We start from the raw sequence: 72,089 nt of genomic DNA, 5'->3' as shown, positions 1-72,089 counted from the left end.
AGCGAAATTTTTCATAACTCATGGCACTTTGGCCACAAGAAAGTTGCACTATACAACAGTGTAGCCCTACTGATGCTCTGTGGCAATGAGTGGTGGCCAATTTAGTTTTTTAGCTGACAATACATACCATATACTAGATAGTTTGTACAAGGCTGAAGCATTTCTGTTCTTATGATTTTAGCAAGATTCATAAAAATTCTGTGCCTGTGAGAACATGCAAATATCTGAAAAGCATAAACATTTCCTACCTGATGGTTGTGGCCGAGGTAGAAGTGGTACAGTGCTGCTGTGGGACCTATGGTTTGTACTAGCTGAAGGCTGGTTCGGGACTGAAAGTTAAAGAAATACAGTGAATTGTTTAATTTCTAACAGATATCTCTGACACTTTCGAAATTTTGCCACACTCTACAATAATGTTTATGCAACTCAAGTGGGGAGTAAGTAAAAAATTCCCCTCATCTTAAGTTTTTTTATTTCTGAAGACCACTGGTACTATTTTACCCTCCACCTCTGTAAGAGGACACTTCAGAGACACTGACAAATGAGTTTTAAAGGACACTGAAAAGTCAGGTTACACTAGCATGGCCCTAAAGCCACTACACTAGTCTTAGTGGTTATTCATTTACTTTCATTTACAGTTTAGATTACATACCACCCTGGTTAGCATGCAGTTGGTTCATGCATTTGAATCCTTAGATTTACAGCAGGAAGGTACTTTACAAACGTTATGCCTATTTGCGAAGAACATGAGAATATCGGTAAAAGCAAAAACTCTCACCTGGTGGCTAAGTATGACCAGTGCAGTGCAGCTGGGGGAACTATGGCGTGTATCAGCTAAGGCTGGCTTGGGACTGAAAGTTAAAGGAGCACATAAGATGGTTTCATTTTGTCACAAACCCCCGCCTTTACGGTCAAAAGAGGTGCGGGATCCCCTTTACGATTACTCGTCGTTCCTCTATGAGGGTTGTGAACACATTTAAAAGTTAGGCCGGTCCACCCGTGAAGCACGTCTGTCGGTGTGTGATTGAGGAATAAGTACAAATAGGTCACTTTCTTTTACAAACAATTGAAGGTTTATAAATAGCAGACCAAAATTACACTGATAATAATAGAGTACAATGAAAGAGAATACAACGCCACGACAAGATATTGATAAAGACGAAGAAATAAATGATAAGAGAAAAAAAAATTAACCCGACAATGAACAAAACACTGTGATAAAAATATGAAGACTATAAAGATAATAAAGCAGGTATTTCAGATATTATAAGTATGAGCAAAAGTTACATAAGAACACACCGTAAAATACTACTAAGTCAGGTCAAAAGTTAACAAAGCGAAAATAATGTTCGATTGAACAACAGTCCGTGGTGAATGAAATTCTCACGTCTTCTTGTTTGCTGAGGCGTCGAAGGCTGTGTTGCTCGGTAGCGGCGGCCGTACAGGTGCAGAAGACGATGCGTCGATCGCGGGCCCGAAGAAAACACAATACGCTTTCGGAGCACCGCGGAGTGGCCGGAAGTTTGAATCTTCCCAAACGCACTGGTGAGGGCGTGCTGCTGTCGGTTATTTTATACCCTCGGCCGACTATGCAGCAGCCGCGTCAAGGACAGGCGGTCGCTGCCCCATCGGCTTGTCGAATCTTGTCCAGAGGAGCGACGGAGTCCCGTGAATTTCGCTCTATATTCCAGCCATAAGCTCCCGCATCTTCCGCTGTATAATAGGTGAGGCAGCTTGTGACACTGCCCCCCACTGAAGAATATTGCCTCTGTATATTCTAGAACTCCACAAGCGCCGAGAACGCTGTTATTACGCCCCTATAGAGGGGTGCAGTAGATTGGGTCCGTTCAGTGCACTGAAGATCGTTCGTCACTCACTACCGTTCATGACGCGCACCATATACGCACTGATCTGAACCCGCACACACCACAACACTGTAGTTCTTCAGTCATGTCTTGCGCACATGTCACAAGTCACGGATCACTGATAACAATCAAGTGCACATATATACAGGCACATCGTGTACGATTTTCATTAAACAATCAACACAATGCAGCTATGCAGTAGTGCAAGCTTAACAACTATTCCAGCCGGCTCATGTAATCTGCTCCCACGTTCTCGCTGCCTTTAATATACTCGACACGGAAGTTGTATTCCTGAAGCTTAATACTCCAGCGAAGAACGCGGCTGTTTGCAGATTTTGTTTCTTTCATGAACTTCAAAGGCTGGTGATCCGTCTGAACGAGAAACCTTCTCCCGTAGAGGAAGACTTGAAATTTCTCGATTCCCCAAACGAGCGCTAAAGCCTCTTTCTCAGTGGTTGAATAGGCTACCTCTCGAGGGAGCAACTTGCGGCTCGCATAGGCAACTGGGTGCAGGATTCCGTCATGCGATTGAAGCAGAACGGCTCCAACACCTCTATCAGAAGCATCTGTTCGCAGGACGAATTCCCGGTCAAAGTCTGGCAATTTCAGAATTGGTGCCTCAGCCAGTTTTTCCCGCAAGTTCTTGAAAGCCCGTTCTTGCTCGGGGCCCCAGCTCACGACTGAAGGTTGACCTTTCCGTGTTAGATCTGACAGAGGACAGGTTAGGTCAGCATAGTTCGGGATGAAATCACGGTAGTAACCCGTGAGTCCTAAGAAGGATCGGACCTGCTTCTTTGTTGTCGGCCGTGAAGCTTCTTGTATCTTCTGTAGGGTCTTGGTGAGGGGTGACAATGCTCCGGACGCAATTTGGTGGCCCAGGAATGCGACGGTTTCCATTCCTATCTCGCATTTCAGCGGTTTGATGGTGAGACCAGCCGCTTCAATTCAAGCAAAGACCTCGTACAATGTTTGGAGATGCTGTTCCCATGTCGCACTGGCAATGAGAACATCGTCGAAGTAGTACGCCACGTCGGGAATATCGGCCAAGATGTTCCGCATCAGCTTCGTAAAAATGGCTGGCGCCGTCTTAATACCGAAGGGCATATATCGGAATTGAAAGCGCCCCGTGCCAGCCGTGAAAGCAGTCATCGCCTTTGAATCGGGTGACAACGGTACTTGCCAATATCCCTTGGATAAGTCCAGCTTGGAAAAGAATTTCTTGCGGCCTACCGAGGCGATAAGGTCGTCCGTACGTGGTAAGGGCTCGGCGTCGTCTGCGATGACTTCGTTTAACTTCCGAAAGTCAATGCATAGCCGATGCGTCCCGTCGGGCTTGCGTACGGCGATCACAGGGGAATTGTAGGGCGACTCCGATGGCTCAATGATGTCTAATCGGAGCAAGTCGTCCACTTCTGATGCAATTGCCTGTCTCAAAGCGTACGGTAGCGGATATTGTTTTACATTTATCGGCCGGTCGCTCTTTAACTCCAGTTGGCACTCGATTAGCGTGGTCTTTCCCGGAAGGTCCGAAAATATACCTTCGTACTGTTGCAGAAATTTCTTGGCTTCATTCTGCTGTACGTGGCTCAATCTCTCGGAAATGTGTACATCCCCGATAGACTGTGTCTGGGAGGGCTTAGGAAGCTCAATCTCTCCAGCGTCTGTGTCTTCTTCTGCCGATATTACTGCACCGACAGCTGCAACAATGGTGTCGTCTTTCCTTTGCTGGTATCTCTTCAGCATATTGATGTGGAATATTTTTGTGGCATAGCCCAAATCCACTTCATAGTCGACATCGCCCCTGCGGCTGACGACCGAAAAGGGACCCTTCCATTGCATGAGCAGCTTATTGTGCTCTGTGGGAAGAAGAATAAGAACCTTCTCTCCCGGTTTGAGTGAGCGTTTGCGGCTCTTGATGTTGTAGTAGCGGCTGTAAAGATCTCCTGCGCGCTCTAGCTCTTCGTGGGCAAGTTTACAGGTATTTTCCAGTCTGTCCCGTAGAGCAAGCACATACTCGTACGTCGTTCGCAACTCGTTAGGGATGGTTGCATTCGTCCAAAGCTCTCTAAGTACAGCCAGGGGTCCACGCACATTTCGCCCATATAACAGTTCGAATGGGGAAAAGCCGAGGCTTTCTTGGGGCACTTCCCTGTATGCAAACAAAAGTGGAGCCAGGTAGCGATCCCAATCGGTTGGTCTCTCTTGACACATGCGCTTGAGCATTTGTTTAAGCGTGCCGTTAAACCGTTCGACTAGGCCGTTCGCTATTGGGTGGTAGGGAGAGGTATGCAGCTGTTTTACTGACAACAGACGGCTAACCTCCTTCATTACTTCGGACGTAAAATTCGTGCCCCTGTCACTGAGGACCTCTCTGGGCACTCCTACACGGGAAAACATTTCGACAAGTGCTTCGGCTACCCTTTCGGTCTCGACGCTAGGAAGTGCGACTGCATCAGGGTACCGAGTGGCATAGTCCACCATGGTCAGGATGTACCGATTGCCTTGAGCGGACTTCGGGTTGAGTGGACCAACGATGTCGATCGCCACCCTCTGAAACGGTGTCTCAATGACGGGCACTCGAACCAAAGGTGCTCGTGTGGTGTGACCCTTCGGAGTTGTGCGTTGGCACAGATCGCAAGAGGCAACGAACCGCTTAGCGTCAGCCTGCATTGCTGGCCAGAAGAATTCTGTCTGAAGCTTCAGTAGGGTTTTCTTCGCGCCTTGGTGGCCTCCCATCAACCCATCATGTGCCAGCTTGAGAATAGCTGATCTGTACTTTTGGGGCACAACAACTTGAGTGTACTCCCCGCCCGACTCGGCGACGTATTTCCTTTGAAGGACGCCGTTAGCAATGAAAAACTGGTGGCTACCCTTTCCTTTCTTCGCTTGCGGCGGGCCTACGCGATCGAAACACGAGCGTAGGGTCGCGTCATTCTCTTGCTCTTGAACCAACTCTTCGCGGCATACACTAGGGAGGCCTTACAGGACTTTAAGCTTTTTCAGCGTTTAATCCTTGCACGCCTGCGCTCTAGTCACTACCGGACAAGCTTCAGCGGCATCCGAAATGGGTGCGGGGCTCTCGGTGTCAGGCGCTAGCTCTTCAACCTTTACTGCAGTGGACTTCGTAGTCTCGCTTTCTGTTGTCATGTGCCAGTTCGGATCGGGGTCGTCTGCTGGCCTAGCACCTTCCACATTTCCCAGCACCAAATCGTACAAGGGATTCTCCATACACTTAGCGAGAAGTCGTCCCTGAAAGTACGGGGTGTCGACATCGACCCAAGCTTCTGGGAGCATTAGGACTGAGCGGTCAAGTAGGTAAACTGGAGACTTCGTATCGGTGATATCTTCTTTCCGTACTAAGTCCTTTCTTACCACCACCGTGTTGCAGCCTGTGTCTCTCAGGACTCGGACTGTCTGGCCTCCGATCATGCCGGCTACGACAGGTAAGCATTCCCTGACGGCGCATTCTTTACTGGTGAACCCAGCGTTGATGACGGGGATCTTCCCTCCATCCTTAAGTTCGAGGTATCCGTTCTCAACACATACTGCAGCGGACTCCCGATTTTCTTCTCTCTGTTTCGGGGCCCCATTTGCCCAGCATCTCCAGCTTGGATGACCTGGTTTTCCGCATTTGTGGCATTTCTTGGGCGGTCCCGATCCGTCGGATGGGGCGGCCCGGCAATTTTCGGGGCGGTGTCCCGTGCGTGAACAAATAAAACATTTCTTTTCATCGCTGCTCTTCGCATCCGATGATTGAAGCAAAGTTTCCCTTCTCTCGGTCGTCTTGGAGACGGCGTTTTCTGCCTTATTCTTCGGGGTGCTTCGCTTTCCGAAGTTTGACCAGCCATGGGCCTCCACATACTTTTCTGCCCTTGCTACTGTTTCAGAGAAGGATGTGTCCTTTTATTTCAAAAACATTTGTAGCGGAGTGGCGCAGTTAGAAAGGAACTGTTCCTTTAGAATCAGGTCAAAGAGATGTGCGTACTCTTTCTTGGTGTCCGGCAGCTCTATCCATCTGTCTAGGAAGTTCTGAAGACGCGTCACGAACTGTGAACACGTTTCCTCGTTCCGGGGACTAGCAGACGTGAATTTTTCTCTGAACCCTTCCTCTGTCATACGGAAGCGAATCATGAGTGCCTGCCGGAGCTTGTTGTAGTCCAAGCACTCGGACGCAGACATGCGACTAAAAACGCTGAGCGCTTCGCCGCTTAAACATAGACTAAGGGCTGTAGCCCACTGGTCGCGAGGCCAATTCTGACTCTCAGCGACGCGCTCGAAACGCATGAGGTAAGCGTCAAGGTCGTCCCTGCCCTCATTAAAAAACCGGCATCAGCTTGTGCGGGCTTATGCGCTCGGGCCGAGCAGCTTGACTCTCCCCCGTTTCTGACCTTGTCTCTCCGGTGCTGTTAGCATCAGTTGCCGGATTATTAGGTAGGTCTCGTCGGAGCATCAGTAACTCCTTTTCTTTTTCCATCTCCGCTATCCGGAGTTGGGCTTTCTGCGACTCTATTTCCTTTTCTTTCTCCATCTTCGCCATCCGTAGTTTAGATTCTAGTTCTGCCTCCTCTTTCCGCCGCGTACGTTCCTCATTGCGTTCTTCTCTGCGACGAGCTCGCTCCTGATCTACCCATTTGAGCTGCTCTTGACCCTCAAAGCCAAAAGTTCGGCCATACTCAACAAGCCGTTCTAACTCTGCATCAGCCATGCTAGGTGGAAAGCGTTATGCAGTGCTAGGATACAACACTAAAAAAATTGCACCTACTCCTCTCTCCCTCACCGACACTTGGTTGACCAGTCCTGTCGCGGACGCCAATTATGTCACAAACCCCCGCCTTTACGATTACTCGTCGTTCCTCTATGAGGGTTGTGAACACATTTAAAAGTTAGGCCGGTCGACCCGTGAAGCACGTGTGTCGGTGTGTGATTGAGGAATAAGTACAAATAGGTCACTTTCTTTTACAAACAATTGAAGGTGTATAAATAGCAGACTAAAATTACACTGATAATAATAGAGTACAATGAAAGAGAATACAACGCCACGACAAGATATTGATAAAGACGAAGAAATAAATGATAAGAGAAAAAAAAATTAACCCGACAATGAACAAAACACTGTGATAAAAATATGAAGACTATAAAGATAATAAAGCAGGTATTTCAGATATTGTAAGTATGAGCAAAAGTTACATAAGAACACAGCGTAAAATACTACTAAGTCAGGTCAAAAGTTAACAAAGCGAAAATAATGTTCGATTGAACAACAGTCCGTGGCGAATGAAATTCTCACGTCTTCTTGTTTGCTGAGGCGTCGAAGGCTGTGTTGCTCGGTAGCGGCGGCCGTACAGGTGCAGAGGACGATGCGTCGATCGCGGGCCCGAAGAAAACACAATACGCTTTCGGAGCACCGCGGAGTGGCCGGAAGTTTGAATCTTCCCAAACGCACTGGTGAGGGCGTGCTGCTGTCGGTTATTTTATACCCTCGGCCGACTATGCAGCAGCCGCGTCAAGGACAGGCGGTCGCTGCCCCATCGGCTTGTCGAATCTTGTCCAGAGGAGCGACGGAGTCCCGTGAATTTCGCTCTATATTCCAGCCATAAGCTCCCGCATCTTCCGCTGTATAATAGGTGAGGCAGCTTGTGACACATTTCCAGCAACTACCTCTGAAACAGCATTCTAAATTATTCACACTTTTTCAACTTAGGTGTATGCTATTTGGCTTCTTACATTGGTTTTTAATTCCCATGGCTTGAGTACTTGCAATTTTCGAAAACCACTGGGACAATTTTACACTCCTCCAAAGTAAGCGGGCACCATAGAGGGACTGAAAACTAAATTGAAAAGGGCACTGAAAGGAAATGGTGAGTCAGGTTGCCCTGATTGCCCTACATCAGATGACAGCAAATATGCTCTGTACCAAATATTTGCTTTTATAACCAAGATATTTGTATTAAGGCAAAAACCTGCAGCCCCATTAGAGGCACATTTCTCAAAGCGGTCATGAATGACATAAATATGACAGCTCGCAAGGAACAACTTTAAGCTTGTCAGTGGGAAACAGCTATTGCAATATGAGGGCAGTAGAGTGGCAATTCAAGAAAAGAATTCAGTTTGCACCTCTGCACCTTGTTAAAGCAAGTAAACCAGTGGCACTTCTCTGCTGCTTAGCAGTTACACAAGAGCTTAGTTTCTGCAGATTAGTTACCCTAACAATCGTATGAAAGCATTGTTGTCAGGCAAAAGGCCAGTCAATTGCTAAAACAAATATTGAAAGCATCGTTGCAAGGCAAAAGGCCAGTCAATTGCTAAAAAAAAAATTCACATGAAAGCATCATTGTCAGGCAAAAGGCTAGTCAGTTGCTAAAAAAGAATAATGAAAGAATTGTGTTTTGAAAAGAATTGTCAGGCGAAAAACCAGTCAATTGATAAAAAAAAAATTAATGAAAGAATCGTTTCGCGTCGGCGCTGGTATGCGTGCCGCTACAGGGATTCTACTACCTCCAAAACCTCGCCGCACGCTCGTCGGACCACCAAGACGATTTGCACTGCAGCCCCGTGAGACAGCAGCCAGAGCTCGTGCTTCTATATGGCGCAGGGGCGATCTTTCCTCTCTCTTTCGTGCACTCCCTGCTTCAGCACTCCACTTGTGGTTCTTTGACTTTGTGAAACCAAAACTAGGCTATGAAACTCGCTGCAAAACCCAGTAGAACTGCTTCTAGCTGAACCACAGCTATCGCGCAACCCTTCTTTGTGTGTAAGCGGGGGGGGGGGGGGGGTCGTGGACTCAGCAAATAGCTTGGTGTTGCGCACTTTGTCTCATGATTTGTTTTTCACAAAAGGGGGGGAGGAGGGGGTTGTTTATATTGAGCACAATTTGTCCCGTAGGTGCCCATGATTTTTTTTTTCAGAGGTATCGCGCGAACGGGCCCCACAAATCTCTAGATGGACCCTTGGGGTCCGCAGTGTTTATATTGCACACTTTGTGCCGTAGTTACGCATGATTTTTTTTTACAGCTATCGCGCGAACGAACCCCGCAAATCTCTTGATGGACCCTTAGGGTCCGCAGTGTTTATATTGAACCCTTTGTGCCGTAGTTACGCATGATTTTTTTTACAGCTATCGCGCGAACGAACCCCGCAAATCTCTAGATAGACCATTGGGGTCCGCAGTGTCTATATTGCACACTTTGTGCCGTAGTTACGCATGATTTTTTTTTTACAGCTATCGTGCGAACGAACCCCGCAAAAATCTCTTGATGGACCCTTGGGGTCCGCAGTGTTTATATTGCACACTTTGTGCCGTAGTTACGCATGATTTGTTTTAGAGCTATCGCGGGAACGAACCCCGCAAACCTCTCGATGGACCCTTGGGGTCCGCAGTGTTTATATTGCACACTTTGTGCCGCAGTTACGCATGATTTTTTTTACAGCTATCGCGCGAACGAACCCCGCAAATCTCTTGATGGACCCTTGGGGTCTGCAGTGTTTATATTGCACACTTTGTGCCGTAGTTACGCATGATTTCTTTTTGCAGCTATCGCGCGAACGAACCCCGCAAATCTCTAGATGGACCCTTGGGGTCCACAGTGTTTATATTGCACACTTTGTCCTGTAAGTTAGTCATGATTTTTTTTATCCGCGCAAGTCGTGGAATATGTGTCTGCATATTTACTTGCACTGATTTTCAAACCTCAAATATAAATAACTGAATTCACAATGGTGACATGTCCTAATAAGAGCCGCTTGAATACATAAAGAAGTGGAGAAAGGCTTACCTGTCGATGTACTCACCCCTGCCTCCGACCCCATACCGAGACGACACAGAAACACTCGAGACGACGACGGATCCACCGCTGTTAGTTAACGACGCTCGCTGGGACTAGGAAAGAAGCTGATGCCGACTTGACACGCAGGTAGAAGTAAAATGCGGCAGAGAACACAAAACGCGACCTAGCTCACCGAGAATCAACCAAGCAAACGGCCATTTGCAAACAGCTGCGTAGTACGGTAACTGTGGAGCAGTGACTCGTGAGAAGGCGCAGACGATATATATAAATACAAGCGCGCCAATAATTATTTGAGGCTATTTTAATATTAAAGCAAAAATTAAACCGGTTTTTGAGAGGTTTTTGATAGCCAAAATAACGCTTTAGTTTTCTTTAACTTTTAACCAATGGTAAGCATTGGCAGCCCTTCCGCGGGAAGTTTGAAATTGTGGATTGTTGCAGTATGCGTGCTTTTGTCCGCATAAATTAGCACAATGGTATCCTGACGAGTACTGCCCATCATGTTCCCTTTGAGGAGATCAGAGGGCAGACCTATAGTACATTTTGTTTAAATGTGAAACCATGAAACCCCCAGAGGGCCTGTAGATTACCGATTCGGAACAGTGAGAGACTGCATTGCTTAAGCTCTGATCCAGGCCGGCAACACGCCATCACGGCCTGGGCCATAGAAGTCGCTGAGAGCCATCGAACGCCGACCACCCCCTAGGCGGCTTGAGGGGAAGCGTCCTCTAACGAAGAAAAAACACACCAAATTCTCCTCAATAAAGTTTTCTCCACCGAGTTGGGGAACGGCGGTAAATGTAATGGTTATGTTATCCTGGGTACACTGCGGTAAATTAGTTTTGAATCTATAATGACCGTCTCAGTCTGACAGCGCCTGTTTGGAGACACTCAGTTAAATGTTTTTGTGAAACAAGACTCTTGCGTGGCACATATTATCAGCGAAAAAAATGCGTCCCGTGACACACATCTCTCGAAAGAAATGCGGCGCGCGATACACATTCCGCGACAGAAATTAGTCATGCGACACATCCCACGCAGACATCTGTCGCAAGACAAAACCCGCGACAGATATTTCTTCCGTGCGACACAACCCGCGACAGGCCGCTTTGTCGCACGACAAAGGACAAGAACAATGTTTGTCGCATGACACAACCCACTACAGACACCTTTGTCGCAAGACAAAAGGACAAGAGAGAAGCCTTTTTTGCGACAGAACCCACTACAGGCAATTTTGTCGTCGCGACATAAACCGCGACACAAGTCTCTGTCGCACGACAAAAGCACGATTGAGACGCTTGTCGCACGACATATTCACGACACAAAATTCTGTCGCGCATTTTGATCGCTCGGGCAGCTTCAAATGGTTAGGGTGTTTAGTGTTTCATGAAGCATTATTTTCATTTAATCCACGAGACTACAGCAACAAAGTAAAATGTAAGACGTGTGCATTTCTCTCAATTAACCAAACTTGCTTGTGCTGCACCGTTACAACTACTACACTACAGCTGCAACCAAAAATAGCCGCCACCGGGAGGACTCGTTCATCCAAACTTTCGGTTAACAGCCGAATACGCTAGCCGATTGCGCCACGGAGGCCGGGTCGGCGTTATGCCAAGAAGAATGCTTCTCTAGCTACACGCTAGGGCAGCTTCAAATGGCTAGGGTGTTTAGTGTTTCATGAAGCATTTTTTTTTTCATTTAATCCACGAGACTACAGCAACAAAGTGAAATGTCAGATGTGTGCATTTCTCTCAATTAACCAAACTTGCTTGTGCTGCACCGTTACAAACACGACACTACGGCTACAACCAAAAAATGCCACAACTGGGAGGAGTCGGACCTCCAACCTTTCGGTTAACAGCCGAACGTGCTAGCCGATCGCGCCACGGAGGCCGGGTCGGGGGGTATGCCAAGAAGAATGCTTCTGTAGCTAACAACACTCTCGGGCGGCTTCAAATGGCTAGGGTGTGTAGTGTTTCATGAAGCATTTTTTTCTCTTAATCCACGAGACTACAGCAAGTGAAATGTCAGATGTGTGCATTTCTCTCAATTAACCAAACTTGCTTGTGCTGCACCGTTACAACCACGAAACTACGGCTACAACCAAAAAATGCCACGTCCAGGAGGAGTCGGACCTCCAACCTTTCGTTTAACAGCCGAACGTGCTAGCCGATTGCGCCACGGAGGCCGGGTCGGGGGACATGCCAAGAAGAATGCTTCTCTAACAACACGCTCGGGCGGCTTCAAATGGCTAGGGTGTTTAGTGTTTCATGAAGCATTTTGTTCATATAATCCAGGACACTAAAGCGACAAAGTAAAATGTCAGATGTGTGCGTTCCTCTCAACTAACCAAACTTGCTTGTGCTGCACCGTGACAACTACTACTCTACAACTGCAACAAAAAATGCAGTCACCGAGAGGAGTCGGACCTCCAACCTTTCGGTTAACAGCCGAACGTGCTAGCCGATTGCGCCACGGAGGCCGGATCGAGGGCTATGCCAAGAAGAGTGCTGATCTAGCTAACAACACTCTCGGGCAGCTTCAAATGGCTAGGGTGTTTCGTGTTTCATGAAGCATTTTTTTTTTCATTTAATCCACGACACTACAGCGACCAAGTAAAATGTCAGATGTGTGCATTTCTCTCAACTAACCAAACTTGCTTGTGCTGCACCGTGACAACTACTACACTACAGCTACAACCAAAAAAATGCCACCACCGGGAGGGGTCGGACCTCCAACCTTTCGGTTAACAGCCGAACGTGCTAGCCGATTGCGCCATGGAGGCCGGGTCGGGGGGTATGCCAAGAAGAATGCTGATCTAGCTAACAACACTCTCGGGGAGCTTCAAACGGCTAGGGTGTTTAATGTTTCATGAGGCATTTTTTTCATTAAATCCACGAGACTACAGCAACAAAGTAAAGTGTCAGATGTGTGCATTTCTCTCAACTAACCAAACTTGCTTGTGCTGCACCGTGACAAATACTACACTACGGCTACAATAAAAAAAATGCCACCACCGGGAGTTGTCGGACCTGCAACCTTTCGGGCAACAGCCCAACGTGCTAGCCGATTGCTCCACGGAAGCCGGGTAGGGTTGTATGCCAAGAAGAATGCTTCTCTAGCTAACAACACGCTCGGGCAGCTTCAAATGGCTAGAGCGTTTAGTGTTTCATGAAGCAATTTTTTCATTTAGTCCATGAGACTACACCAACACAGCAAAATGTCAGATGTGTGTGTTTCTCTCAATTAAAAAAACTTGCTTGTGCTGCACAGTGACAACTACTACATTGCAGGTAGAACCGAAAAATGCCGCCAACGGGAGGAACCGAACTTCGAACCTTTCGGTTAACAGCTGAATGCGCTAGCCGATTGCGCCATGGAGGCCGGGTCGGGGGGTATGCCAAGAAGAATGCTTCTCTAGCTAACACGCTCGGGCAGCTTCAAATGGCTAGGGTGTTTAGTGTTTAATGAAGCATTTTTTTCATTTAATCCACGAGACTACAGCAACAAAGTAAAATGTCAGATGTGTTCATTTCTCGCAATTAACCAAACTTGCTTGTGCTGCACCATTACAACTACTACACTAAAGCTGCAACCAAAAAATGCCGCCACCGGGAGGACTCGTTCCTCCAACCTTTCGGTTAACAGCCGAACGCGCTAGCCGATTCGGCCACGGAGGCCGGGTCGGGGGGTATGCCAAGAAGAATGCTTCTCTAGCTAACAACACTCTCGGGCAGCTTCAAATGGCTAGGGTGTTTAGTGTTTCATGAAGCATTTTTTTCACTTAATCCACGAGACTACAGCAACAAAGTAAAATGTCAGATGTGTTCATTTCTCGCAATTAACCAAACTTGCTTGTGCTGCACCGTTACAACTACTGCACTAAAGCTGCAACCAAAAAATGCCGCCACCGGGAGGACTCGTTCCTCCAACCTTTCGGTTAACAGCCGAACGCGCTAGCCGATTCGGCCACGGAGGCCGGGTCGGGGGGTATGCCAAGAAGAATGCTTCTGTAGCTAACAACACGCTCGGGCGGCTTCAAATGGCTAGGGTGTTTAGTGTTTCATGAAGCATTTTTTTCATTTAATCCACGAGACTACAGCAACAAAGTAAAATGTCAGATGTGTGCATTTCTCTCAACTAATCAAATTTGCTTGTGCTGCACTGTGACAACTACTACACTACGGCTACAACCAAGAAATGCCACCACCGGGAGGACTCGTTCCTCCAACATTTCGCTTAACAGCTGAACGCGCTAGCCGATTGCGCCACGGAGGCCGGGTCGAGGGGTATGCCAAGAAGAATGCTTCTCTAGCTAACAACATTCTCGGGCAGCTTCAAATGGCTAGGGTGTTTAGTGTTTCATGAAGCATTTTTTTTCATTAAATCCACGAGACTACAGCAACAAAGTAAAATATCAGATGTGTGCATTTCTCTCAATTAACCAAACTTGCTTGTGCTGCACCGTTACAACCACGACACTACGGATACAACCAAAAAATGCCGTCACCGGGAGGACTCGTTCCTCCAACCTTTCGGTTAACAGCCGAACGCGCTAGCCGATTGCGCCACGGAGGCCGGGTCGGGGAGTATCCCAAGAAGAATGCTTCTCTAGCTAACAACACTCTCGGGCAGCTTCAAATGGCTAGGGTGTTTAGTGTTTCATGAAGCATTTTTTTCACTTAATCCACGAGACTACAGCAAGAAAGTGAAATGTCTGATGTGAGCATTTCTCTCAATTAACCAAACTTGCTTGTGCTGCACCGTTAAACCACGACACTACGGCTACAACCAAAAAAATGCCACCACCGGGAGGAGTCGGACCTCCAACCTTTCGGTTAACAGCGGAACGTGCTAGCCGACTGCGCCACGGAGGCCGGGTCGGGGGGTATCCCAAGAAGAATGCTTCTCTAGCTAACAACACTCTCGGGCAGCTTCAAATGGCTAGGGTGTTTAGTGTTTCATGAAGCATTTTTTTTCATTAAATCCACGAGACTACAGCAACAAAGTAAAATGTCAGATGTGTGCATTTCTCTCAACTAAACAAACTTGCTTGTGCCGCACCGTGGCAACTACTACACTACAACTGCAACAAAAAAATGCCGTCACCGGGAGGACTCGTTCCTCCAACCTTTCGGTTAACAGCCGAACGCGCTAGCCGATTGCGCCACGGAGGCCGGGTCGGGGGGTATCCCAAGAAGAATGCTTCTCTGGCTAACAACACTCTCGGGCAGCTTCAAATGGCTAGGGTGTTTAGTGTTTCATGAAGCATTTTTTTCACTTAATCCACGAGACTACAGCAAGAAAGTGAAATGTCAGATGTGTGCATTTCTCTCAATTAACCAAACTTGCTTGTGCTGCACCGTTACAACCACGACACTACGGCTACAACAAAAAATGCCGCCACCGGGAGGAGTCGGACCTCCAACTTTTCGGTTAACAGCGGAACGTGCTAGCCGATTGCGCCATGGAGGCCGGGTCGGGGGGTATGCCAAGAAGAATGCTGATCTAGCTAACAACACTCTCGGGCAGCTTCAAATGGGTAGGGTGTTTAGTGTTTCATGAAGCATTTTTTTCATTAAATCCACGAGACTACAGCAACAAAGTAAAGTGTCAGATATGTGCATTTCTCTCAACTAACCAAAGTTGCTTGTGCTTCACCGTGACAAATACTACACTACGGCTACAATCAAAAAATGCCACCACCGGGAGGGGTCGGACCTCCAACCTTTCGGGTAACAGCCCAACGTGCTAGCCGATTGCGCCACGGAGGCCGGGTCGGGGGGATGCCAAGAAGAATGCTTCTCTAGCTAACACGCTCGGGCAGCTTCAAATGGCTAGGGTGTTTAGTGTTTAATAAAGCATTTTTTTCATTTAATCCACGAGACTACAGCAACAAAGTAAAATGTCAGATGTGTGCATTTCTCGCAATTAACCAAACTTGCTTGTGCTGCACTGTTACAACTACTACACTAAAGCTGCAACCAAAAAATGCCGCCACCGGGAGGACTCGTTCCTCCAACCTTTCGGTTAACAGCCGAACGCGCTAGCCGATTGCGCCACGGAGGCCGGGTCGGGGGATATGCGAAGTAGAATGCTTCTGTAGCTAACAACACGCTCGGGCGGCTTCAAATGGCTAGGGTGTTTAGTGTTTGATGAAGCATTTTTTTTCATTTAATCCACGAGACTACAGCAACAAAGTAAAATGTCAGATGTGTGCATTTCTCTCAATTAACCAAACTTGCTTGTGCTGCACTGTGACAACTACTACACTACGGCTACAACCAAGAAATGCCACCACCGGGAGGACTCGTTCCTCCAACCTTTCGCTTAACAGCTGAACGCGCTAGCCGATTGCGCCACGGAGGCCGGGTCGAGGGGTATGCCAAGAAGAATGCTTCTCTAGCTAACAAAACTCTCGGGGAGCTTCAAATGGCTAGGGTGTTTAGTGTTTCATGAAGCATTTTTTTTCATTAAATCCACGAGACTACAGCAACAAAGTAAAATGTCAGATGTGTGCATTTCTCTCAATTAACCAAACTTGCTTGTGCTGCACCGTTACAACCACGACACTACGGATACAACCAAAAAATGCCGTCACCGGGAGGACTCGTTCCTCCAACCTTTCGGTTAACAGCCGAACGCGCTAGCCGATTCGGCCACGGAGGCCGGGTCGGGGGGTATGCCAAGAAGAATGCTTCTCTAGCTAACAACACTCTCGGGCAGCTTCAAATGGCTAGGGTGTTTAGTGTTTCATGAAGCATTTTTTTCACTTAATCCACGAGACTACAGCAAGAAAGTGAAATGTCAGATGTGTGCATTTCTCTCAATTAACCAAACTTGCTTGTGCTGCACCGTTACAACCACGACACTACGGCTACAACAAAAAATGCCGCCACCGGGAGGACTCGTTCCTCCAACCTTTCGGTTAACAGCCGAACGCGCTAGCCGATTCGGCCACGGAGGCCGGGTCGGGGGATATGCGAAGTAGAATGCTTCTCTAGCTAACAAAACTCTCGGGGAGCTTCAAATGGCTAGGGTGTTTAGTGTTTCATGAAGCATTTTTTTTCATTAAATCCACGAGACTACAGCAACAAAGTAAAATGTCAGATGTGTGCATTTCTCTCAATTAACCAAACTTGCTTGTGCTGCACCGTTACAACCACGACACTACGGATACAACCAAAAAATGCCGTCACCGGGAGGACTCGTTCCTCCAACCTTTCGGTTAACAGCCGAACGCGCTAGCCGATTCGGCCACGGAGGCCGGGTCGGGGGGTATGCCAAGAAGAATGCTTCTCTAGCTAACAACACTCTCGGGCAGCTTCAAATGGCTAGGGTGTTTAGTGTTTCATGAAGCATTTTTTTCACTTAATCCACGAGACTACAGCAAGAAAGTGAAATGTCAGATGTGTGCATTTCTCTCAATTAACCAAACTTGCTTGTGCTGCACCGTTACAACCACGACACTACGGATACAACCAAAAAATGCCGTCACCGGGAGGACTCGTTCCTCCAACCTTTCGGTTAACAGCCGAACGCGCTAGCCGATTCGGCCACGGAGGCCGGGTCGGGGGATATGCGAAGTAGAATGCTTCTCTAGCTAACAAAACTCTCGGGGAGCTTCAAATGGCTAGGGTGTTTAGTGTTTCATGAAGCATTTTTTTTTCATTAAATCCACGAGACTACAGCAACAAAGTAAAATGTCAGATGTGCGCATTTCTCTCAATTAACCAAACTTGCTTGTGCTGCACCGTTACAACCACGACACTACGGATACAACCAAAAAATGCCGTCACCGGGAGGACTCGTTCCTCCAACCTTTCGGTTAACAGCCGAACGCGCTAGCCGATTCGGCCACGGAGGCCGGGTCGGGGGGTATGCCAAGAAGAATGCTTCTCTAGCTAACAACACTCTCGGGCAGCTTCAAATGGCTAGGGTGTTTAGTGTTTCATGAAGCATTTTTTTCACTTAATCCACGAGACTACAGCAAGAAAGTGAAATGTCAGATGTGTGCATTTCTCTCAATTAACCAAACTTGCTTGTGCTGCACCGTTACAACCACGACACTACGGCTACAACAAAAAATGCCGCCACCGGGAGGAGTCGGACCTCCAACTTTTCGGTTAACAGCGGAACGTGCTAGCCGATTGCGCCATGGAGGCCGGGTCGGGGGGTATGCCAAGAAGAATGCTGATCTAGCTAACAACACTCTCGGGCAGCTTCAAATGGGTAGGGTGTTTAGTGTTTCATGAAGCATTTTTTTCATTAAATCCACGAGACTACAGCAACAAAGTAAAGTGTCAGATATGTGCATTTCTCTCAACTAACCAAAGTTGCTTGTGCTTCACCGTGACAAATACTACACTACGGCTACAATCAAAAAATGCCACCACCGGGAGGGGTCGGACCTCCAACCTTTCGGGTAACAGCCCAACGTGCTAGCCGATTGCGCCACGGAGGCCGGGTCGGGGGGATGCCAAGAAGAATGCTTCTCTAGCTAACACGCTCGGGCAGCTTCAAATGGCTAGGGTGTTTAGTGTTTAATAAAGCATTTTTTTCATTTAATCCACGAGACTACAGCAACAAAGTAAAATGTCAGATGTGTGCATTTCTCGCAATTAACCAAACTTGCTTGTGCTGCACTGTTACAACTACTACACTAAAGCTGCAACCAAAAAATGCCGCCACCGGGAGGACTCGTTCCTCCAACCTTTCGGTTAACAGCCGAACGCGCTAGCCGATTGCGCCACGGAGGCCGGGTCGGGGGATATGCGAAGTAGAATGCTTCTGTAGCTAACAACACGCTCGGGCGGCTTCAAATGGCTAGGGTGTTTAGTGTTTGATGAAGCATTTTTTTTCATTTAATCCACGAGACTACAGCAACAAAGTAAAATGTCAGATGTGTGCATTTCTCTCAACTAATCAAACTTGCTTGTGCTGCACTGTGACAACTACTACACTACGGCTACAACCAAGAAATGCCACCACCGGGAGGACTCGTTCCTCCAACCTTTCGCTTAACAGCTGAACGCGCTAGCCGATTGCGCCACGGAGGCCGGGTCGAGGGGTATGCCAAGAAGAATGCTTCTCTAGCTAACAAAACTCTCGGGGAGCTTCAAATGGCTAGGGTGTTTAGTGTTTCATGAAGCATTTTTTTTCATTAAATCCACGAGACTACAGCAACAAAGTAAAATGTCAGATGTGTGCATTTCTCTCAATTAACCAAACTTGCTTGTGCTGCACCGTTACAACCACGACACTACGGATACAACCAAAAAATGCCGCCACCGGGAGGACTCGTTCCTCCAACCTTTCGGTTAACAGCCGAACGCGCTAGCCGATTCGGCCACGGAGGCCGGGTCGGGGGGTATGCCAAGAAGAATGCTTCTCTAGCTAACAACACTCTCGGGCAGCTTCAAATGGCTAGGGTGTTTAGTGTTTCATGAAGCATTTTTTTCACTTAATCCACGAGACTACAGCAACAAAGTAAAATGTCAGATGTGTTCATTTCTCGCAATTAACCAAACTTGCTTGTGCTGCACCGTTACAACTACTGCACTAAAGCTGCAACCAAAAAATGCCGCCACCGGGAGGACTCGTTCCTCCAACCTTTCGGTTAACAGCCGAACGCGCTAGCCGATTCGGCCACGGAGGCCGGGTCGGGGGGTATGCCAAGAAGAATGCTTCTGTAGCTAACAACACGCTCGGGCGGCTTCAAATGGCTAGGGTGTTTAGTGTTTCATGAAGCATTTTTTTCATTTAATCCACGAGACTACAGCAACAAAGTAAAATGTCAGATGTGTGCATTTCTCTCAACTAATCAAATTTGCTTGTGCTGCACTGTGACAACTACTACACTACGGCTACAACCAAGAAATGCCACCACCGGGAGGACTCGTTCCTCCAACATTTCGCTTAACAGCTGAACGCGTTAGCCGATTGCGCCACGGAGGCCGGGTCGAGGGGTATGTCAAGAAGAATGCTTCTCTAGCTAACAACACTCTCGGGCAGCTTCAAATGGCTAGGGTGTTTAGTGTTTCATGAAGCATTTTTTTTCATTAAATCCACGAGACTACAGCAACAAAGTAAAATATCAGATGTGTGCATTTCTCTCAATTAACCAAACTTGCTTGTGCTGCACCGTTACAACCACGACACTACGGATACAACCAAAAAATGCCGTCACCGGGAGGACTCGTTCCTCCAACCTTTCGGTTAACAGCCGAACGCGCTAGCCGATTGCGCCACGGAGGCCGGGTCGGGGAGTATCCCAAGAAGAATGCTTCTCTAGCTAACAACACTCTCGGGCAGCTTCAAATGGCTAGGGTGTTTAGTGTTTCATGAAGCATTTTTTTCACTTAATCCACGAGACTACAGCAAGAAAGTGAAATGTCTGATGTGAGCATTTCTCTCAATTAACCAAACTTGCTTGTGCTGCACCGTTAAACCACGACACTACGGCTACAACCAAAAAAATGCCACCACCGGGAGGGGTCGGACCTCCAACCTTTCGGGTAACAGCCCAACGTGCTAGCCGATTGCGCCACGGAGGCCGGGTCGGGGGGATGCCAAGAAGAATGCTTCTCTAGCTAACACGCTCGGGCAGCTTCAAATGGCTAGGGTGTTTAGTGTTTAATAAAGCATTTTTTTCATTTAATCCACGAGACTACAGCAACAAAGTAAAATGTCAGATGTGTGCATTTCTCGCAATTAACCAAACTTGCTTGTGCTGCACTGTTACAACTACTACACTAAAGCTGCAACCAAAAAATGCCGCCACCGGGAGGACTCGTTCCTCCAACCTTTCGGTTAACAGCCGAACGCGCTAGCCGATTGCGCCACGGAGGCCGGGTCGGGGGATATGCGAAGTAGAATGCTTCTGTAGCTAACAACACGCTCGGGCGGCTTCAAATGGCTAGGGTGTTTAGTGTTTGATGAAGCATTTTTTTTCATTTAATCCACGAGACTACAGCAACAAAGTAAAATGTCAGATGTGTGCATTTCTCTCAACTAATCAAACTTGCTTGTGCTGCACTGTGACAACTACTACACTACGGCTACAACCAAGAAATGCCACCACCGGGAGGACTCGTTCCTCCAACCTTTCGCTTAACAGCTGAACGCGCTAGCCGATTGCGCCACGGAGGCCGGGTCGAGGGGTATGCCAAGAAGAATGCTTCTCTAGCTAACAAAACTCTCGGGGAGCTTCAAATGGCTAGGGTGTTTAGTGTTTCATGAAGCATTTTTTTTCATTAAATCCACGAGACTACAGCAACAAAGTAAAATGTCAGATGTGTGCATTTCTCTCAATTAACCAAACTTGCTTGTGCTGCACCGTTACAACCACGACACTACGGATACAACCAAAAAATGCCGCCACCGGGAGGACTCGTTCCTCCAACCTTTCGGTTAACAGCCGAACGCGCTAGCCGATTCGGCCACGGAGGCCGGGTCGGGGGGTATGCCAAGAAGAATGCTTCTCTAGCTAACAACACTCTCGGGCAGCTTCAAATGGCTAGGGTGTTTAGTGTTTCATGAAGCATTTTTTTCACTTAATCCACGAGACTACAGCAACAAAGTAAAATGTCAGATGTGTTCATTTCTCGCAATTAACCAAACTTGCTTGTGCTGCACCGTTACAACTACTGCACTAAAGCTGCAACCAAAAAATGCCGCCACCGGGAGGACTCGTTCCTCCAACCTTTCGGTTAACAGCCGAACGCGCTAGCCGATTCGGCCACGGAGGCCGGGTCGGGGGGTATGCCAAGAAGAATGCTTCTGTAGCTAACAACACGCTCGGGCGGCTTCAAATGGCTAGGGTGTTTAGTGTTTCATGAAGCATTTTTTTCATTTAATCCACGAGACTACAGCAACAAAGTAAAATGTCAGATGTGTGCATTTCTCTCAACTAATCAAATTTGCTTGTGCTGCACTGTGACAACTACTACACTACGGCTACAACCAAGAAATGCCACCACCGGGAGGACTCGTTCCTCCAACATTTCGCTTAACAGCTGAACGCGTTAGCCGATTGCGCCACGGAGGCCGGGTCGAGGGGTATGTCAAGAAGAATGCTTCTCTAGCTAACAACACTCTCGGGCAGCTTCAAATGGCTAGGGTGTTTAGTGTTTCATGAAGCATTTTTTTTCATTAAATCCACGAGACTACAGCAACAAAGTAAAATATCAGATGTGTGCATTTCTCTCAATTAACCAAACTTGCTTGTGCTGCACCGTTACAACCACGACACTACGGATACAACCAAAAAATGCCGTCACCGGGAGGACTCGTTCCTCCAACCTTTCGGTTAACAGCCGAACGCGCTAGCCGATTGCGCCACGGAGGCCGGGTCGGGGAGTATCCCAAGAAGAATGCTTCTCTAGCTAACAACACTCTCGGGCAGCTTCAAATGGCTAGGGTGTTTAGTGTTTCATGAAGCATTTTTTTCACTTAATCCACGAGACTACAGCAAGAAAGTGAAATGTCTGATGTGAGCATTTCTCTCAATTAACCAAACTTGCTTGTGCTGCACCGTTAAACCACGACACTACGGCTACAACCAAAAAAATGCCACCACCGGGAGGAGTCGGACCTCCAACCTTTCGGTTAACAGCGGAACGTGCTAGCCGACTGCGCCACGGAGGCCGGGTCGGGGGGCATGCCAAGAAGAATGCTTCTCTTGCTAACAACACGTTCGGGCAGCTTCAAATGGCTAGGGTGTTTAGTGTTTCATGAAGCATTTTTTTCATTTAGCAGCAACAACGTAGAATGTCAGATGTGCGTGTTTCTCTCAAGTAAAAAAACTTGCTTGTGCTGCACAGTGACAACTACGACACTACAGCTAGAACCAAAAAATGCCGCCACCGGGAGGACTGGTTAATCCAACCTTTCTGTTAACAGCCGAACGCGCTAGCCGATTCCGCCACGGAGGCCGGGTCGGGGGGTATGCCAAGAAGAATGCTTCTCTAGCTAACAACACTCTCGGGCAGCTTCAAATGGCTAGGGTGTTTAGTGTTTCATGAAGCATTTTTTTTCATTAAATCCACGAGACTACAGCAACAAAGTAAAATGTCAGATGTGTGCATTTCTCTCAACTAAACAAACTTGCTTGTGCCGCACCGTGGCAACTACTACACTACAACTGCAACAAAAAAATGCCGTCACCGGGAGGACTCGTTCCTCCAACCTTTCGGTTAACAGCCGAACGCGCTAGCCGATTGCGCCACGGAGGCCGGGTCGGGGGGTATCCCAAGAAGAATGCTTCTCTAGCTAACAACACTCTCGGGCAGCTTCAAATGGCTAGGGTGTTTAGTGTTTCATGAAGCATTTTTTTTCATTAAATCCACGAGACTACAGCAACAAAGTAAAATGTCAGATGTGTGCATTTCTCTCAACTAAACAAACTTGCTTGTGCCGCACCGTGGCAACTACTACACTACAACTGCAACAAAAAAATGCCGTCACCGGGAGGACTCGTTCCTCCAACCTTTCGGTTAACAGCCGAACGCGCTAGCCGATTGCGCCACGGAGGCCGGGTCGGGGGGTATCCCAAGAAGAATGCTTCTCTAGCTAACAACACTCTCGGGCAGCTTCAAATGGCTAGGGTGTTTAGTGTTTCATGAAGCATTTTTTTCACTTAATCCACGAGACTACAGCAAGAAAGTGAAATGTCAGATGTGTGCATTTCTCTCAATTAACCAAACTTGCTTGTGCTGCACCGTTACAACCACGACACTACGGCTACAACAAAAAATGCCGCCACCGGGAGGAGTCGGACCCCCAACCTTTCGGTTAACAGCCGAACGCGCTAGCCGATTGCGCCACGGAGGCCGGGTCGGGGGGTATGCCAAGAAGAATGCTTCTCTAACTAACAACACTCTCGGGCGGCTTCAAATGGCTAGGGTGTTTAGTGTTTCATGAAGCATTTTGTTCATTTAATCCAGGACACTAAAGCGACAAAGTAAAATGTCAGATGTGTGCGTTCCTCTCAACTAACCAAACTTGCTTGTGCTGCACCGTGACAACTACTACTCTACAACTGCAACAAAAAATGCCGCCACCGGGAGGAGTCGGACCTCCAACCTTTCGGTTAACAGCCGAACGTGCTAGCCGATTGCGCCACGGAGGCCGGATCGAGGGCTATGCCAAGAAGAGTGCTGATCTAGCTAACAACACTCTCGGGCAGCTTCAAATGGCTAGGGTGTTTCGTGTTTCATGAAGCATTTTTTTTTTCATTTAATCCACGACACTACAGCGACCAAGTAAAATGTCAGATGTGTGCATTTCTCTCAACTAACCAAACTTGCTTGTGCTGCACCGTGACAACTACTACACTACAGCTACAACCAAAAAAATGCCACCACCGGGAGGGGTCGGACCTCCAACCTTTCGGTTAACAGCCGAACGTGCTAGCCGATTGCGCCATGGAGGCCGGGTCGGGGGGTATGCCAAGAAGAATGCTGATCTAGCTAACAACACTCTCGGGGAGCTTCAAACGGCTAGGGTGTTTAATGTTTCATGAGGCATTTTTTTCATTAAATCCACGAGACTACAGCAACAAAGTAAAGTGTCAGATGTGTGCATTTCTCTCAACTAACCAAACTTGCTTGTGCTGCACCGTGACAAATACTACACTACGGCTACAATAAAAAAAATGCCACCACCGGGAGTTGTCGGACCTCCAACCTTTCGGTTAACAGCGGAACGTGCTAGCCGACTGCGCCACGGAGGCCGGGTCGGGGGGTATGCCAAGAAGAATGCTTCTCTAGCTAACAACACTCTCGGGCAGTTTCAAATGGCTAGGGTGTTTAGTGTTTCATGAAGCATTTTTTTTTTTTCATTAAATCCACGAGACTACAGCAACAAAGTAAAATGTCAGATGTGTGCATTTCTCTCAATTAACCAAACTTGCTTGTGCTGCACCGTTACAACCACGACACTACGGATACAACCAAAAAATGCCGTCACCGGGAGGACTGGTTAATCCAACCTTTCTGTTAACAGCCGAACGCGCTAGCCGATTCCGCCACGGAGGCCGGGTCGGGGGGTATGCGAAGAAGAATGCTTCTGTAGCTAACAACACGCTCGGGCGGCTTCAAATGGCTAGGGTGTTTAGTGTTTGATGAAGCATTTTTTTCACTTAATCCACGAGACTACAGCAAGAAAGTGAAATGTCAGATGTGTGCATTTCTCTCAATTAACCAAACTTGCTTGTGCTGCACCGTTACAACCACGACACTACGGCTACAACCAAAAAATGCCGCCACCGGGAGGAGTCGGACCTCCAACTTTTCGGTTAACAGCGGAACGTGCTAGCCGACTGCGCCACGGAGGCCGGGTCGGGGGGCATGCCAAGAAGGATGCTTCTGTAGCTAACAACACGCTCGGGCGGCTTCAAATGGCTAGGGTGTTTAGTGTTTCATGAAGCATTTTTTTTTCATTAAATCCACGGCACTACAGCAAGAAAGTGAAATGTCAGATGTGTGCATTTCTCTCAATTAACCAAACTTGCTTGTGCTGCACCGTTACAACCACGACACTACAGCTAGAACTAAAAAAATGCCGCAACCGGGAGGATTCGGACCTCCAACCTTTCGGTTAACAGCCGAACGCGCTAGCCGATTGCGCCACGGAGGCCGGGTCGGGGGGTATGCCAAGAAGAATGCTGATCTAGCTAACAACACTCTCGGGCAGCTTCAAATGACTAGGGTGTTTAGTGTTTCATGAAGCTTTTTTTTCATTAAATCCACGAGACTACAGCAACAAAGTAAAGTGTCAGATATGTGCATTTCTCTCAACTAACCAAAGTTGCTTGTGCTGCACCGTGACAAATACTACACTACGGCTACAATCAAAAAATGCCACCACCGGGAGGGGTCGGACCTCCAACCTTTCGGGTAACAGCCCAACGTGCTAGCCGATTGCGCCACGGAGGCCGGGTTGGGGGGATGCCAAGAAGAATGCTTCTCTAGCTAACACGCTCGGGCAGCTTCAAATGGCTAGGGTGTTTAGTGTTTAATAAAGCATTTTTTTCATTTAATCCACGAGACTACAGCAACAAAGTAAAATGTAAGATGTGTGCATTTCTCGCAATTAACCAAACATGCTTGTGCTGCACTGTTACAACTACTACACTAAAGCTGCAACCAAAAAATGCCGCCACCGGGAGGACTGGTTCCTCCAACCTTTCTGTTAACAGCCGAACGCGCTAGCAGATTGCGCCACGGAGGCCGGGTCGGGGGGTATGCGAAGTAGAATGCTTCTGTAGCTAACAACACGCTCGGGCGGCTTCAAATGGCTAGGGTGTTTGGTGTTTGATGAAGCATTTTTTTCATTTAATCCACGAGACTACAGCAACAAAGTAAAGTGTCAGATGTGTGCATTTCTCTCAACTAATCAAACTTGCTTGTGCTGCACTGTGACAACTACTACACTACGGCTACAACCAAGAAATGCCACCACCGGGAGGACTCGTTCCTCCAACCTTTCGCTTAACAGCTGAACGCGCTAGCCGATTGCGCCACGGAGGCCGGGTCGAGGGGTATTTCAAGAAGAATGCTTCTCTAGCTAACAACACTCTCGGGCAGCTTCAAATGGCTAGGGTGTTTAGTGTTTCATGAAGCATTTTTTTTCATTAAATCCACGAGACTACAGCAAGAAAGTAAAATGTCAGATGTGTGCATTTCTCTCAATTAACCAAACTTGCTTGTGCTGCACCGTTACAACCACGACACTACGGATACAACCAAAAAATGCCGTCACCGGGAGGACTCGTTCCTCCAACCTTTCTGTTAACAGCCGAACGCGCTAGCCGATTCCGCCACGGAGGCCGGGTCGGGGGGTATGCGAAGAAGAATGCTTCTGTAGCTAACAACACGCTCGGGCGGCTTCAAATGGCTAGTGTGTTTAGTGTTTGATGAAGCATTTTTTTCATTTAATCCATGAGACTACAGCAACAAAGTAAAATGTCAGATGTGTGCATTCCTCTCAACTAATCAAACTTGCTTGTGCTGCATTGTGACAACTACTACACTACGGCTACAACCAAAAAATGCCACCACCGGGAGGACTCGTTCCTCCAACCTTTCGCTTAACAGCTGAACGCGCTAGCCGATTGCGCCACGGAGGCCGGGTCGGGGGGTATGCCAAGAAGAATGCTTCTCTAGCTAACAACACTCTCGGGCAGCTTCAAATGGCTAGGGTGTTTAGTGTTTCATGAAGCATTTTTTTTTTCATTAAATCCACGAGACTACAGCAACAAAGTAAAATGTCAGATGTGTGCATTTCTCTCAACTAACCAAACTTGCTTGTGCCGCACCGTGGCAACTACTACACTACAACTGCAACAAAAAAATGCCATCACCGGGAGGACTCGTTCTTCTAACCTTTCGGTTAACAGCCGAACGCGCTAGCCGATTGCGCCACGGAGGCCGGGTCGGGGGGTATCCCAAGAAGAATGCTTCTCTAGCTAACAACACTCTCGGGCAGCTTCAAATGGCTAGGGTGTTTAGTGTTTCATGAAGCATTTTTTTCACTTAATCCACGAGACTACAGCAAGAAAGTGAAATGTCAGATGTGTGCATTTCTCTCAATTAACCAAACTTGCTTGTGCTGCACCGTTACAACCACGACACTACGGCTACAACCAAAAAATGCCGCCACCGGGAGGAGTCGGACCTCCAACTTTTCGGTTAACAGCGGAACGTGCTAGCCGATTGCGCCACGGAGGCCGGATCGAGGGCTATGCCAAGAAGAGTGCTGATCTAGCTAACAACACTCTCGGGCAGCTTCAAATGGCTAGGGTGTTTAGTGTTTCATGAAGCATTTTTTTTTTCATTTAATCCACGACACTACAGCGACCAAGTAAAATGTCAGATGTGTGCATTTCTATCAACTAACCAAACTTGCTTGTGCTGCACCGTGACAACTACTACACTACAGCTACAACCAAAAAAATGCCACCACCGGGAGGATTCGGACCCCCAACCTTTCGGTTAACAGCCGAACGCGCTAGCCGATTGCGCCACGGAGGCCGGGTCGGGGGGTATGCCAAGAAGAATGCTTCTCTAACTAACAACACGCTCGGGCGGCTTCAAATGGCTGGGGTGTTTAGTGTTTCATGAAGCATTTTGTTCATTTAATCCAGGACACTAAAGCGACAAAGTAAAATGTCAGATGTGTGCGTTCCTCTCAACTAACCAAACTTGCTTGTGCTGCACCGTGACAACTACTACTCTACAACTGCAACAAAAAATGCCGCCACCGGGAGGAGTCGGACCTCCAACCTTTCGGTTAACAGCCGAACATGCTAGCCGATTGCGCCATGGAGGCCGGATCGAGGGCTATGCCAAGAAGAGTGCTGATCTAGCTAACAACACTCTCGGGCAGCTTCAAATGGCTAGGGTGTTTAGTGTTTCATGAAGCATTTTTTTTTTCATTAAATCCACGAGACTACAGCAACAAAGTAAATTGTCAGATGTGTGCATTTCTCTCAACTAACCAAACTTGCTTGTGCTGCACCGTGGCAACTACTACACTACAACTGCAACAAAAAAATGCCGTCACCGGGAGGACTCGTTCCTCCAACCTTTCGGTTAACAGCCGAACGCGCTAGCCGATTGCGCCACGGAGGCCGGGTCGGGGGGTATGCGAAGAAGAATGCTTCTGTAGCTAACAACACGCTCGGGCGGCTTCAAATGGCTAGGGTGTATAGTGTTTGATGAAGCATTTTTTTCATTAAATCCACGAGACTACAGCAACAAAGTAAATTGTCAGATGTGTGCATTTCTCTCAACTAACCAAACTTGCTTGTGCTGCACCGTGACAACTACTACACTACGGCTACAACCAAAAAATGCCACCACTGGGAGGACTCGTTCCTCCAACCTTTCGCTTAACAGCTGAACGCGCTAGCCGATTGCGCCACGGAGGCCGGGTCGGGGGGTATGCCAAGAAGAATGCTTCTCTAGCTAACAACACTCTCGGGCAGCTTCAAATGGCTAGGGTGTTTAGTGTTTCATGAAGCATTTTTTTTTTCATTAAATCCACGAGACTACAGCAACAAAGTAAAATGTCAGATGTGTGCATTTCTCTCAAGTAAAAAAACTTGCTTGCGCTGCACAGTGACAACTACTACACTAAAGCTGCAACCAAAAAATGCCACCTCTGGGAGGACTCGTTCCTCCAACCTTTCGCTTAACAGCTGAACGCGCTAGCCGATTGCGCCACGGAGGCCGGGTCGGGGGGTATCCCAAGAAGAATGCTTCTCTAGCTAACAACACTCTCGGGCAGCTTCAAATGGCTAGGGTGTTTAGTGTTTGATGAAGCATTTTTTCACTTAATCCACGAGACTACAGCAAGAAAGTGAAATGTCTGATGTGAGCATTTCTCTCAGTTAACCAAACTTGCTTGTGCTGCACCGTTAAACCACGACACTACGGCTACAACCAAAAAAATGCCGCAACCGGGAGGATTCGGACCTCCAACCTTTCGGTTAACAGCCGAACGCGCTAGCCGATTGCGCCACGGAGGCCGGGTCGGGGGGTATGCCAAGAAGAATGCTTCTCTAACTAACAACACGCTCGGGCGGCTTCAAATGGCTAGGGTGTTTAGTGTTTCATGAAGCATTTTGTTCATTTAATCCAGGACACTAAAGCGACAAAGTAAAATGTCAGATGTGTGCGTTCCTCTCAACTAACCAAACTTGGTTGTGCTGCACCGTGACAACTACTACTCTACAACTGCAACAAAAAATGCCGCCACCGGGAGGAGTCGGACCTCAAACCTTTCGGTTAACAGCTGAACTGAACGTGCTAGCCGATTGCGCCACGGAGGCCGGATCGAGGGCTATGCCAAGAAGAGTGCTGATCTAGCTAACAACACTCTCGGGCAGCTTCAAATGGCTAGGGTGTTTAGTGTTTCATGAAGCATTTTTTTTTTCATTTAATCCACGACACTACAGCGACCAAGTAAAATGTCAGATGTGTGCATTTCTATCAACTAACCAAACTTGCTTGTGCTGCACCGTGACAACTACTACACTACAGCTACAACAAAAAAAAAGCCACCACGGGGAGGGGTCGGATCTCCAACCTTTCGGTTAACAGGCGAACGTGCTAGCCGATTGCGCCATGGAGGCCGGGTCGGGGGGTATGCCAAGAAGAATGCTGATCTAGCTAACAACACTCTCGGGCAGCTTCAAATGGCTAGGGTGTTTAGTGTTTCATGAAGCATTTTTTTCATTAAATCCACGAGACTACAGCAACAAAGTAAAGTGTCAGATATGTGCATTTCTCTCAACTAACCAAAGTTGCTTGTGCTGCACCGTGACAAATACTACACTACGGCTACAATCAAAAAATGCCACCACCGGGAGGGGTCGGACCTCCAACCTTTCGGGTAACAGCCCAACGTGCTAGCCGATTGCGCCACGGAGGCCGGGTCGGGGGGATGCCAAGAAGAATGCTTCTCTAGCTAACACGCTCGGGCAGCTTCAAATGGCTAGGGTGTTTAGTGTTTAATAAAGCATTTTTTCATTTAATCCACGAGACTACAGCAACAAAGTAAAATGTCAGATGTGTGCATTTCTCGCAATTAACCAAACTTGCTTGTGCTGCACTGTTACAACTACTACACTAAAGCTGCAACCAAAAAATGCCGCCACCGGGAGGACTCGTTCCTCCAACCTTTCGGTTAACAGCCGAACGCGCTAGCCGATTGCGCCACGGAGGCCGGGTCGGGGGGTATCCCAAGAAGAATGCTTCTCTAGCTAACAACACTCTCGGGCAGCTTCAAATGGCTAGGGTGTTTAGTGTTTCATGAAGCATTTTTTTCACTTAATCCACGAGACTACAGCAAGAAAGTGAAATGTCAGATGTGTGCATTTCTCTCAATTAACCAAACTTGCTTGTGCTGCACCGTTACAACCACGACACTACGGCTACAACCAAAAAATGCCACCACCGGGAGGAGTCGGACCTCCAACTTTTCTGTTAACAGCGGAACGTGCTAGCCGACTGCGCCACGGAGGCCGGGTCGGGGGGCATGCCAAGAAGGATGCTTCTGTAGCTAACAACACTCTCGGGCAGCTTCAAATGGCTAGGGTGTTTAGTGTTTCATGAAGCATTTTTTTTTCATTAAATCCACGAGACTACAGCAAGAAAGTGAAATGTCAGATGTGTGCATTTCTCTCAATTAACCAAACTTGCTTGTGCTGCACCGTTACAACCACGACACTACGGCTACAACCAAAAAATGCCACCACCGGGAGGAGTCGGACCTCCAACTTTTCGGTTAACAGCGGAACGTGCTAGCCGACTGCGCCACGGAGGCCGGGTCGGGGGGCATGCCAAGAAGGATGCTTCTGTAGCTAACAACACTCTCGGGCAGCTTCAAATGGCTAGGGTGTTTAGTGTTTCATGAAGCATTTTTTTTTTCATTAAATCCACGAGACTAAAGCAAGAAAGTGAAATGTCAGATGTGTGCATTTCTCTCAATTAACCAAACTTGCTTGTGCTGCACCGTTACAACCACGACACTAAAGCTGCAACCAAAAAATGCCGCCACCGGGAGGACTCGTTCCTCCAACCTTTCGGTTAACAGCCGAACGCGCTAGCCGATTGCGCCACGGAGGCCGGGTCGGGGGGTATCCCAAGAAGAATGCTTCTCTAGCTAACAACACTCTCGGGCAGCTTCAAATGGCTAGGGTGTTTAGTGTTTCATGAAGCATTTTTTTCACTTAATCCACGAGACTACAGCAAGAAAGTGAAATGTCAGATGTGTGCATTTCTCTCAATTAACCAAACTTGCTTGTGCTGCACCGTTACAACCACGACACTACGGCTACAACCAAAAAATGCCACCACCGGGAGGAGTCGGACCTCCAACTTTTCGGTTAACAGCGGAACGTGCTAGCCGACTGCGCCACGGAGGCCGGGTCGGGGGGTATGCGAAGTAGAATGCTTCTGTAGCTAACAACACACTCGGGCGGCTTCAAATGGCTAGGGTGTTTAGTGTTTCATGAAGCATTTTTTTCACTTAATCCACGAGACTACAGCAAGAAAGTGAAATGTCAGATGTGTGCATTTCTCTCAATTAACCAAACTTGCTTGTGCTGCACCGTTACAACCACGACACTACGGCTACAACCAAAAAATGCCACCACCGGGAGGAGTCGGACCTCCAACTTTTCGGTTAACAGCGGAACGTGCTAGCCGACTGCGCCACGGAGGCCGGGTCGGGGGGCATGCCAAGAAGGATGCTTCTGTAGCTAACAACACTCTCGGGCAGCTTCAAATGGCTAGGGTGTTTAGTGTTTGATGAAGCATTTTTTTCATTTAATCCACGAGACTACAGCAACAAAGTAAAATGTCAGATGTGTGCATTTCTCTCAACTAATCAAACTTGCTTGTGCTGCACTGTGACAACTACTACACTACGGCTACAACCAAAAAATGCCACCACCGGGAGGACTCGTTCCTCTAACCTTTCGCTTAACAGCCGAACGTGCTAGCCGATTGCGCCATGGAGGCCGGATCGAGGGCTATGCGAAGAAGAATGCTTCTCTAGATAACAACACTCTCGGGCAGCTTCAAATGGCTAGGGTGTTTAGTGTTTCATGAAGCATTTTTTTTAAATTAAATCCACGGCACTACAGCGACAAAGTAAATTGTCAGATGTGTGCGTTCCTCTCAACTAACCAAACTTGCTTGTGCTGCACCGTGACAACTACTACTCTACAACTGCAACAAAAAATGCCGCCACCGGGAGGATTCGGACCTCCAACCTTTCGGTTAACAGCCGAACGCGCTAGCCGATTGCGCCACGGAGGCCGGGTCGGGGGGTATGCCAAGAAGAATGCTTCTCTAACTAACAACACGCTCGGGCGGCTTCAAATGGCTAGGGTGTTTAGTGTTTCATGAAGCATTTTGTTCATTTAATCCAGGACACTAAAGCGACAAAGTAAAATGTCAGATGTGTGCGTTCCTCTCAACTAACCAAACTTGCTTGTGCTGCACCGTGACAACTACTACTCTACAACTGCAACAAAAAATGCCGCCACCGGGAGGAGTCGGACCTCCAACTTTTCGGTTAACAGCGGAACGTGCTAGCCGACTGCGCCACGGAGGCCGGGTCGGGGGGCATGCCAAGAAGGATGCTTCTGTAGCTAACAACACTCTCGGGCAGCTTCAAATGGCTAGGGTGTTTAGTGTTTGATGAAGCATTTTTTTCATTTAATCCACGAGACTACAGCAACAAAGTAAAATGTCAGATGTGTGCATTTCTCTCAACTAATCAAACTTGCTTGTGCTGCACTGTGACAACTACTACACTACGGCTACAACCAAAAAATGCCACCACCGGGAGGACTCGTTCCTCCAACCTTTCGCTTAACAGCCGAACGTGCTAGCCGACTGCGCCATGGAGGCCGGATCGAGGGCTATGCGAAGAAGAATGCTTCTCTAGATAACAACACTCTCGGGCAGCTTCAAATGGCTAGGGTGTTTAGTGTTTCATGAAGAATTTTTTTTAATTAAATCCACGGCACTACAGCGACAAAGTAAATTGTCAGATGTGTGTGTTTCTCTCAGTTAACTAAACATGCTTCTGTTGCACAGTGACAACTACTACACTACAGCTAGAACTAAAAAAATGCCGCCACCGGGAGGATTCGGACCTCCAACCTTTCGGTTAACAGCCGAACGCGCTAGCCGATTGCGCCACGGAGGCCGGGTCGGGGGGTATGCCAAGAAGAATGCTTCTCTAACTAACAACACGCTCGGGCGGCTTCAAATGGCTAGGGTGTTTAGTGTTTCATGAAGCATTTTGTTCATTTAATCCAGGACACTAAAGCGACAAAGTAAAATGTCAGATGTGTGCGTTCCTCTCAACTAACCAAACTTGCTTGTGCTGCACCGTGACAACTACTACTCTACAACTGCAACAAAAAATGCCGCCACCGGGAGGAGTCGGACCTCCAACCTTTCGGTTAACAGCCGAACGTGCTAGCCGATTGCGCCATGGAGGCCGGATCGAGGGCTATGCGAAGAAGAGTGCTGATCTAGCTAACAACACTCTCGGGCAGCTTCAAATGGCTAGGGTGTTTAGTGTTTCATGAAGCATTTTTTTTTCATTAAATCCACGAGACTACACTAACAAAGTAAATTGTCAGATGTGTGCATTTCTCTCAACTAACCAAACTTGCTTGTGCTGCACCGTGGCAACTACTACACTACAACTGCAACAAAAAAATGCCGTCACCGGGAGGACTCGTTCCTCCAACCTTTCGGTTAACAGCCGCACGCGCTAGCCGATTGCGCCACGGAGGCCGGGTCGGGGGGTATCCCAAGAAGAATGCTTCTCTAGCTAACAACACTCTCGGGCAGCTTCAAATGGCTAGGGTGTTTAGTATTTCATGAAGCATTTTTTTCACTTAATCCACTAGACTACAGCAAGAAAGTGAAATGTCAGATGTGTGCATTTCTCTCAATTAACCAAACTTGCTTGTGCTGCACCGTTACAACCACGACACTATGGCTACAACCAAAAAATGCCACCACCGGGAGGGGTCGGATCTCCAACCTTTCGGTTAACAGCCGAACGTGCTAGCCGATTGCGCCATGAAGGCCGGGTCGGGGGGTATGCCAAGAAGAATGCTGATCTAGCTAACAACACGCTCGGGCGGCTTCAAATGGCTAGGGTGTTTAGTGTTTGATGAAGCATTTTTTTCATTTAATCCACGAGACTACAGCAACAAAGTAAAATGTCAGATGTGTTAATTTCGCTCAACTAATCAAAATTGCTTGTGCTGCACTGTGAGAACTACTACACTACGGCTACAACCAAAAAATGCCACCACCGGGAGGACTCGTTCCTCCAACCTTTCGCTTAACAGCTAAACGCGCTAGCCGATTGCGCCACGGAGGCCGGGTCGGGGGGTATGCCAAGAAGAATGCTTCTCTAGCTAACAACACTCTCGGGCAGCTTCAAATGACTAGGGTGTTTAGTGTTTCATGAAGCATTTTTTTTCATTAAATCCACGAGACTACAGCAACAAAGTAAAATGTCAGATGTGTGCATTTCTCTCAACTAACCAAACTTGCTTGTGCTGCACCGTGGCAACTACTACACTACAACTGCAACAAAAAAATGCCGTCACCGGGAGGACTCGTTCCTCCAACCTTTCGGTTAACAGCCGAACGCGCTAGCCGATTGCGCCACGGAGGCCGGGTCGGGGGGTATCCCAAGAAGAATGCTTCTCTAGCTAACAACACTCTCGGGCAGCTTCAAATGGCTAGGGTGTTTAGTGTTTCATGAAGCATTTTTTTAACTTAATCCACGAGACTACAGCAAGAAAGTGAAATGTCAGATGTGTGCATTTCTCTCAGTTAACCAAACTTGCTTGTGCTGCACCGTTACAACCACGACACTACGGCTACAACCAAAAAATGCCACCACCGGGAGGAGTCGGACCTCCAACCTTTCGGTTAACAGCGGAACGTGCTAGCCGACTGCGCCACGGAGGCCGGGTCGGGGGGCATGCCAAGAAGGATGCTTCTCTTGCTAACAACACGCTCGGGCAGCTTCAAATGGCTAGAGCTTTTAGTGTTTCATGAAGCATTTTTTTCATTTAGCAGCAACAACGTAGAATGTCAGATGTGCGTGTTTCTCTCAAGTAAAAAAACTTGCTTGTGCTGCACAGTGACAACTACTACACTACAACTGCAACAAAAAAATGCCGTCACCGGGAGGACTCGTTCCTCCAACCTTTCGGTTAACAGCCGCACGCGCTAGCCGATTGCGCCACGGAGGCCGGGTCGGGGGGTATCCCAAGAAGAATGCTTCTCTAGCTAACAACACTCTCGGGCAGCTTCAAATGGCTAGGGTGTTTAGTATTTCATGAAGCATTTTTTTCACTTAATCCACGAGACTACAGCAAGAAAGTGAAATGTCAGATGTGTGCATTTCTCTCAATTAACCAAACTTGCTTGTGCTGCACCGTTACAACCACGACACTATGGCTACAACCAAAAAATGCCACCACCGGGAGGGGTCGGATCTCCAACCTTTCGGTTAACAGCCGAACGTGCTAGCCGATTGCGCCATGGAGGCCGGGTCGGGGGGTATGCCAAGAAGAATGCTGATCTAGCTAACAACACGCTCGGGCGGCTTCAAATGGCTAGGGTGTTTAGTGTTTGATGAAGCATTTTTTTCATTTAATCCACGAGACTACAGCAACAAAGTAAAATGTCAGATGTGTTAATTTCGCTCAACTAATCAAAATTGCTTGTGCTGCACTGTGAGAACTACTACACTACGGCTACAACCAAAAAATGCCACCACCGGGAGGACTCGTTCCTCCAACCTTTCGCTTAACAACTGAACGCGCTAGCCGATTGCGCCACGGAGGCCGGGTCGGGGGGTATGCCAAGAAGAATGCTTCTCTAGCTAACAACACTCTCGGGCAGCTTCAAATGACTAGGGTGTTTAGTGTTTCATGAAGCATTTTTTTTTCATTAAATCCACGAGACTACAGCAACAAAGTAAAATGTCAGATGTGTGCATTTCTCTCAACTAACCAAACTTGCTTGTGCTGCACCGTGGCAACTACTACACTACAACTGCAACAAAAAAATGCCGTCACCGGGAGGACTCGTTCCTCCAACCTTTCGGTTAACAGCCGAACGCGCTAGCCGATTGCGCCACGGAGGCCGGGTCGGGGGGTATCCCAAGAAGAATGCTTCTCTAGCTAACAACACTCTCGGGCAGCTTCAAATGGCTAGGGTGTTTAGTGTTTCATGAAGCATTTTTTTAACTTAATCCACGAGACTACAGCAAGAAAGTGAAATGTCAGATGTGTGCATTTCCCTCAGTTAACCAAACTTGCTTGTGCTGCACCGTTACAACCACGACACTACGGCTACAACCAAAAAATGCCACCACCGGGAGGAGTCGGACCTCCAACCTTTCGGTTAACAGCGGAACGTGCTAGCCGACTGCGCCACGGAGGCCGGGTCGGGGGGCATGCCAAGAAGGATGCTTCTCTTGCTAACAACACGCTCGGGCAGCTTCAAATGGCTAGAGCTTTTAGTGTTTCATGAAGCATTTTTTTCATTTAGCAGCAACAACGTAGAATGTCAGATGTGCGTGTTTCTCTCAAGTAAAAAAACTTGCTTGTGCTGCACCGTGGCAACTACTACACTACAACTGCAACAAAAAAATGCCGTCACCGGGAGGACTCGTTCCTCCAACCTTTCGGTTAACAGCCGAACGCGCTAGCCGATTGCGCCACGGAGGCCGGGTCGGGGGGTATGCCAAGAAGAATGCTTCTCTAGCTAACAACACTCTCGGGCAGCTTCAAATGGTTAGGGTGTTTAGTGTTTCATGAAGCATTTCTTTTCATTAAATCCACGAGACTACAGCAACAAAGTAAAATGTCAGATGTGTGCATTTCTCTCAACTAACCGAACTTGCTTGTGCTGCACCGCGGCAACTACTGCACTACAACTGCAACAAAAAAATGCCGTCACCGGGAGGACTCGTTCCTCCAACCTTTCGGTTAACAGCCGAACGCGCTAGCCGATTGCGCCACGGAGGCCGGGTCGGGGGGTATCCCAAGAAGAATGCTTCTCTAGCTAACAACACTCTCGGGCAGCTTCAAATGGCTAGGGTGTTTAGTATTTCATGAAGCATTTTTTTCACTTAATCCACGAGACTACAGCAAGAAAGTGAAATGTCAGATGTATGCATTTCTCTCAATTAACCAAACTTGCTTGTGCTGCAGCGTTACAACCACGACACTATGGCTACAACCAAAAAATGCCACCACCGGGAGGAGTCGGACCTCCAACCTTTCGGTTAACAGCGGAACGTGCTAGCCGACTGCGCCACGGAGGCCGGGTCGGGGGGCATGCCAAGAAGAATGCTTCTCTTGCTAACAACACGCTCGGGCAGCTTCAAATGGCAAGAGCTTTTAGTGTTTCATGAAGCATTTTTTTCATTTAGCAGCAACAACGTAGAATGTCAGATGTGTGTGTTTCTCTCAATTGTAAAAATTGCTTGTGCTGCACAGAGACAACTACTACACTACAGCAACAACCAAAAAATGCCGCCACCGGGAGGATTCGGACCCCCAACCTTTCGGTTAACAGCCGAACGCGCTAGCCGATTGCGCCACGGAGGCCGGGTCGGGGGGTATGCCAAGAAGAATGCTTCTCTAACTAACAACACGCTCGGGCGGCTTCAAATGGCTAGGGTGTTTAGTGTTTCATGAAGCATTTTGTTCATTTAATCCAGGACACTAAAGCGACAAAGTAAAATGTCAGATGTGTGCGTTCCTCTCAACTAACCAAACTTGCTTGTGCTGCACCGTGACAACTACTACTCTACAACTGCAACAAAAAATGCCGCCACCGGGAGGAGTCGGACCTCCAACCTTTCGGTTAAGCGCCGAACGTGCTAGCCGATTGCGCCATGGAGGCCGGATCGAGGGCTATGCCAAGAAGAGTGCTGATCTAGCTAACAACACTCTCGGGCAGCTTCAAATGGCTAGGGTGTTTAGTGTTTCATGAAGCATTTTTTTTTCATTAAATCCACGAGACTACAGCAACAAAGTAATTTGTCAGATGTGTGCATTTCTCTCAACTAACCAAACTTGCTTGTGCTGCACTGTGGCAACTACTACACTACAACTGCAACAAAAAAATGCCGTCACCGAGAGGACTCGTTCCTCCAACCTTTCGGTTAACAGCCGCACGCGCTAGCCGATTGCGCCACGGAGGCCGGGTCGGGGGGTATCCCAAGAAGAATGCTTCTCTAGCTAACAACACTCTCGGGCAGCTTCAAATGGCTAGGGTGTTTAGTATTTCATGAAGCATTTTTTTCACTTAATCCACGAGACTACAGCAAGAAAGTGAAATGTCAGATGTGTGCATTTCTCTCAATTAACCAAACTTGCTTGTGCTGCACCGTTACAACCACGACACTATGGCTACAACCAAAAAATGCCACCACCGGGAGGGGTCGGATCTCCAACCTTTCGGTTAACAGCCGAACGTGCTAGCCGATTGCGCCATGGAGGCCGGGTCGGGGGGTATGCCAAGAAGAATGCTGATCTAGCTAACAACACGCTCGGGCGGCTTCAAATGGCTAGGGTGTTTAGTGTTTGATGAAGCATTGTTTTCATTTAATCCACGAGACTACAGCAACAAAGTAAAATGTCGGATGTGTTAATTTCGCTCAACTAATCAAAATTGCTTGTGCTGCACTGTGAGAACTACTACACTACGGCTACAACCAAAAAATGCCACCACCGGGAGGACTCGTTCCTCCAACCTTTCGCTTAACAGCTGAACGCGCTAGCCGATTGCGCCACGGAGGCCGGGTCGGGGGGTATGCCAAGAAGAATGCTTCTCTAGCTAACAACACTCTCGGGCAGCTTCAAATGACTAGGGTGTTTAGTGTTTCATGAAGCATTTTTTTTCATTAAATCCACGAGACTACAGCAACAAAGTAAAATGTCAGATGTGTGCATTTCTCTCAACTAACCAAACTTGCTTGTGCTGCACCGTGGCAACTACTACACTACAACTGCAACAAAAAAATGCCGTCACCGGGAGGACTCGTTCCTCCAACCTTTCGGTTAACAGCCGAACGCGCTAGCCGATTGCGCCACGGAGGCCGGGTCGGGGGGTATCCCAAGAAGAATGCTTCTCTAGCTAACAACACTCTCGGGCAGCTTCAAATGGCTAGGGTGTTTAGTGTTTCATGAAGCATTTTTTTAACTTAATCCACGAGACTACAGCAAGAAAGTGAAATGTCAGATGTGTGCATTTCTCTCAGTTAACCAAACTTGCTTGTGCTGCACCGTTACAACCACGACACTACGGCTACAACCAAAAAATGCCACCACCGGGAGGAGTCGGACCTCCAACCTTTCGGTTAACAGCGGAACGTGCTAGCCGACTGCGCCACGGAGGCCGGGTCGGGGGGCATTCCAAGAAGGATGCTTCTCTTGCTAACAACACGCTCGGGCAGCTTCAAATGGCTAGAGCTTTTAGTGTTTCATGAAGCATTTTTTTCATTTAGCAGCAACAACGTAGAATGTCAGATGTGTGCATTTCTCTCAAGTAAAAAAACTTGCTTGCGCTGCACAGTGACAACTACTACACTAAAGCTGCAACCAAAAAATGCCACCACTGGGAGGACTCGTTCCTCCAACCTTTCGCTTAACAGCTGAACGCGCTAGCCGATTGCGCCACGGAGGCCGGGTCGGGGGGTATCCCAAGAAGAATGCTTCTCTAGCTAACAACACTCTCGGGCAGCTTCAAATGGCTAGGGTGTTTAGTGTTTGATGAAGCATTTTTTCACTTAATCCACGAGACTACAGCAAGAAAGTGAAATGTCTGATGTGAGCATTTCTCTCAGTTAACCAAACTTGCTTGTGCTGCACCGTTAAACCACGACACTACGGCTACAACCAAAAAAATGCCGCAACCGGGAGGATTCGGACCTCCAACCTTTCGGTTAACAGCCGAACGCGCTAGCCGATTGCGCCACGGAGGCCGGGTCGGGGGGTATGCCAAGAAGAATGCTTCTCTAACTAACAACACGCTCGGGCGGCTTCAAATGGCTAGGGTGTTTAGTGTTTCATGAAGCATTTTGTTCATTTAATCCAGGACACTAAAGCGACAAAGTAAAATGTCAGATGTGTGCGTTCCTCTCAACTAACCAAACTTGGTTGTGCTGCACCGTGACAACTACTACTCTACAACTGCAACAAAAAATGCCGCCACCGGGAGGAGTCGGACCTCAAACCTTTCGGTTAACAGCTGAACTGAACGTGCTAGCCGATTGCGCCACGGAGGCCGGATCGAGGGCTATGCCAAGAAGAGTGCTGATCTAGCTAACAACACTCTCGGGCAGCTTCAAATGGCTAGGGTGTTTAGTGTTTCATGAAGCATTTTTTTTTCATTTAATCCACGACACTACAGCGACCAAGTAAAATGTCAGATGTGTGCATTTCTATCAACTAACCAAACTTGCTTGTGCTGCACCGTGACAACTACTACACTACAGCTACAACAAAAAAAAAGCCACCACGGGGAGGGGTCGGATCTCCAACCTTTCGGTTAACAGGCGAACGTGCTAGCCGATTGCGCCATGGAGGCCGGGTCGGGGGGTATGCCAAGAAGAATGCTGATCTAGCTAACAACACTCTCGGGCAGCTTCAAATGGCTAGGGTGTTTAGTGTTTCATGAAGCATTTTTTTCATTAAATCCACGAGACTACAGCAACAAAGTAAAGTGTCAGATATGTGCATTTCTCTCAACTAACCAAAGTTGCTTGTGCTGCACCGTGACAAATACTACACTACGGCTACAATCAAAAAATGCCACCACCGGGAGGGGTCGGACCTCCAACCTTTCGGGTAACAGCCCAACGTGCTAGCCGATTGCGCCACGGAGGCCGGGTCGGGGGGATGCCAAGAAGAATGCTTCTCTAGCTAACACGCTCGGGCAGCTTCAAATGGCTAGGGTGTTTAGTGTTTAATAAAGCATTTTTTTCATTTAATCCACGAGACTACAGCAACAAAGTAAAATGTCAGATGTGTGCATTTCTCGCAATTAACCAAACTTGCTTGTGCTGCACTGTTACAACTACTACACTAAAGCTGCAACCAAAAAATGCCGCCACCGGGAGGACTCGTTCCTCCAACCTTTCGGTTAACAGCCGAACGCGCTAGCCGATTGCGCCACGGAGGCCGGGTCGGGGGGTATCCCAAGAAGAATGCTTCTCTAGCTAACAACACTCTCGGGCAGCTTCAAATGGCTAGGGTGTTTAGTGTTTCATGAAGCATTTTTTTCACTTAATCCACGAGACTACAGCAAGAAAGTGAAATGTCAGATGTGTGCATTTCTCTCAATTAACCAAACTTGCTTGTGCTGCACCGTTACAACCACGACACTACGGCTACAACCAAAAAATGCCACCACCGGGAGGAGTCGGACCTCCAACTTTTCGGTTAACAGCGGAACGTGCTAGCCGACTGCGCCACGGAGGCCGGGTCGGGGGGCATGCCAAGAAGGATGCTTCTGTAGCTAACAACACTCTCGGGCAGCTTCAAATGGCTAGGGTGTTTAGTGTTTCATGAAGCATTTTTTTTTCATTAAATCCACGAGACTACAGCAAGAAAGTGAAATGTCAGATGTGTGCATTTCTCTCAATTAACCAAACTTGCTTGTGCTGCACCGTTACAACCACGACACTAAGGCTACAGCCAAAAAATGCCACCACCGGGAGGAGTCGGACCTCCAACTTTTCGGTTAACAGCGGAACGTGCTAGCCGACTGCGCCACGGAGGCCGGGTCGGGGGGTATGCGAAGTAGAATGCTTCTGTAGCTAACAACACGCTCGGGCGGCTTCAAATTTCTAGGGTGTTTAGTGTTTCATGAAGCATTTTTTTCACATAATCCACGAGACTACAGCAAGAAAGTGAAATGTCAGATGTGTGCATTTCTCTCAATTAACCAAACTTGCTTGTGCTGCACCGTTACAACCACGACACTACGGCTACAACCAAAAAATGCCACCACCGGGAGGAGTCGGACCTCCAACTTTTCGGTTAACAGCGGAACGTGCTAGCCGACTGCGCCACGGAGGCCGGGTCGGGGGGCATGCCAAGAAGGATGCTTCTGTAGCTAACAACACTCTCGGGCAGCTTCAAATGGCTAGGGTGTTTAGTGTTTCATGAAGCATTTTTTTTTCATTAAATCCACGAGACTACAGCAAGAAAGTGAAATGTCAGATGTGTGCATTTCTCTCAATTAACCAAACTTGCTTGTGCTGCACCGTTACAACCACGACACTAAAGCTGCAACCAAAAAATGCCGCCACCGGGAGGACTCGTTCCTCCAACCTTTCGGTTAACAGCCGAACGCGCTAGCCGATTGCGCCACGGAGGCCGGGTCGGGGGGTATCCCAAGAAGAATGCTTCTCTAGCTAACAACACTCTCGGGCAGCTTCAAATGGCTAGGGTGTTTAGTGTTTCATGAAGCATTTTTTTCACTTAATCCACGAGACTACAGCAAGAAAGTGAAATGTCAGATGTGTGCATTTCTCTCAATTAACCAAACTTGCTTGTGCTGCACCGTTACAACCACGACACTACGGCTACAACCAAAAAATGCCACCACCGGGAGGAGTCGGACCTCCAACTTTTCGGTTAACAGCGGAACGTGCTAGCCGACTGCGCCACGGAGGCCGGGTCGGGGGGTATGCGAAGTAGAATGCTTCTGTAGCTAACAACACACTCGGGTGGCTTCAAATGGCTAGGGTGTTTAGTGTTTCATGAAGCATTTTTTTCACTTAATCCACGAGACTACAGCAAGAAAGTGAAATGTCAGATGTGTGCATTTCTCTCAATTAACCAAACTTGCTTGTGCTGCACCGTTACAACCACGACACTACGGCTACAACCAAAAAATGCCACCACCGGGAGGAGTCGGACCTCCAACTTTTCGGTTAACAGCGGAACGTGCTAGCCGACTGCGCCACGGAGGCCGGGTCGGGGGGCATGCCAAGAAGGATGCTTCTGTAGCTAACAACACTCTCGGGCAGCTTCAAATGGCTAGGGTGTTTAGTGTTTGATGAAGCATTTTTTTCATTTAATCCACGAGACTACAGCAACAAAGTAAAATGTCAGATGTGTGCATTTCTCTCAACTAATCAAACTTGCTTGTGCTGCACTGTGACAACTACTACACTACGGCTACAACCAAAAAATGCCACCACCGGGAGGACTCGTTCCTCCAACCTTTCGCTTAACAGCCGAACGTGCTAGCCGATTGCGCCATGGAGGCCGGATCGAGGGCTATGCGAAGAAGAATGCTTCTCTAGATAACAACACTCTCGGGCAGCTTCAAATGGCTAGGGTGTTTAGTGTTTCATGAAGCATTTTTTTTAATTAAATCCACGGCACTACAGCGACAAAGTAAATTGTCAGATGTGTGCGTTCCTCTCAACTAACCAAACTTGCTTGTGCTGCACCGTGACAACTACTACTCTACAACTGCAACAAAAAATGCCGCCACCGGGAGGATTCGGACCTCCAACCTTTCGGTTAACAGCCGAACGCGCTAGCCGATTGCGCCACGGAGGCCGGGTCGGGGGGTATGCCAAGAAGAATGCTTCTCTAACTAACAACACGCTCGGGCGGCTTCAAATGGCTAGGGTGTTTAGTGTTTCATGAAGCATTTTGTTCATTTAATCCAGGACACTAAAGCGACAAAGTAAAATGTCAGATGTGTGCGTTCCTCTCAACTAACCAAACTTGCTTGTGCTGCACCGTGACAACTACTACTCTACAACTGCAACAAAAAATGCCGCCACCGGGAGGAGTCGGACCTCCAACCTTTCGGTTAACAGCCGAACGTGCTAGCCGATTGCGCCATGGAGGCCGGATCGAGGGCTATGCGAAGAAGAGTGCTGATCTAGCTAACAACACTCTCGGGCAGCTTCAAATGGCTAGGGTGTTTAGTGTTTCATGAAGCATTTTTTTTTCATTAAATCCACGAGACTACACTAACAAAGTAAATTGTCAGATGTGTGCATTTCTCTCAACTAACCAAACTTGCTTGTGCTGCACCGTTACAACCACGACACTACGGCTACAACCAAAAAATGCCACCACCGGGAGGAGTCGGACCTCCAACTTTTCGGTTAACAGCGGAACGTGCTAGCCGACTGCGCCACGGAGGCCGGGTCGGGGGGCATGCCAAGAAGGATGCTTCTGTAGCTAACAACACTCTCGGGCAGCTTCAAATGGCTAGGGTGTTTAGTGTTTCATGAAGCATTTTTTTTTTCATTAAATCCACGAGACTACAGCAAGAAAGTGAAATGTCAGATGTGTGCATTTCTCTCAATTAACCAAACTTGCTTGTGCTGCACCGTTACAACCACGACACTAAAGCTGCAACCAAAAAATGCCGCCACCGGGAGGACTCGTTCCTCCAACCTTTCGGTTAACAGCCGAACGCGCTAGCCGATTGCGCCACAGAGGCCGGGTCGGGGGGTATCCCAAGAAGAATGCTTCTCTAGCTAACAACACTCTCGGGCAGCTTCAAATGGCTAGGGTGTTTAGTGTTTCATGAAGCATTTTTTTCACTTAATCCACGAGACTACAGCAAGAAAGTGAAATGTCAGATGTGTGCATTTCTCTCAATTAACCAAACTTGCTTGTGCTGCACCGTTACAACCACGACACTACGGCTACAACCAAAAAATGCCACCACCGGGAGGAGTCGGACCTCCAACTTTTCGGTTAACAGCGGAACGTGCTAGCCGACTGCGCCACGGAGGCCGGGTCGGGGGGTATGCGAAGTAGAATGCTTCTGTAGCTAACAACACACTCGGGCGGCTTCAAATGGCTAGGGTGTTTAGTGTTTCATGAAGCATTTTTTTCACTTAATCCACGAGACTACAGCAAGAAAGTGAAATGTCAGATGTGTGCATTTCTCTCAATTAACCAAACTTGCTTGTGCTGCACCGTTACAACCACGGCACTACGGCTACAACCAAAAAATGCCACCACCGGGAGGAGTCGGACCTCCAACTTTTCGGTTAACAGCGGAACGTGCTAGCCGACTGCGCCACGGAGGCCGGGTCGGGGGGCATGCCAAGAAGGATGCTTCTGTAGCTAACAACACTCTCGGGCAGCTTCAAATGGCTAGGGTGTTTAGTGTTTGATGAAGCATTTTTTTCATTTAATCCACGAGACTACAGCAACAAAGTAAAATGTCAGATGTGTGCATTTCTCTCAACTAATCAAACTTGCTTGTGCTGCACTGTGACAACTACTACACTACGGCTACAACCAAAAAATGCCACCACCGGGAGGACTCGTTCCTCCAACCTTTCGCTTAACAGCCGAACGTGCTAGCCGACTGCGCCATGGAGGCCGGATCGAGGGCTATGCGAAGAAGAATGCTTCTCTAGATAACAACACTCTCGGGCAGCTTCAAATGGCTAGGGTGTTTAGTGTTTCATGAAGCATTTTTTTTAATTAAATCCACGGCACTACAGCGACAAAGTAAATTGTCAGATGTGTGTGTTTCTCTCAGTTAACTAAACATGCTTCTGTTGCACAGTGACAACTACTACACTACAGCTAGAACTAAAAAAATGCCGCCACCGGGAGGATTCGGACCTCCAACCTTTCGGTTAACAGCCGAACGCGCTAGCCGATTGCGCCACGGAGGCCGGGTCGGGGGGTATCCCAAGAAGAATGCTTCTCTAGCTAACAACACTCTCGGGCAGCTTCAAATGGCTAGGGTGTTTAGTATTTCATGAAGCATTTTTTTCACTTAATCCACGAGACTACAGCAAGAAAGTGAAATGTCAGATGTGTGCATTTCTCTCAATTAACCAAACTTGCTTGTGCTGCACCGTTACAACCACGACACTATGGCTACAACCAAAAAATGCCACCACCGGGAGGGGTCGGATCTCCAACCTTTCGGTTAACAGCCGAACGTGCTAGCCAACTGCGCCATGGAGGCCGGGTCGGGGGGTATGCCAAGAAGAATGCTGATCTAGCTAACAACACGCTCGGGCGGCTTCAAATGGCTAGGGTGTTTAGTGTTTGATGAAGCATTTTTTTCATTTAATCCACGAGACTACAGCAACAAAGTAAAATGTCAGATGTGTTAATTTCGCTCAACTAATCAAAATTGCTCGTGCTGCACTGTGAGAACTACTACACTACGGCTACAACCAAAAAATGCCACCACCGGGAGGACTCGTTCCTCCAACCTTTCGCTTAACAACTGAACGCGCTAGCCGATTGCGCCACGGAGGCCGGGTCGGGGGGTATGCCAAGAAGAATGCTTCTCTAGCTAACAACACTCTCGGGCAGCTTCAAATGACTAGGGTGTTTAGTGTTTCATGAAGCATTTTTTTTTTCATTAAATCCACGAGACTACAGCAACAAAGTAAAATGTCAGATGTGTGCATTTCTCTCAACTAACCAAACTTGCTTGTGCTGCACCGTGGCAACTACTACACTACAACTGCAACAAAAAAATGCCGTCACCGGGAGGACTCGTTCCTCCAACCTTTCGGTTAACAGCCGAACGCGCTAGCCGATTGCGCCACGGAGGCCGGGTCGGGGGGTATCCCAAGAAGAATGCTTCTCTAGCTAACAACACTCTCGGGCAGCTTCAAATGGCTAGGGTGTTTAGTGTTTCATGAAGCATTTTTTTAACTTAATCCACGAGACTACAGCAAGAAAGTGAAATGTCAGATGTGTGCATTTCTCTCAGTTAACCAAACTTGCTTGTGCTGCACCGTTACAACCACGACACTACGGCTACAACCAAAAAATGCCACCACCGGGAGGAGTCGGACCTCCAACCTTTCGGTTAACAGCGGAACGTGCTAGCCGACTGCGCCACGGAGGCCGGGTCGGGGGGCATGCCAAGAAGGATGCTTCTGTTGCTAACAACACGCTCGGGCAGCTTCAAATGGCTAGTGCTTTTAGTGTTTCATGAAGCATTTTTTTCATTTAGCAGCAACAACGTAGAATGTCAGATGTGCGTGTTTCTCTCAAGTAAAAAAACTTGCTTGTGCTGCACCGTGGCAACTACTACACTACAACTGCAACAAAAAAATGCCGTCACCGGGAGGACTCGTTCCTCCAACCTTTCGGTTAACAGCCGAACGCGCTAGCCGATTGCGCCACGGAGGCCGGGTCGGGGGGTATGCCAAGAAGAATGCTTCTCTAGCTAACAACACTCTCGGGCAGCTTCAAATGGTTAGGGTGTTTAGTGTTTCATGAAGCATTTCTTTTCATTAAATCCACGAGACTACAGCAACAAAGTAAAATGTCAGATGTGTGCATTTCTCTCAACTAACCGAACTTGCTTGTGCTGCACCGTGGCAACTACTACACTACAACTGCAACAAAAAAATGCCGTCACCGGGAGGACTCGTTCCTCCAACCTTTCGGTTAACAGCCGAACGCGCTAGCCGATTGCGCCACGGAGGCCGGGTCGGGGGGTATCCCAAGAAGAATGCTTCTCTAGCTAACAACACTCTCGGGCAGCTTCAAATGGCTAGGGTGTTTAGTATTTCATGAAGCATTTTTTTCACTTAATCCACGAGACTACAGCAAGAAAGTGAAATGTCAGATGTATGCATTTCTCTCAATTAACCAAACTTGCTTGTGCTGCAGCGTTACAACCACGACACTATGGCTACAACCAAAAAATGCCACCACCGGGAGGAGTCGGACCTCCAACCTTTCGGTTAACAGCGGAACGTGCTAGCCGACTGCGCCACGGAGGCCGGGTCGGGGGGCATGCCAAGAAGAATGCTTCTCTTGCTAACAACACGCTCGGGCAGCTTCAAATGGCAAGAGCTTTTAGTGTTTCATGAAGCATTTTTTTCATTTAGCAGCAACAACGTAGAATGTCAGATGTGTGTGTTTCTCTCAATTGTAAAAATTGCTTGTGCTGCACAGAGACAACTACTACACTACAGCAACAACCAAAAAATGCCGCCACCGGGAGGATTCGGACCCCCAACCTTTCGGTTAACAGCCGAACGCGCTAGCCGATTGCGCCACGGAGGCCGGGTCGGGGGGTATGCCAAGAAGAATGCTTCTCTAACTAACAACACGCTCGGGCGGCTTCAAATGGCTAGGGTGTTTAGTGTTTCATGAAGCATTTTGTTCATTTAATCCAGGACACTAAAGCGACAAAGTAAAATGTCAGATGTGTGCGTTCCTCTCAACTAACCAAACTTGCTTGTGCTGCACCGTGACAACTACTACTCTACAACTGCAACAAAAAATGCCGCCACCGGGAGGAGTCGGACCTCCAACCTTTCGGTTAAGCGCCGAACGTGCTAGCCGAATGCGCCATGGAGGCCGGATCGAGGGCTATGCCAAGAAGAGTGCTGATCTAGCTAACAACACTCTCGGGCAGCTTCAAATGGCTAGGGTGTTTAGTGTTTCATGAAGCATTTTTTTTTCATTAAATCCACGAGACTACAGCAACAAAGTAAATTGTCAGATGTGTGCATTTCTCTCAACTAACCAAACTTGCTTGTGCTGCACCGTGGCAACTACTACACTACAACTGCAACAAAAAAATGCCGTCACCGAGAGGACTCGTTCCTCCAACCTTTCGGTTAACAGCCGCACGCGCTAGCCGATTGCGCCACGGAGGCCGGGTCGGGGGGTATCCCAAGAAGAATGCTTCTCTAGCTAACAACACTCTCGGGCAGCTTCAAATGGCTAGGGTGTTTAGTATTTCATGAAGCATTTTTTTCACTTAATCCACGAGACTACAGCAAGAAAGTGAAATGTCAGATGTGTGCATTTCTCTCAATTAACCAAACTTGCTTGTGCTGCACCGTTACAACCACGACACTATGGCTACAACCAAAAAATGCCACCACCGGGAGGGGTCTGATCTCCAACCTTTCGGTTAACAGCCGAACGTGCTAGCCGATTGCGCCATGGAGGCCGGGTCGGGGGGTATGCCAAGAAGAATGCTGATCTAGCTAACAACACGCTCGGGCGGCTTCAAATGGCTAGGGTGTTTAGTGTTTGATGAAGCATTTTTTTCATTTAATCCACGAGACTACAGCAACAAAGTAAAATGTCAGATGTGTTAATTTCGCTCAACTAATCAAAATTGCTTGTGCTGCACTGTGAGAACTACTACACTACGGCTACAACCAAAAAATGCCACCACCGGGAGGACTCGTTCCTCCAACCTTTCGCTTAACAGCTGAACGCGCTAGCCGATTGCGCTACGGAGGCCGGGTCGGGGGGTATGCCAAGAAGAATGCTTCTCTAGCTAACAACACTCTCGGGCAGCTTCAAATGACTAGGGTGTTTAGTGTTTCATGAAGCATTTTTTTTCATTAAATCCACGAGACTACAGCAACAAAGTAAAATGTCAGATGTGTGCATTTCTCTCAACTAACCAAACTTGTTTGTGCTGCACCGTGGCAACTACTACACTACAACTGCAACAAAAAAATGCCGTCACCGGGAGGACTCGTTCCTCCAACCTTTCGGTTAACAGCCGAACGCGCTAGCCGATTGCGCCACGGAGGCCGGGTCGGGGGGTATCCCAAGAAGAATGCTTCTCTAGCTAACAACACTCTCGGGCAGCTTCAAATGGCTAGGGTGTTTAGTGTTTCATGAAGCATTTTTTTAACTTAATCCACGAGACTACAGCAAGAAAGTGAAATGTCAGATGTGTGCATTTCTCTCAGTTAACCAAACTTGCTTGTGCTGCACCGTTACAACCACGACACTACGGCTACAACCAAAAAATGCCACCACCGGGAGGAGTCGGACCTCCAACCTTTCGGTTAACAGCGGAACGTGCTAGCCGACTGCGCCACGGAGGCCGGGTCGGGGGGCATGCCAAGAAGGATGCTTCTCTTGCTAACAACACGCTCGGGCAGCTTCAAATGGCTAGAGCTTTTAGTGTTTCATGAAGCATTTTTTTCATTTAGCAGCAACAACGTAGAATGTCAGATGTGCGTGTTTCTCTCAAGTAAAAAAACTTGCTTGTGCTGCACAGTGACAACTACTACACTACAGCTAGAACCAAAAAATGCCGCCACCGGGAGGACTGGTTCCTCCAACCTTTCTGTTAACAGCCGAACGCGCTAGCCGATTGCGCCACGGAGGCCGGGTCGGGGGGTATCCCAAGAAGAATGCTTCTCTAGCTAACAACACTCTCGGGCAGCTTCAAATGGCTAGGGTGTTTAGTATATCATGAAGCATTTTTTTCACTTAATCCACGAGACTACAGCAAGAAAGTGAAATGTCAGATGTGTGCATTTCTCTCAATTAACCAAACTTGCTTGTGCTGCACCGTTACAACCACGACACTATGGCTACAACCAAAAAATGCCACCACCGGGAGGGGTCGGATCTCCAACCTTTCGGTTAACAGCCGAACGTGCTAGCCGATTGCGCCACGGAGGCCGGGTCGGGGGGTATGCGAAGTAGAATGCTTCTGTAGCTAACAACACGCTCGGGCGGCTTCAAATGGATAGGGTGTTTAGTGTTTGATGAAGCATTTTTTTCATTTAATCCACGAGACTACAGCAACAAAGTAAAATGTCAGATGTGTGCATTTCTCTCAACTAATCAAACTTGCTTGTGCTGCACTGTGACAACTACTGCACTACGGCTACAACCAAAAAATGCCACCGCCGGGAGGACTCGTTCCTCCAACCTTTCGCTTAACAGCTGAACGCGCTAGCCGATTGCGCCACGGAGGCCGGGTCGGGGGGTATGCCAAGAAGAATGCTTCTCTAGCTAACAACACTCTCAGGCAGCTTCAAATGGCTAGGGTGTTTAGTGTTTCATGAAGCATTTTTTTTCATTAAATCCACGAGACTACAGCAACAAAGTAAAATGTCAGATGTGTGCATTTCTCTCAACTAACCAAACTTGCTTGTGCTGCACCGTGGCAACTACTACACTACAACTGCAACAAAAAATGCCATCACCGGGAGGACTCGTTCCTCCAACCTTTCGGTTAACAGCCGAACGCGCTAGCCGATTGCGCCACGGAGGCCGGGTCGGGGGTATCCCAAGAAGAATGCTTCTCTAGCTAACAACACTCTCAGGCAGCTTCAAATGGCTAGGGTGTTTAGTGTTTCATGAAGCATTTTTTTTCATTAAATCCACGAGACTACAGCAACAAAGTGAAATGTCAGATGTGTGCATTTCTCTCAATTAACCAAACTTGCTTGTGCTGCACAGTGACAACTACTACATTGCAGGTAGAACCGAAAAATGCCGCCAACGGGAGGAACCGAACTTCGAACCTTTCGGTTAACAGCCGAACGCGCTAGCCGATTGCGCCACGGAGGCCGGGTCGGGAGGTATGCCAAGAAGATTGCATCTCTAGCTAACACGCTCGGGCAGCTTCAAATGGCTATGGTGTTTAGTGTTTAATGTAGCATTTTTTTTCATTTAATCCACGAGACTACAGCAACAAAGTAAAATGTCAGATGTGTGCATTTCTCGCAATTAACCAAACTTGCTTGTGCTGCACCATTACAACTACTACACTAAAGCTGCAACCAAAAAATGCCGCCACCGGGAGGACTCGTTCCTCCAACCTTTCGGTTAACAGCCGAACGCGCTAGCCGATTGCGCCATGGAGGCCGGGTCGGGGGGTATGCCAAGAAGAATGCTTCTCTAGCTAACAACACGCTCGGGCGGCTTCAAATGGCTAGGGTGTTTAGTGTTGCATGAAGCATTTTTTTCACTTATTCCACGAGACTACAGCAAGTGAAATGTCAGATGTGTGCATTTCTCTCAATTAACCAAACTTGCTTGTGCTGCACCGTTACAACCACGACACTACGGCTACAACCACAAAATGCCACCACCAGGAGGAGTCGGACCTCCAACCTTTCGGTTAACAGCCGAACGTGCTAGCCGATTGCGCCACGGAGGCCGGGTCGGGAGGTATGCCAAGAAGAATGCTTCTCTAGCTAACACGCTCGGGCAGCTTCAAATGGCTAGGGTGTTTAGTGTTTAATGAAGCATTTTTTTCATTTAATCCACGAGACTACAGCAACAAAGTAAAATGTCAGATGTGTGCATTTCTCGCAATTAACCAAACTTGCTTGTGCTGCACCGTTACAACTACTACACTAAAGCTGCAACCAAAAAATGCCGCCACCGGGAGGACTCGTTCCTCCAACCTTTCGGTTAACAGCCGAACGCGCTAGCCGATTGCGCCATGGAGGCCGGGTCGGTGGGCATGCTAAGAAGAATGCTTCTCTAGCTAACAACACGCTCGGGCAGCTTCAAATGGCTAGGGTGTTTAGTGTTTCATGAAGCATTTTTTTTTTCATTTATTCCGCGGCACTACAGCGACAAAGTAAATTATCAGATGTGTGTGTTTCTCTCAATTAACCAAATTTGCTTGTGCTGCACCGTGACAACTACTACACTACAGCTACAAGCAAAAATGCCGCCAGCGGGAGGACTCGATACTCCAACCTTTCGGTAAACAGCCGAACGCGCTAGCCGATTGCGCCACGGAGGCCGGGTGGTGGGGTATGCCAAGAAGAATGCTTCTCTAGCTAACAACACGCTCGGGCAGCTTCAAATGGCTAGAGCTTTTAGTGTTTCATGAAGCTTTTTTTTTTTCATTTAATCCACGAGACTACATAGGCAAAGTAAAATGTCAGATGTGTGCATTTCACTCAATTAACCAAATTTGCTTGTGCTGCACCGTGACAACTACTACACTACAGCTACAACCGAAAATGCCGCCAGCGGGAGGACTCGAACCTCCAACCTTTCGGTTAACAGCCGAACGCGCTAACCGATTGCGCCACGGAGGCCGGGTCGGGGGGTGTGCCAAGAAGAATGCTTCTCTAGCTAATAACACGCTCGGGCGGCTTCAAATGGCTAGGGTGTTTAGTGTTTCATGAAGCATTTTTTTCTTTTAATCCAGGACACTACAGCGACAAAGTAAAATGTCAGATGTGTGCATTTCTTCCAACTAACCAAACTTGCTTGTGCTGCACCGTGACAACTACTACACTACGGCTACAACCAAAAAATGCCGCCACCGGGAGGACTCGAACCTCCAACCTTTCGGTTAACAGCCGAACGCGCTAACCGATTGCGCCACGGAGGCCGGGTCGGTGGGTATGCCAAGAAGAATGCTTCTCTAGCTAACAACACTCTCGGGCAGCTTCAAATGGCTAGGGTGTTTAGTGTTTCATGAAGCATTTTTTTTTCATTTATTCCGCGGCACTACAGCGACAAAGTAAATTATGAGATGTGTGTGTTTCTCTCAATTAACCAAACTTGCTTGTGCTGCATCGTGACTACTACACTACAGCTAGAACTAAAACATGCCGCCACCGGGAGGAGTCGGACCTGCAACCTTTCGGTTAACAGTCGAACGCGCTAGCCGATTGCTCCACGGAGGCCGGGTCGGGTGTATGCCAAGAAGAATGCTTCTCTAACTAACAACACGCTCGGGCGGCATCAAATGGCTAGGGTGTTTATTTTTTCATGAAGCATTTTGTTCATTTAATCCACGAGACTACAGCGACAAAGTGAAATGTCAGAAGTGTGCGTTTCTCTCAACTAACCAAACTTGCTTGTGCTGCACCGTGACAACTACTACACTACAACTGCAACAAAAAATGCCGCCACCGGGAGGACTCGTTCCTCCAACCTTTCGGTCAACAGTCGTACGCGCTAGCCGATTGCACCACGGAGGCCGGGTCGGGGGGTATGCCAAGAAGAATGCTTCTCTAGCTAACAACACGTTCGGGCGGCTTCAAATGGCTAGAGTGTTTAGTGTTTCGTGAAGCGTTTTTTTTCATTTAATCCACGAGACTACAGCAACAAAGTAAAATGTCAGATGTGTGCATTTCTTCCAACTAACCAAACTTGCTTGTGCTGCACCGTGACAACTACTACACTACGGCTACAACCAAAAAATGCCAACACCGGGAGTTGTAGGAGATCCAACCTTTCGGTTAACAGCCGTACGTGCTAGCCGATTGCGCCACGGAGGCCGGGTCGGGGGGTATGCCAAGAAGAATGCTTCTCTAGCTAACAACACGCCCGGGCAGCTTCAAATTTGTAGGGTGTTTAGTGTTGCATGAAGCATTTTTTTTTCATTTAATCCACGAGACTACCGCAACAACGGGAAATGTCAGATGTGTGCATTTCTCTCAATTAACCAAACTTGCTTATGTGCACCGTTACAACCACGACACTACGGCTACAACCAAAAAATGCCGCCACCGGGAGGAGTCGGACCTCCAACCTTTTGGTTAACAGCCGAACGTGCTAGCCGATTGCGCCACGCAGGCCGGATCGGGGGGTCGGCCAAGAAGAATGCTTCTCTTGCTAACAACACGCTCGGGCAGCTTCAAATGGCGAGAGCTTTTAGTGTTTCGTGAAGCATTTTTTTCATTTAGCAGCAACAACGTAGAATGTCAGATGTGTGTGTTTCTCTCAATTAAAAAAAACTTGCTTGTGCTGCACAGTGACAAATACTACACTACAGCTAGAACAAAAAAATGCCGCCACCGGGAGGACTCGAACCTCCAACCTTTCGGTTAACAGCCGAACGCGCTAACCGATTGCGCCACGGAGGCCGGGTCGGGGGGTGCGCCAAGAAGAATGCTTCTCTAGCTAACAACACGCTCGGGCGGCTTCAAATGGCTAGGGTGTTTAGTGTTTCATGAAGCATTTTTTTCTTTTAATCCAGGACACTACAGCGACAATGTAAAATGTCAGATGTGTGTATTTCTCTCAACTAACCAAACTTGCTTTTGCTGCACCGTGACAACTATTACACTACAGCTACAACCAAAAAAATGCCACCACCGGGAGGAGTCGGACCTCCAACCTTTCGGTTAACAGCCGAACGTGCTAGCCGATTGCGCCACGGAGGCCGGGTCGAGGGCTATGCCAAGAAGAGTGCTGATCTAGCTAACAACACTCTCGGGCAGCTTCAAATGGCTAGGGTGTTTAGTGTTTCATGAAGCATTTTTTTTTCATTTAATCCACGACACTACAGCGATCAAGTAAAATGTCAGATGTGTGCATTTCTCTTAACTAACCAAACTTGCTTGTGCTGCACCGTGACAACTACTACACTACAGCTACAACCAAAAAAATGCCACCACCGGGAGGAGTCGGAACTCCAACCTTTCGGTTAACCGCCGAACGTGCTAGCCGATTACGCCACGGAGGCCGGGTCGGGGGGTATGCCAAGAAGAATGCTGATCTAGCTAACAACACTCTCGGGCAGCTTCAAATGGCTAGGGTGATTAGTGTTTCATGAAGCATTTTTTTCATTAAATCCACGAGACTACACCAACAAAGCAAAATGTCAGATGTGTGTGTTTCTCTCAACTAACCAAACTTGCTTGTGCTGCACCGTGACAACTACTACATTGCAGGTAGAACCGAAAAATGCCGCCGACGGGAGGAACCGAACTTCGAACCTTTCGGTTAACAGCTGAATGCGCTAGCCAATTGCGCCACGGAGGCCGGGTCGGGGGGTATGCCAAGAATAATGCTTCTCTAGCTAACACGCTCGGGCAGCTTCAAATGGCTAGGGTGTTTAGTGTTTAATGAAGAATTTTTTTCATTTAATCCACGAGACTACAGCAACAAAGTAAAATTTCAGATGTGTGCATTTCTCGCGATTAACCAAACTTGCTTGTGCTGCACCGTTACAACTACTACACTAAAGCTGCAACCAAAAAATGCCGCCACCCGGAGGACTCGTTCCTCCAACCTTTCGGGTAACAGCCGAACGCCCTAGCCGATTGCGCCACGGAGGCCTGGTCGGTGGGTATGCCAAGAAGAATGCTTCTCTAGCTAACAACACGCTCGGGCAGCTTCAAATGGCTAGGGTGTTTAGTGTTTCATGAAGCATTTTCTTCATTTAATTCACGAGACTACAGCAACAAAGTAAAATGTGAGATGTGTGCATTTCTCTTAATTAACCAAACTTGCTTGTGCTGCACCGTTACAACCACGACACTACGGCTACAACCAAAAAATGCCACCACCAGGAGGAGTCGGACCTCCAACGTTTCGGTTAACAGCCGAACGTGCTAACCGATTGCGATACGGAGGCCGGGTCGGGGGGTATGCCAAGAAGAATGCTTCTCTAGCTAACAACACGCTCGGGCAGCTTCAAATGGCTAGAGCTTTTAGCGTTTCATGAAGCATTTTTTTCGTTTAATCCACGTGACTGCAGCCACAACGTAGAGTGACCTATGTGTGTTTCTCCAATTAAAAAAACTTGCTTGTGCTGCACCGTGACAACTACTACACTACGGCTACAACCAAAAAATGCCACCACCGGGAGGAGTCGGACCTCCAACCTTTCGGTTAACAGCCGAACGCGCTAGCCGATTGCGCCACGGAGGCCGGGTCGGGGGGTATGCCAAGAAGAATGCTTCTCTAGCTAACAACACGCTCGGGCGGCTTCAAATGGCTAGGGTGTTTAGTGTTTCATGAAGCCTTTTTTTTTTTTTCATTTAATCCACCACACTACAGCGACAAAGTAAAATGTCAGATGTGTGCATTTCTCTCAACTAAGAAAACTTGCTTGTTCTGCATCGTGACAACTACTACACTACGGCTACAACCAAAAAATGCCACCACCTGGAGTTGTCGGACCTCCAACCTTTCGGTTAACAGCCGAGCGTGCTAGCCGATTGCGCCACGGAGGCCGGGTCGGGGGGTATGCCAAGAAGAATGCTTCTCTAACTAACAACACGCTCGAGCAGCTTCAAATGGCTAGGGTGTTTAGTGTTTCATGAAGCATTTTTTTTTTCATTTAATCCACCACACTACAGCGACAAAGTAAAATGTCAGATGTGTGCATTTCTCTCAACTAAGAAAACTTGCTTGTTCTGCATCCTGACAACTACTACACTACGGCTACAACCAAAAAATGCCACCACCTGGAGTTGTCGGACCTCCAACCTTTCGGTTAACAGCCGAGCGTGCTAGCCGATTGCGCCACGGAGGCCGGGTCGGGGGGTATGCCAAGAAGAATGCTTCTCTAGCTAACAACACGCTCGGGCGGCTTCAAATGGCTAGGGTGTTTAGTGTTTAATGAAGCATTTTTTTCATTTAATCCACGACACTACAGCGACCAAGTAAAATGTCAGATGTGTGCGTTCCTCTCAACTAACCAAACTTGCTTGTGCTGCACCGTGACAACTACTACTCTACAACTGCAACAAAAAATGCCGCCACCGGGAGGAGTCGGACCTCCAACCTTTCGGTTAACAGCCGAACGTGCTAGCCGATTGCGCCACGGAGGCCGGATCGAGGGCTATGCCAAGAAGAGTGCTGATCTAGCTAACAACACTCTCGGGCAGCTTCAAATGGCTAGGGTGTTTAGTGTTTCATGAAGCATTTTTTTTTTCATTTAATCCACGACACTTCAGCGACCAAGTAAAATGTCAGATGTGTGCATTTCTCTCAACTAACCAAACTCGCTTGTGCTGCACCGTGACAACTACTACACTACAGCTACAACCAAAAAAATGCCACCACCGGGAGGGGACGGATCTCCAACCTTTCTGTTAACAGCCGAACGTGCTAGCCGATTGCGCCATGGAGGCCGGGTCGGGGGGTATGCCAAGAAGAATGCTGATCTAGCTAACAACACGCTCGGGCAGCTTCAAATGGCTAGGGTGTTTAGTATTTCATGAAGCATTTTTTTCGCTTAATCCACGAGACTACAGCAAGAAAGTGAAATGTCAGATGTGTGCATTTCTCTCAATTAACCAAACTTGCTAGTGCTGCACCGTTACAACCACGACACTATGGCTTCAACCAAAAAATGCCACCACCGGGAGGGGTCGGATCTCCAACCTTTCGGTTAACAGCCGAACGTGCTAGCCGATTGCGCCATGGAGGCCGGGTCGGGGGGTATGCCAAGAAGAATGCTGATCTAGCTAACAACACGCTCGGGCAGCTTCAAATGGCTAGGGTGTTTAGTATTTCATGAAGCATTTTTTCACTTAATCCACGAGACTACAGCAAGAAAGTGAAATGTCAGATGTGTGCATTTCTCTCAATTAAGTGCTGCACCGTTACAACCACGACACTATGGCTACAACCAAAAAATGCCACCACCGGGAGGAGTCGGACCTCCAACCTTTAGGTTAACAGCGGAACGTGCTAGCCGACTGCGCCACGGAGGCCGGGTCGGGGGGCATGCCAAGAAGGATGCTTCTCTTGCTAACAACACGCTCGGGCAGCTTCAAATGGCTAGAGCTTTTAGTGTTTCATGAAGCATTTTTTTCATTTAGCAGCAACAACGTAGAATGTCAGATGTGCGTGTTTCTCTCAAGTAAAAAAACTTGCTTGTGCTGCATAGTGACAACTACTACACTACAGCTAGAAACAAAAAATGCCGCCACCGGGAAGACTGGTTCCTCCAACCTTTCTGTTAACAGCCGAACGCGCTAGCCGATTGCGCCACGGAGGCCGGGTCGGGGGGTATGCGAAGTAGAATGCTTCTGTAGCTAACAACACGCTCGGGCGGCTTCGAAAGGCTAGGGTGTTTAGTGTTTGATGAAGCATTTTTTTCATTTAATCCACGAGACTACAGCAACAAAGTAAAATGTCAGATGTGTGCATTTCTCTCAACTAATCATACTTGCTTGTGCTGCACTGTGACAACTACTACACTACGGCTACAACCAAAATATGCCACCACCGGGAGGACTCGTTCCTCCAACCTTTCGCTTAACAGCTGAACGCGCTAGCCGATTGCGCCACGGAGGCCGGGTCGGGGGGTATCCCAAGAAGAATGCTTCTCTAGCTAACAACACTCTCGGGCAGCTTCAAATGGCTAGGGTGTTTAGTGTTTCATGAAGCATTTTTTTTTTCATTAAATCCACGAGACTACAGCAACAAAGTAAAATGTCAGATGTGTGCATTTCTCTCAACTAATCATACTTGCTTGTGCTGCACTGTGACAACTACTACACTACGGCTACAACCAAAATATGCCACCACCGGGAGGACTCGTTCCTCCAACCTTTCGCTTAACAGCTGAACGCGCTAGCCGATTGCGCCACGCAGGCCGGGTCGGGGGGTATGCCAAGAAGAATGCTTCTCTAGCTAACAACACTCTCGGGCAGCTTCAAATGGCTAGGATGTTTAGTGTTTCATGAAGCATTTTTTTTTCATTAAATCCACGAGACTACAGCAACAAAGTAAAATGTCAGATGTGTGCATTTCTCTCAACTAATCATACTTGCTTGTGCTGCACCGTGGCAACTACTACACTACAACTGCAACAAAAAAATGCCGTCACCGGGAGGACTCCTTCCTCCAACCTTTCGGTTAACAGCCGAACGCGCTAGCCGATTGCGCCACGGAGGCCGGGTCGGGGGGTATGCGAAGTAGAATGCTTCTGTAGCTAACAACACGCTCGGGCGGCTTCCAATGGATAGGGTGTTTAGTGTTTGATGAAGCATTTTTTTCATTTAATCCACGAGACTACAGCAACAAAGTAAAATGTCAGATGTGTGCATTTCTCTCAACTAATCAAACTTGCTTGTGCTGCACTGTGACAACTACTGCACTACGGCTACAACCAAAAAATGCCACCACCGGGAGGACTCGTTCCTCCAACCTTTCGCTTAACAGCTGAACGCGCTAGCCGATTGCGCCACGGAGGCCGGGTCGGGGGGTATGCCAAGAAGAATGCTTCTCTAGCTAACAACACTCTCAGGCAGCTTCAAATGGCTAGGGTGTTTAGTGTTTCATGAAGCATTTTTTTTCATTAAATCCACGAGACTACAGCAACAAAGTAAAATGTCAGATGTGTGCATTTCTCTCAACTAACCAAACTTGCTTGTGCTGCACCGTGGCAACTACTACACTACAACTGCAACAAAAAAATGCCATCACCGGGAGGACTCGTTCCTCCAACCTTTCGGTTAACAGCCGAACGCGCTAGCCGATTGCGCCACGGAGGCCGGGTCGGGGGTATCCCAAGAAGAATGCTTCTCTAGCTAACAACACTCTCGGGCAGCTTCAAATGGCTAGGGTGTTTAGCGTTTCATGAAGCATTTTTTTTCACTTAATCCACGAGACTACAGCAAGAAAGTGAAATGTCAGATGTGTGCATTTCTCTCAATTAACCAAACTTGCTTGTGCTGCACCGTTACAACCACGACACTACGGCTACAACCAAAAAATACCACCACCGGGAGGAGTCGGACCTCCAACTTCTCGGTTAACAGCAGAACGTGCTAGCCGACTGCGCCACGGAGGCCGGGTCGGGGGGCATGCCAAGAAGGATGCTTCTGTAGCTAACAACACGCTCGGGCGGCTTCAAATGGCTAGGGTGTTTAGTGTTTCATGAAGCATTTTTTTTTCATTAAATCCACGGCACTACAGCGACAAAGTAAATTGTCAGATGTGTGCGTTCCTCTCAACTAACCAAACTTGCTTGTGCTGCACCGTGACAACTACTACTCTACAACTGCAACAAAAAATGCCGCCACCGGGAGGAGTCGGACCTCCAACCTTTCGGTTAACAGCCGAACGTGCTAGCCGATTGCGCCACGGAGGCCGGATCGAGGGCTATGCCAAGAAGAGTGCTGATCTAGCTAACAACACTCTCGGGCAGCTTCAAATGGCTAGGGTGTTTAGTGTTTATGAAGCATTTTTTTTTTCATTTAATCCACGACACTACAGCGACCAAGTAAAATTTCAGATGTGTGCATTTCTCTCAACTAACCAAACTTGCTTGTGCTGCACCGTGACAACTACTACACTACAGCTACAACCAAAAAAATGCCACCACCGGGAGGGGTCGGATCTCCAACCTTTCGGTTAACAGCCGAACATGCTAGCCGATTGCGCCATGGAGGCCGGGTCGGGGGGTATGCCAAGAAGAATGCTGATCTAGCTAACAACACTCTCGGGCAGCTTCAAATGGCTAGGGTGTTTAGTGTTTCATGAAGCATTTTTTTCATTAAATCCACGAGACTACAGCAACAAAGTAAAGTGTCAGATATGTACATTTCTCTCAACTAACCAAACTTGCTTGTGCTGCACCGTTACAACTACTACACTAAAGCTGCAACCAAAAAATGCCGCCACCGGGAGGACTCGTTCCTCCAACCTTTCGGTTAACAGCCGAACGCGCTAGCCGATTGCGCCACGGAGGCCGGGTCGGTGGGTATGCCAAGAAGAATGCTTCTATAGCTAACAACACGCTCGGGCAGCTTCAAATGGCTAGAGCTTTTAGTGTTTCACGAAGCATTTTTTTCATTTAATCCACGAGACTACAGAGACAAAGTAAAATGTCAGATGTGTGCATTTCCCTCAATTAACCAAATTAGCTTGTGCTGCACCGTGACAACTACTACACTACAGCTACAAGCAAAAATGCCGCCAGCGGGAGGACTCGATACTCCAACCTTTCGGTAAACAGCCGAACGCGCTAGCCGATTGCGCCACGGAGGCCGGGTGGTGGGGTATGCCAAGAAGAATGCTTCTCTAGCTAACAACACGCTCGGGCAGCTTGAAATGGCTAGAGCTTTTAGTGTTTCATGAAGCATTGTTTTTTTCATTTAATCCACGAGACTACAGCAACAAAGTAAAATGTCAGATGTGTGCATTTCTTCCAACTAACCAAACTTGATTGTGCTGCACCGTGACAACTACTACACTACGGCTACAACCAAAAAATGCCAACACCGGGAGTTGTAGGAGATCCAACTTTTCGGTTAACAGCCGTACGTGCTAGCCGATTGCGCCACGGAGGCCGGGTCGGGGGTTATGCCAAGAAGGATGCTTCTCTAGCTAACAACACGCCCGGGCAGCTTCAAATGGCTAGGGTGTTTAGTGTTGCATGAAGCATTTTTTTTTTTCATTTAATCCACTAGACTACCGCAACAACGGGAAATGTCAGATGTGTGCATTTCTCTCAATTAACCAAACTTGCTTATGTGCACCGTTACAACCACGACACTACGGCTACAACCAAAAAATGCCGCCACCGGGAGGACTCGAACCTCCAACCTTTCGGTTAACAGCCGAACGCGCTAACCGATTGCGCCACGGAGGCCGGGTCGGGGGGTGTGCCAAGAAGAATGCTTCTTTAGCTAACAACACGCTCGGGCGGCTTCAAATGGCTAGGGTGTTTAGTGTTTCATGAAGCATTTTTTTCTTTTAATCCAGGACACTACAGCGACAATGTAAAATGTCAGATGTGTGTATTTCTCTCAACTAACCAAACTTGCTTTTGCTGCACCGTGACAACTATTACACTATAGCTACAACCAAAAAAATGCCACCACCGGGAGGAGTCGGACCTCCAACCTTTCGGTTAACAGCCGAACGTGCTAACCGATTGCGCCACGGAGGCCGGGTCGGGGGGTGTGCCAAGAAGAATGCTTCTTTAGCTAACAACACGCTCGGGCGGCTTCAAATGGCTAGGGTGTTTAGTGTTTCATGAAGCATTTTTTTTTCATTTAATCCACGACACTACAGCGACCAAGTAAAATGTCAGATGTGTGCATTTCTCTTAACTAACCAAACTTGCTTGTGCTGCACCGTGACAACTACTACACTACAGCTATAACCAAAAAAAATGCCACCACCGGGAGGAGTCGGAACTCCAACCTTTCGGTTATCAGCCGAACGCGGTAGCCGATTGCGCCACGGAGGCCGGGTCGGGAGGTTTCCCAATAAGAAAGCATCTCTAGCTAACAACACGCTCGGGCAGCTTCAAATGGCTAGAGCTTTTAGTGTTTCATGAAGCATTTTTTTTTTTCATTTAATCCACGAGACTACATAGGCAAAGTAAAATGTCAGATGTGTGCATTTCACTCAATTAACCAAATTTGCTTGTGCTGCACCGTGACAACTACTACACTACAGCTACAACCAAAAATGCCGCCAGCGGGAGGACTCGATCCTCCAACCTTTCGGTTAACAGCCGAACGCGCTAGCCGATTGCGCCACGGAGGCCGGGTCGGGGGGTATGCCAAGAAGAATGCTTCTCTAGCTAACAACACGCTCGGGCAGCTTCAAATGGCTAGGGTGTTTAGTGTTTCATGAAGCCCTTTTTTTTTTCATTTAATCCACGACACTACAGCGACAAAGTAAAATGTCAGATGTGTGCATTTCTCTCAACTAACAAAACTTGCTTGTGCTGCATCGTGACTACTACACTACGGCTACAACCAAAAAATGCCACCACCTGGAGTTGTCGGACCTCCAACCTTTCGGTTAACAGCCGAGCGTGCTAGCCGATTGTGCCACGGAGGCCGGGTCGGGGGGTATGCCAAGAAGAATGCTTCTCTAGCTAACAACACGCTCGGGCAGCTTCAAATGGCTAGGGTGTTTAGTGTTTCATGAAGCCCTTTTTTTTTTCATTTAATCCACGACACTACAGCGACAAAGTAAAATGTCAGATGTGTGCATTTCTCTCAACTAACAAAACTTGCTTGTGCTGCATCGTGACTACTACACTACGGCTACAACCAAAAAATGCCACCACCTGGAGTTGTCGGACCTCCAACCTTTCGGTTAACAGCCGAGCGTGCTAGCCGATTGTGCCACGGAGGCCGGGTCGGGGGGTATGCCAAGAAGAATGCTTCTCTAACTAACAACACGCTCGGGCAGCTTCAAATGGCTAGGGTGTTTAGTGTTTCATGAAGCCCTTTTTTTTTTTCATTTAATCCACGACACTACAGCAACAAAGTAAAATGTCAGATGTGTGCATTTCTCTCAACTAACAAAACTTGCTTGTGCTGCATCGTGACTACTACACTACAGCTAGAACTAAAACATGCCGCCACCGGGAGGAGTCGGACCTGCAACCTTTCGGTTAACACTCGAACGCGCTAGCCGATTGCTCCACGGAGGCCGGGTCGGGTGTATGCCAAGAAGAATGCTTCTCTAACTAACAACACGCTCGGGCGGTATCAAATGGCTAGGGTGTTTATTTTTTCATGAAGCATTTTGTTCATTTAATCCACGAGACTACAGCGACAAAGTGAAATGTCAGATGTGTGCGTTTCTCTCAACTAACCAAACTTGCTTGTGCTGCACCGTGACAACTACTACACTACAACTGCAACAAAAAATGCCGCCATCGGGAGGACTCGTTCCTCCAACCTTTCGGTCAACAGTCGTACGCGCTAGCCGACTGCACCACGGAGGCCGGGTCGGGGGGTATGCCAAGAAGAATGCTTCTCTAGCTAACAACACGTTCGGGCGGCTTCAAATGGCTAGAGTGTTTAGTGTTTCGTGAAGCGTTTTTTTCATTTAATCCACGAGACTACAGCAACAAAGTAAAATGTCAGATGTGTGCATTTCTTCCAACTAACCAAACTTGCTTGTGCTGCACCGTGACAACTACTACACTACGGCTACAACCAAAAAATGCCAACACCGGGAGTTGTAGGAGATCCAACCTTTCGGTTAACAGCCGTACGTGCTAGCCGATTGCGCCACGGAGGCCGGGTCGGGGGGTATGCCAAGAAGAATGCTTCTCTAGCTAACAACACGCCCGGGCAGCTTCAAATTTGTAGGGTGTTTAGTGTTGCATGAAGCATTTTTTTTTTCATTTAATCCACGAGACTACCGCAACAACGGGAAATGTCAGATGTGTGCATTTCTCTCAATTAACCAAACTTGCTTATGTGCACCGTTACAACCACGACACTACGGCTACAACCAAAAAATGCCGCCACCGGGAGGAGTCGGACCTCCAACCTTTTGGTTAACAGCCGAACGTGCTAGCCGATTGGGCCACGCAGGCCGGATCGGGGGGTCGGCCAAGAAGAATGCTTCTCTTGCTAACAACACGCTCGGGCAGCTTCAAATGGCGAGAGCTTTTAGTGTTTCGTGAAGCATTTTTTTCATTTAGCAGCAACAACGTAGAATGTCAGATGTGTGTGTTTCTCTCAATTAAAAAAAACTTGCTTGTGCTGCACAGTGACAAATACTACACTACAGCTAGAACAAAAAAATGCCGCCACAGGGAGGACTCGAACCTCCAACCTTTCGGTTAACAGCCGAACGCGCTAACCGATTGCGCCACGGAGGCCGGGTCGGGGGGTGCGCCAAGAAGAATGCTTCTCTAGCTAACAACACGCTCGGGCGGCTTCAAATGGCTAGGGTGTTTAGTGTTTCATGAAGCATTTTTTTCTTTTAATCCAGGACACTACAGCGACAATGTAAAACGTCAGATGTGTGTATTTCTCTCAACTAACCAAACTTGCTTTTGCTGCACCGTGACAACTATTACACTACAGCTACAACCAAAAAAATGCCACCACCGGGAGGAGTCGGACCTCCAACCTTTCGGTTAACAGCCGAACGTGCTAGCCGATTGCGCCACGGAGGCCGGGTCGAGGGCTATGCCAAGAAGAGTGCTGATCTAGCTAACAACACTCTCGGGCAGCTTCAAATGGCTAGGGTGTTTAGTGTTTTATGAAGCATTTTTTTTTCATTTAATCCACGACACTACAGCGATCAAGTAAAATGTCAGATGTGTGCATTTCTCTTAACTAACCAAACTTGCTTGTGCTGCACCGTGACAACTACTACACTACAGCTACAACCAAAAAAATGCCACCACCGGGAGGAGTCGGAACTCCAACCTTTCGGTTAACCGCCGAACGTGCTAGCCGATTACGCCACGGAGGCCGGGTCGGGGGGTATGCCAAGAAGAATGCTGATCTAGCTAACAACACTCTCGGGCAGCTTCAAATGGCTAGGGTGATTAGTGTTTCATGAAGCATTTTTTTCATTAAATCCACGAGACTACACCAACAAAGCAAAATGTCAGATGTGTGTGTTTCTCTCAACTAACCAAACTTGCTTGTGCTGCACCGTGACAACTACTACATTGCAGGTAGAACCGAAAAATGCCGCCGACGGGAGGAACCGAACTTCGAACCTTTCGGTTAACAGCTGAATGCGCTAGCCAATTGCGCCACGGAGGCCGGGTCGGGGGGTATGCCAAGAATAATGCTTCTCTAGCTAACACGCTCGGGCAGCTTCAAATGGCTAGGGTGTTTAGTGTTTAATGAAGAATTTTTTTCATTTAATCCACGAGACTACAGCAACAAAGTAAAATTTCAGATGTGTGCATTTCTCGCGATTAACCAAACTTGCTTGTGCTGCACCGTTACAACTACTACACTAAAGCTGCAACCAAAAAATGCCGCCACCGGGAGGACTCGTTCCTCCAACCTTTCGGGTAACAGCCGAACGCCCTAGCCGATTGCGCCACGGAGGCCGGGTCGGTGGGTATGCCAAGAAGAATGCTTCTCTAGCTAACAACACGCTCGGGCAGCTTCAAATGGCTAGGGTGTTTAGTGTTTCATGAAGCATTTTCTTCATTTAATTCACGAGACTACAGCAACAAAGTAAAATGTGAGATGTGTGCATTTCTCTTAATTAACCAAACTTGCTTGTGCTGCACCGTTACAACCACGACACTACGGCTACAACCAAAAAATGCCACCACCAGGAGGAGTCGGACCTCCAACGTTTCGGTTAACAGCCGAACGTGCTAACCGATTGCGATACGGAGGCCGGGTCGGGGGGTATGCCAAGAAGAATGCTTCTCTAGCTAACAACACGCTCGGGCAGCTTCAAATGGCTAGAGCTTTTAGCGTTTCATGAAGCATTTTTTTCGTTTAATCCACGTGACTGCAGCCACAACGTAGAGTGACCTATGTGTGTTTCTCCAATTAAAAAAACTTGCTTGTGCTGCACCGTGACAACTACTACACTACGGCTACAACCAAAAAATGCCACCACCGGGAGGAGTCGGACCTCCAACCTTTCGGTTAACAGCCGAACGCGCTAGCCGATTGCGCCACGGAGGCCGGGTCGGGGGGTATGCCAAGAAGAATGCTTCTCTAGCTAACAACACGCTCGGGCGGCTTCAAATGGCTAGGGTGTTTAGTGTTTCATGAAGCCTTTTTTTTTTTTCATTTAATCCACCACACTACAGCGACAAAGTAAAATGTCAGATGTGTGCATTTCTCTCAACTAAGAAAACTTGCTTGTTCTGCATCGTGACAACTACTACACTACGGCTACAACCAAAAAATGCCACCACCTGGAGTTGTCGGACCTCCAACCTTTCGGTTAACAGCCGAGCGTGCTAGCCGATTGCGCCACGGAGGCCGGGTCGGGGGGTATGCCAAGAAGAATGCTTCTCTAACTAACAACACGCTCGAGCAGCTTCAAATGGCTAGGGTGTTTAGTGTTTCATGAAGCATTTTTTTTTTCATTTAATCCACCACACTACAGCGACAAAGTAAAATGTCAGATGTGTGCATTTCTCTCAACTAAGAAAACTTGCTTGTTCTGCATCCTGACAACTACTACACTACGGCTACAACCAAAAAATGCCACCACCTGGAGTTGTCGGACCTCCAACCTTTCGGTTAACAGCCGAGCGTGCTAGCCGATTGCGCCACGGAGGCCGGGTCGGGGGGTATGCCAAGAAGAATGCTTCTCTAGCTAACAACACGCTCGGGCGGCTTCAAATGGCTAGGGTGTTTAGTGTTTCATGAAGCCTTTTTTTTTTTCATTTAATCCACCACACTACAGCGACAAAGTAAAATGTCAGATGTGTGCATTTCTCTCAACTAAGAAAACTTGCTTGTTCTGCATCCTGACAACTACTACACTACGGCTACAACCAAAAAATGCCACCACCTGGAGTTGTCGGACCTCCAACCTTTCGGTTAACAGCCGAGCGTGCTAGCCGATTGCGCCACGGAGGCCGGGTCGGGGGGTATGCCAAGAAGAATGCTTCTCTAGCTAACAACACGCTCGGGCGGCTTCAAATGGCTAGGGTGTTTAGTGTTTCATGAAGCCTTTTTTTTTTCATTTAATCCACCACACTACAGCGACAAAGTAAAATGTCAGATGTGTGCATTTCTCTCAACTAAGAAAACTTGCTTGTTCTGCATCCTGACAACTACTACACTACGGCTACAACCAAAAAATGCCACCACCTGGAGGAGTCGGACCTCCAACCTTTCGGTTAACAGCCGAACGCGCTAGCCGATTGCGCCACGGAGGCCGGGTCGGGGGGTATGCCAAGAAGAATGCTTCTCTAGCTAACAACACGCTCGGGCGGCTTCAAATGGCTAGGGTGTTTAGTGTTTCATGAAGCCTTTTTTTTTTTCATTTAATCCACCACACTACAGCGACAAAGTAAAATGTCAGATGTGTGCATTTCTCTCAACTAAGAAAACTTGCTTGTTCTGCATCGTGACAACTACTACACTACGGCTACAACCAAAAAATGCCACCACCTGGAGTTGTCGGACCTCCAACCTTTCGGTTAACAGCCGAGCGTGCTAGCCGATTGCGCCACGGAGGCCGGGTCGGGGGGTATGCCAAGAAGAATGCTTCTCTAACTAACAACACGCTCGAGCAGCTTCAAATGGCTAGGGTGTTTAGTGTTTCATGAAGCATTTTTTTTTTCATTTAATCCACCACACTACAGCGACAAAGTAAAATGTCAGATGTGTGCATTTCTCTCAACTAAGAAAACTTGCTTGTTCTGCATCCTGACAACTACTACACTACGGCTACAACCAAAAAATGCCACCACCTGGAGTTGTCGGACCTCCAACCTTTCGGTTAACAGCCGAGCGTGCTAGCCGATTGCGCCACGGAGGCCGGGTCGGGGGGTATGCCAAGAAGAATGCTTCTCTAGCTAACAACACGCTCGGGCGGCTTCAAATGGCTAGGGTGTTTAGTGTTTCATGAAGCCTTTTTTTTTTCATTTAATCCACCACACTACAGCGACAAAGTAAAATGTCAGATGTGTGCATTTCTCTCAACTAAGAAAACTTGCTTGTTCTGCATCCTGACAACTACTACACTACGGCTACAACCAAAAAATGCCACCACCTGGAGTTGTCGGACCTCCAACCTTTCGGTTAACAGCCGAGCGTGCTAGCCGATTGCGCCACGGAGGCCGGGTCGGGGGGTATGCCAAGAAGAATGCTTCTCTAGCTAACAACACGCTCGGGCGGCTTCAAATGGCTAGGGTGTTTAGTGTTTCATGAAGCCTTTTTTTTTTCATTTAATCCACCACACTACAGCGACAAAGTAAAATGTCAGATGTGTGCATTTCTCTCAACTAAGAAAACTTGCTTGTTCTGCATCCTGACAACTACTACACTACGGCTACAACCAAAAAATGCCACCACCTGGAGTTGTCGGACCTCCAACCTTTCGGTTAACAGCCGAGCGTGCTAGCCGATTGCGCCACGGAGGCCGGGTCGGGGGGTATGCCAAGAAGAATGCTTCTCTAGCTAACAACACGCTCGGGCGGCTTCAAATGGCTAGGGTGTTTAGTGTTTCATGAAGCCTTTTTTTTTTTTCATTTAATCCACCACACTACAGCGACAAAGTAAAATGTCAGATGTGTGCATTTCTCTCAACTAAGAAAACTTGCTTGTTCTGCATCGTGACAACTACTACACTACGGCTACAACCAAAAAATGCCACCACCTGGAGTTGTCGGACCTCCAACCTTTCGGTTAACAGCCGAGCGTGCTAGCCGATTGCGCCACGGAGGCCGGGTCGGGGGGTATGCCAAGAAGAATGCTTCTCTAGCTAACAACACGCTCGGGCGGCTTCAAATGGCTAGGGTGTTTAGTGTTTCATGAAGCCTTTTTTTTTTCATTTAATCCACCACACTACAGCGACAAAGTAAAATGTCAGATGTGTGCATTTCTCTCAACTAAGAAAACTTGCTTGTTCTGCATCGTGACAACTACTACACTACGGCTACAACCAAAAAATGCCACCACCTGGAGTTGTCGGACCTCCAACCTTTCGGTTAACAGCCGAGCGTGCTAGCCGATTGCGCCACGGAGGCCGGGTCGGGGGGTATGCCAAGAAGAATGCTTCTCTAGCTAACAACACGCTCGGGCGGCTTCAAATGGCTAGGGTGTTTAGTGTTTCATGAAGCCTTTTTTTTTTTCATTTAATCCACCACACTACAGCGACAAAGTAAAATGTCAGATGTGTGCATTTCTCTCAACTAAGAAAACTTGCTTGTTCTGCATCGTGACAACTACTACACTACGGCTACAACCAAAAAATGCCACCACCGGGAGGAGTCGGACCTCCAACCTTTCGGTTAACAGTCGAACGCGCTAGCCGATTGCTCCACGGAGGCCGGGTCGGGTGTATGCCAAGAAGAATGCTTCTCTAACTAACGACACGCTCGGGCGGCTTCAAATGGCTAGGGTGTTTAGTGTTTCATGAGGCGTTTTTTTCATTTAATCCACGAGACTACAGCAACAAAGTAAAATGTCCGATGTGTGCATTTCTTCCAACTAACCAAACTTGCTTGTGCTGCACCGTGACAACTACTACACTAGGGCTACAACCAAAAAATGCCAACACCGGGAGTTGTAGGAGATCCAACCTTTGGGTTAACAGCCGTACGTGCTAGCCGATTGCGCCACGGAGGCCGGGTCGGGTGTATGCCAAGAAGAATGCTTCTCTAACTAACGACACGCTCGGGCGGCTTCAAATGGCTAGGGTGTTTAGTGTTTCATGAGGCGTTTTTTTCATTTAATCCACGAGACTACAGCAACAAAGTAAAATGTCAGATGTGTGCATTTCTCGCGATTAACCAAACTTGCTTGTGCTGCACCGTGACAACTACTACACTACAGCTAGAACCAAAAAATGCCGCCACCGGGAGGAGTCGGACCTCCAACCTTTCGGTTAACAGCCGAACGCGCTAGCCGATTGCGCCACGGAGGCCGGGTCGCGGGGTATGCCAAGAAGAATGCTTCTCTAGCTAACAACACGCTCGGGCAGCTTCAAATGGGTAGGGTGTTTAGTGTTTCATGAAGCATTTTCTTCATTTAATTCACGAGACTACAGCAACAAAGTGAAATTTCAGATGTGTGCATTTCTCGCGATTAACCAAACTTGCTTGTGCTGCACCGTGACAACTACTACACTACAGCTAGAACCAAAAAATGCCGCCACCGGGAGGAGTCGGACCTCCAACCTTTCGGTTAACAGCCGAACGCGCTAGCCGATTGCGCCACGGAGGCCGGGTCGGGGGGTATGCCAAGAAGAATGCTTCTCTGGCTAACAACACGCTCGGGCAGCTTCAAATGGCTAGGGTGTTTAGTGTTTCATGAAGCATTTTTTTTTCATTTAATCCACGACACTACAGCGACAAAGTAAAATGTCAGATGTGTTCATTTCTCTCAACTAACAAAACTTGCTTGTGCTGCACCGGGACAACTACTACACTACGGCTACAACCAAAAAATGCCACCACCTGGAGTTGTCGGACCTCCAACCTTTCGGTTAACAGCCGAACGCGCTAGCCGATTGCGTCACGGAGGCCGGGTCGGGGGGTATGCCAAGAAGAATGCTTCTCTGGCTAACAACACGCTCGGGCGGCTTCAAATGGCTAGGGTGTTTAGTGTTTCATGAAGCATTTTTTTTTTCATTTAATCCACGACACTACAGCGACAAAGTAAAATGTCAGATGTGTTCATTTCTCTCAACTAACAAAACTTGCTTGTGCTGCACCGTGACAACTACTACACTACGGCTACAACCAAAAAATGCCACCACCTGGAGTTGTCGGACCTCCAACCTTTCGGTTAACAGCCGAACGCGCTAGCCGATTGCGTCACGGAGGCCGGGTCGGGGGGTATGCCAAGAAGAATGCTTCTCTGGCTAACAACACGCTCGGGCAGCTTCAAATGGCTAGGGTGTTTAGTGTTTCATGAAGTATTTTTTCATTAAATCCACGAGACTACAGCAACAAAGTAAAATGTCAGATGTGTGCATTTCTCTCAACCAACCAAACTT

The 72,089-nt window shown here is 48.1% G+C and overlaps 4 non-coding genes across 4 annotated transcripts; all 4 read right to left on the bottom strand.

Annotated features, from left to right (window-relative positions):
* Nucleotides 1–53,275: 53,275 nt before the first annotated feature.
* On the bottom strand, nt 53,276–53,349 carry TRNAN-GUU (transfer RNA asparagine (anticodon GUU)). Its single transcript has one exon. It is a non-coding gene; the product is annotated as a tRNA-Asn (tRNA).
* Nucleotides 53,350–54,758: 1,409 nt separating this feature from the next.
* TRNAN-GUU (transfer RNA asparagine (anticodon GUU)) lies at nt 54,759–54,832 on the bottom strand. Its single transcript has one exon. It is a non-coding gene; the product is annotated as a tRNA-Asn (tRNA).
* Nucleotides 54,833–62,233: 7,401 nt separating this feature from the next.
* Nucleotides 62,234–62,307, bottom strand: TRNAN-GUU (transfer RNA asparagine (anticodon GUU)). The gene has a single exon. It is a non-coding gene; the product is annotated as a tRNA-Asn (tRNA).
* A 2,917-nt stretch (nt 62,308–65,224) lies between these two features.
* TRNAN-GUU (transfer RNA asparagine (anticodon GUU)) lies at nt 65,225–65,298 on the bottom strand. The gene has a single exon. It is a non-coding gene; the product is annotated as a tRNA-Asn (tRNA).
* Nucleotides 65,299–72,089: the final 6,791 nt, after the last annotated feature.

The sequence above is a fragment of the Amblyomma maculatum genome, chromosome 7, assembly GCF_055883805.1.
Source record: "Amblyomma maculatum isolate TAMU_Amacu chromosome 7, ASM5588380v1, whole genome shotgun sequence".
Lineage (NCBI taxonomy): Eukaryota > Metazoa > Arthropoda > Arachnida > Ixodida > Ixodidae > Amblyomma > Amblyomma maculatum.
The sequence above is the reverse complement of the archived record's forward strand: the minus strand, read 5'-3'. Positions and strand labels throughout refer to the sequence as shown.